This window comes from Pristiophorus japonicus, unplaced genomic scaffold (genome assembly GCF_044704955.1).
Source record: "Pristiophorus japonicus isolate sPriJap1 unplaced genomic scaffold, sPriJap1.hap1 HAP1_SCAFFOLD_49, whole genome shotgun sequence".
Classification (NCBI taxonomy): Eukaryota; Metazoa; Chordata; class Chondrichthyes; family Pristiophoridae; genus Pristiophorus; species Pristiophorus japonicus.
In genome coordinates, this window is record NW_027254395.1 from 4,637,632 (window position 1) to 4,709,720 (window position 72,089).

Below are 72,089 nucleotides of genomic sequence, written 5' to 3' on the forward strand. Positions count from 1 at the left end.
GCATTGTACACGTTATAGACGTTAAACTAACCGGCCTATAGTTACCTGCCTTTTGTCTGCCCCCTATTATAAACAGAGGCGTTGCATTAGCTGCTTTCCAATCCGCTGGTACCTCCCCAGAGTCCAGAGAATTTTGGTAGATTATAACGAATGCATCTGCTATAATTTCAGCCTTTTTTTTAATACCCTGGGATGCATTTCATCAGGACCAGGGGACTTGCCTACCTTGAGTCCCATTAGTCTGTCCAGCACTACCCCCCTAGTGATAGAGATTGTCTCAAAGGTCCTCCTTTCCCACATTCCTGTGACCAGCAATGTTTGGCATGCTTCTTGTGTCTTCCACTGTGAAGACCGAAGCAACATAATTGCTTAAGGTCTCAGCCATTTCCATATTTTCCATTATTATATCCCTATTCTCAACTTCCCTTCTCATCTTCTCATCCCCCTTCTCATAATCAATGTACAGTTTAATTTGCTCCAGAAACAGGGCAATGGGCAGCTGCAGAAGCATGGGAAGAGACCTCGAAGAATACAGTGATAATCACAGTACAGCGCAATTAGCTCCAGAAACAGGGGAATTACGTTTAGAAAGAGCATAGTTACCTCCAGCAATGGTGAATTTTCTATTCATGTTGCAGGTTGATTAGGAGTGCGCACCATAAACAGGACAATTTGGAGCCATATATATCGGCAAGCTACAAGAAATGTAGAAAGGACAATTATGTGCTTGATAAACCGCGGAATTTGGAACTCCAGAAAGAATTAAGAGCTCCACAGGAATTTTCCCCAGACAAAAAAAATATTAGCTTCAGAAACCGTTGAATTAACAACAGAAACATGGGAGCTACCTCCAGAAATGGATGCATTAGGAGATCCACAATCTTGGATATTATGAACTCCAGAAAAAATATGAGCTCCAAAAACAGGGAAATTAGCTCCGGGAACATGGGAATTAGGAGCTGCAGAGAGGGGAATTAGGAATTGCAGGAATACTGGAATTAGATCGGAGACTAGAGTTTTGGCTCCAGAAACAGGGGAATTATGTTTAGAAAGAGAACAGTTAGCTCCAGAAAGTGGTGAATTAGCAGCAGCGGAATTAGGAGAGTGCACCATAAACTGGACATTTTGTACATATACATGTATATATATAAAATTATTAGACACGTAAATAGGACAATTAGGTGCTGCATCAACAGTGCAATTTGGAGCTCCAGAAAAAGGACAATTAGGGGCTCCACAAACAACTCAGAATCTCCAGAAAGAGGGGAACTACGACTTCCACAAACCATGGATATCTTTCCAAAAAAAAAGGTAGTAGAAACATAAAAAATAAAAAATATGTGAAGGAGTGGGCCGGTCGACTGATCATTCACCGCAGTACCGCTGTCCTTTTTTCTCTTAATACCACTTGATACCTTTAACCATAAGTCTCATATCTAACTCCCACTTGAATATATCCAATGAACTCGCATCAACAATTCTCTGCGGTAGAGAATTCCACAGATTAACAACTCTCTGAGTTAAGACGGTTCTCCTCATCTCAGTCCTAACGGGCTTACCCCTTATCCTTAGATTCTGTCCCATGGGTCTGGACTTCGCCAACATCAGGAACACTCTTCTTGCATCTAAACTGTCCAGTCCCGTCACAATGTTTTATGTTTATATGAGATCCCCTCTCATCCTTCTAAACTTCAGTGAATACATGCCCAGATGATCCATATCTGTCCTCATATGCCAGTCCTGCCATCCCAGGAATCAGTCTGGTGAATCTTCCCTGCACTCCCTCAATAGCAAGAACGTCTTTCCTCACGTTAGGAGACCAAAACTGAACACAATACCTCAGGTGAAGCTTCACCAAAGCCCTGTAAATCTGCAGAAAGACCTCCCTGCTCCTATACTCAAATCCCCTTGATATGAAGGCCAACACTCCATTTGCCTTCTTCACCGCAGGCTGCATCTGCATGCCAACTTTCAATAACTGAACTACCATGACACACAGGTCTCGTCGCACCTCCTGTTTTCCTAATCTGTCGTAATTCAGATAATATTGTGACTTCGTGTTTTTTTCACCAAAGTGGATAACCTCACATTTATCCACTTTATACTGCCTCTGTCATGCATTTGGCCACTCAGGTTACCTGTCCAAATCACTCTTCAGCCTCTTAGCATCCTCCACACAGCTCACACCGCCACTCTGCAAACTTTGAGATGTTACACACAATGCCTTCATCCAGATCATTGATGTATATTGTAAATAGCTGGGGTCGCAGCAGTGAGCCCTGCGACAGCCCACCATTCACTGTCTGCCATTCTAAAAAGGTCCCGTTTATCCAGACTCTCTGCTTTCTCTATGCCAACCAGTTCTCTATCCACATCAATAGCATGTGCTTTAAATTTGCACACCAATCTCTTGTGTGCGACATTGTCAAAAGCCTTTTCTAAGTAAAAATAAACCATCCACTGGTTCTCCCTTGTCCACTCAACTAGTTACAACCTCAAAAAATTATTTGATTTGTCAAGCATGATTTCCCTTTCATAAATCCATGCTGACCTGGACCGATCCTGTCACTTCTTTCCAAGTGTGCTGCTACTTCGTTTTTAATAATTGATTCCAACTTTTTCCCCACTACTGATGTCAGGCTAAGCGGTCTATTATTACCTGTTTTCTCGTTCCCTCCTTTTTTTTAGCACAAGAAACAGTTGAATTACCAAAGAAACAGGAGAATTCCCTGCAGGAAGAGCGAAATTAGGAGTCGCAGAAAGAGGGGAAGTAGGTGCTCCAGGAATACGGGAATTATCGCCAGAAACAGGGGAAATAGGTCTAGAAACTGTGGAATAAGTCTTGAAAGATGAACGTAGGAGTTATAGATCTGGTAAATTTGCAGCTCCAGAAACAGTGGAATTCGCGGGAGAGTCAGGGCAATGGGAAACTGCAGAAACAAGAGAAGCGAGCTCCAGGAACTCAGGAATAATCACAGTACAGCGCAATTAGCTCCAGAAAAAGGGGAATTACGTTTAGAAAGAGGAGAGTTACCTCCAGAAAAGATGAATTTTCTGTTCATGTTATAGGGTAATTAGGAGAGCGCACCATAAACAGATCAATTCGGAGCCATATTACTAGACACGTAAAAAGGACAATGATGTGCTTCATAAACAGCACATGTTGGAGCTCCAGACAAAAGGGAAATTAGGAGATCCAGAGGAATTTTCCCCAGAATAATCGGTAGCTCCAGAAACAGTGAATTAGCAACAGAAACAGTGGATTGAGCTCCAGAAACAAATGCATTAGGAGATCCACAATGTGGGATATTCGGAGCTGCAGAAAAAGATGAGCTCCAGAAGCAGGGGAAGTAGCTCCTGGAACAGGGGAATGAGGAGTTCCAGGAATACTGGAATTATTTCAGAAACAAGAGTATTAGCTCCAGAAACAGGCGAAATAGAACTCGAAAGATGAGCATTAGGAGTTACAGAAACTGCCGGATTGAGCGCTGCAGAAACTGAGGAATTATGAGCTCCAGAAACACAGGAATTTTTCTAACACAGCGGAAGTAGCTCTAGAAACAAAGCAATAACATTTAGAAAGAGGAATGTTGGCTTATGAAACAGTAAACGAGCTATTCTTCTGGCAGTGGAATTAGGAGAGCGCACCATAAGCAGAATAATTCGGGGCCAAATATATCGGGAAATGCTAGCAACATAAAAAGCACAATTAGGTATTTCATAAACAGCGCAATTTGAAGCTCCAGAAACAGGGGAATTAGGAACGCCAAAAACAAGTGGAATAGCTCCAGAAACAGGGGAACTAAGACGAGCATAACCTGGGGTAGTAGGAACTCCAGCAACAGCCACACTGGGAGCTCCCGTACGATGGCATTTAGCAGCTCCAACAGCATTGAAACTAACCCCGGAATAATGGAAATATTTCCAGAAACAGAGGGAGTGGGATATCTTTAATTAGAGGATTTAATTCCGTAAACCAGGGAACTACCTCCGGAAATATTGGAGTAAACACTCACTGGGTAATTAAGTGCACCTGAAACAGAAGAATGAGGAGTTCCAGAAAGCGGGCAATTATGTCGCGATTTGCTATAGAAAGTGCTCCAGAAACAGAGAACATTTCAGCTACAGTTGCGAGGTCATTAGCCCCTGGAACAAGGGAATTGTGTTTACAAAGAGCAGAGTTAGCTCTAGAAGGAGGTCCTTGCAGCAGGGGAGTTAGGAGAGCGCACCATCAACAAGACATTTCGGAGATATATAGATATATATACATAAAACCAGGAGACACTTAAATACGATAATTAGTTGCTTCAGAAAAAGGTCAAAAATTAGCTCCGCAAACAATTAAAAATCTCCAGAAAGAGGGGGATGAGTATCTCCAGAAACTGGGATTTTCTCCGGCAACAAATATATTAGCTCCAGATACAGCTGAATTAGCTACAGAAACAGGAGAATTCCCCCCAAGAACAGCGGAATTAAGAGCCACAGAAAGTGGGGAAGTAGGAGCTCCAGGAACACGGGAATTAGCGAAGAAATATGGTAATTAGCGCCAGAAACAAGGGAATGAAGTCGAGAAACTGTGGAATTAGGTCTTGAAAGATGAAAAGTTGGAGTTTCAGAAACTGGTAAATTAAAATCGCCAGAAACAGTGAATTAGCTCCAGAAACATGGCAATGAGGTGCTGCAGAAACAGAGGAAGCGAGCTCCAGGAACATAGGAATGATCAAAGTACAGAGCAATGATCTCCAGAAACAGGCCAATTGCGTTTAGAAAGAGGAGAGTTACCTCCAGAAAAGGGGAATTTTCTGTTCATGTTAACGGGTTTTTGGAGTGCGCACGATAAACAGGACAATCCGGAGCCATATATATCATCAAACTACTAGATCCGTAAAAAAGACAATTATGTACGTCATAAACAGCACAATTTGGAGCACCAAAAAAAGGAAATTAGTAGCTCAGGAATCTTCCTCAGAAAAAACATTAGATACGGAAACCGTTGATTTAGGACCAGAAACAGAGGAGTTACCTCCAGAAACAGATGCATTATGATATCCACAATCTCGATATTCGGAACTCGAGAAAAAACATGAGCTCCAGAAACAGGGGTATTAACTGCAGGAACAGGGGAATTATGTCTAAAAAGTTGAGAAATAGGAGGTACAGAAACTGTCGAATTGGGCGCTGCAGGAACTTGGGAATTAGGTACTTCAGAAACAAGGAAATGTGTTCAATGCAGAGGAAGTAGCTCCAGAAACAAAGGAATTACATTTAGAAAGAGGAGTGTTTGCTCAAAAACAGGTAAATTAGCTCGCTTTCTCTCTTTCTCTCTCTCTCTCTCTCTCTCTCTCTCTCTCACACACTCTCTCTTTCTCTCTCTCTCCTGCTCCATCTCACTCTTCCTCTTTCTCTCCCTCTCTCTCTCTCTCTTTCTCTCTCTCTCTTTCTCTCTCACCCTCTATCTCCTGATCCCACGCCCCTCTATCTCTCTCTCTCCACTGCACGCTGCCTATTTGTTTCCAGTTGCTCTTCTTGTTGATAAAACCTGTAATCTTTAAATTTTCTTAAAATATCGTAATGACCGACTGAAAGTCATAAGAAGATAAGAACATAACATAAGAATAAGGAACAGGAGTAGGTCATCTGCCCTCTAGAGCCTGCTCCGCCATTCAATAAGATCATGGCTGATCAGCCCGTGGACTCAGCTTCACTTACCCGCCCGCTCCCCGTAACCTTTAATTCCCTTATTGGTTATAAATGTATCGATCTGTGACTTGAATACATTCAATGAGCTAGCCTCAACTGATTCCTTGGGCAGATAAATCCACAGATTCACAACCCTCTTGAAGAAGAAATTCCTTCTCAACTCGATTTTAAATTGGCTCCCCCGTATTTTGAGGCTGTGAGCCCTAGTTCTAGTCTCCACTACCAGTGGAAACAACCTCCCTACCTCTATCTTGTCTATCTCTTTCATTATTTTAAATGTTTCTATAAGATCACCCATCATCATTCTGAACTCCAACGAGTTAAGATCCAGTCTACTCAATCTAGCATCATAAGGTAACCCCCTCATCACCGAAATCAGCCTAGTGAATCGTCTCTGCACCCCCTCCAAAGCCAGTATATCCTTCCTTAAGTAATCTGAACAAAACTGCACGCAGTACTCCAGGTGCGGCCTTACCAATACCCTACACAGATGCAGCAGGACCTCCCTGCTTTTGTACTCTATCCCTCTCACAATGAACGCCAACAATCCATTCGCCTTCCTGATTACCTGCTGCACCTGCAAACTAATTTTTGGGATTCATGCACAAGGACCCCCAGGTCTCTCTGCACGGCAGCATGTTGTAATTATTCCCCATTCAAATAATATTCCCTTTTACTGTTTTTTTTTCTCAAGGTGGATGACCTCACACTTTCCGACATTGTCTTCCATCTGCCAAACCTTAGCCCATTCGCTTAACCAATCTAAATCTCTTTGTAGCATTTATGTGTCCTCTGCACAATCCGCTTTCCCACTAATCATTGTGTCATCTGCAAATTTTGTTACAATACACTCTGTCCCCTCTTCTAGGTCATCTATGTATATTGTAAACAGTTGTGGTCCCAGCACCGATCCCTGTGGCACACCACTAAACACTGATTTCCAACCCGAAAAGGACCCATTTATCCCGACTCTCTGCTTTCTGTTCGCTTGGCAATTCTCTATCCATGCTAATACATTTCCTCTGACTCCACGTACATTTACCTTCTGCAGTAAACTTTTGTGTGGCACCTTATCGAATGCCTTTTGAAAATCCAAATACACCACATCCGTCGGTACACCTCTATCCACCATACTCGTTATATCCTCAAATAATTCCAGTAAATTAGTTACACATGATTTCCCCTTCATGAACCCATGCTGCGTCTGCTTGATGGCACTATTCCTATCTAGATGTTCCGCTATTTCTTCCTTAATGATAGTTTTAAGCATTTTCCCCACTATAGATGTTAAACTAACTGGCCTATTAATCCCTGCCGTTTGTCTGCCCCCTTTTTTAAACAGAGGCCTTACATTAGTTGCATTCCAATCCGCTGGTACTTCCCCAGATTCCAGAGAATTTTGGTAGATTATACCGAATGCATCTGCTATAAATTCCGCTATCTATTTTAATACCATGGGATGCATTTCATCAGGACCAGGGGACTTGTCTACCTTGAGTCCCATTGGCCTGTCCAGCACTACCCCCTCTAGTGATAGTGATTGTCTCAAGGTCCTCCCTTCCCACTTTCCCGTGACCAGACATTTTTGGCATGGTTTCCACTGTGAAGACCGAAGAAAAATAATTGTTTAATGTCTCAGACATTTCCACATTTACCATTATTAAATCCCCCTTCTCCTCTTCTAAGGGAGCATAATTTATTTTAGTTATTCTTTTCCGTTTTATATATCTGTAAAAGCTTTAACTGTCTGCTTTTATGTCTTGCGCAAGTTTACCTTCGTAATCTATCTTTCCTTTCTTTATAGCTTGTTTAGTCATTCTTTGCTGTTGTTTTAAATTTTCCCAATCTTCTAGTTTCCTACTAACCTTGGCCACCTTATACGCATTGGTCTTTAATTTGATACTCTCCTTTATTTCCTTGGTTATCCACGGCTGGTTATCCCTTCTCTTACCGCCCTTCTTTTCCACAGGAATATATTTTTGTTGCTCACTATGAAAGAGCTCTTTAAAAGTCCTCCACTGTTCCTCAATTGTGCCATCGTTTAGTCTGTGTTTCCAGTCTACTTTCGTCAACTCTGCCCTCATCCCACTGTAGTCCCCTTTGTTTAAGCATCGTACGCTCGTTTTTGACACAACTTCCTCCCCCTCAATCTGAATTACAAATTCAACTATACTGTGATCACTCATTCCGAGAGGATCTTTTACACAGAGATCGTTTATTTTTCAGGTGTCATTACACAGGACCAGATCTAAGATAGCTTGCTCTCTTCTAGGTTCTTTAACATGCTGTTCTAAGAAACAATCCCGTATGCATTCTATGAATTCCTCCTCCAGGCTACTCCGTGCGATTTGATTTGACCAATCGATATGTAGATTAAAATCCCCCATGACTACTGCCGTTCATTTTTCACATGCCTCCTTTATTCCCTTGATTATTGCCCGCCCCACAGTGAAGCTATTATTTGGGGTCCTATAAATTACACCCAACAGTGACTTTTTCCCCTTAATATCTCTAATCTCCACCCACAATGATTCAACATTTTGTTCATTAGAGCCAATATCGTCTCTCACAACAGCCCTGATATCATCTTTTATTAACAGAGATACCCCACCTTCTTGCACTTCTTGTCTATCTTTCCGAATCGTCAGATACCCTGTATATTTAATTCCCAGTCTTGGCCACCCTGAAACCATGGTAATTGGAAAAGTGTATAATAGTGTCAACCAGAGTCAGCATTGCTTTGTGAACATTAAATCACGTTTGACAAATTTGCTGGAGTTCTTTGAGAATTGAGTGGAATCTAGCCAATTTTGGCGATGATACAAAGAGGGTGGGAAAGCAAATTGTGAGGAGGAAACAAAAATCAGCAAAGCGAGATAAACAGGATAAGCAAGTGGGAAAACATTTGGCAGATGGAGTATAATGTGGGAATGACTGAGTTATGCATTTTTGCATGACACAAAAACTTAATTATTATTTAAATCAGAGAACCTAAAAAAATTTGCAATTCAGAGGAACTTGGGAGTCCTTGTGCATGATAAAGAAAATGTTCGTTGGCAGTTCCAGCAAATAATCAAGAAGGCAAATAGATTGCTATTTTTTTATTGCAAGGGGGTGAGTATAAAAGCAGGGAAGTCCTGGAACAACTGCACAGGGTATTGGTGCGGCCACACCTAGAGCACTGGGTGCAAATTTTCTCTCCTTATTTATGGGAGGATATGCTTGCAGTTCAGAGAAGGTTCACTAGAATGATTCCGGAAATAAGCTGATATGAAAAACGGATAAATTGTTTGTGCATATGGTGATTAGAGTTTCGAAGAATGAGAGCAGATCTTATTGAATCATATAACGTCCTGGTGAGGCTCGACAAGATGGATGCAGAGAGGATGTTTCCACTCGATGTGGAATCCAGAACGAGGCGGTATTGTTTAAGAATAACGGGTCGCCTATTTAAAACTGATATGAGGAGGAAGTTATTTTCTGAAAGAGTACGAAATATGTGGAATTATCTGCCGCAGAGAGCTGTGGAGAATGGGTCATTGAACATAGTTAAGGTAGAGATAGACAATTTCTGTTCCATAATGGATTGAAGGATTATTAGCACCGGGCAACGAATTGGAGCAGAACCCATGGTCAAAGCAGCCATCATCTTATTCAATGACGGACAGGTTCGTCGTGCCGAATGGCCTGCCCCTGCACCAAAATCTTAAGTTCTAGCTTTCTTATGTCAGACCCCGGCCTATAATTTCGTCTTGGCCTGGGGCGCAAAAAGTGCGGTATCAGATAATTTACTGCAAAGTAACTGAATATCACGCGCTGCATATAAAGAGAGGCGATTTTGCGCCACCGTCAGAAAGTATTTTCTGGGCCATATGACGCATCTTTCCTATTGTGGAGGTTAAGAATTATAACTGAGTGCAGTGAAGGTAGCGAGTAAAGATTGCCACAGACATATCAGCCAAATAATTAATGTGCAGGATATAGTTGATGTAAATGGGTGGTTCAAATTGCAGAATCATGGACACAGCAATTGTGACTCCCCAGCAAAGGCTGAAGATGTCATCGGATGCAATGTTATGACTAGGCTGCTGCAGCCTGCTGTGCAAATGGCAGAGAATGGATGCAGGGATGCTGTCTATGACGAACCAGAAATAACTTTGCTATTACCAACGTTCAAAACGAGAGAAGAGGTTCAGGAGGAAGAGGCGAATTAACAAGCGGCTGACACGATATTGCCCATGTTCTGCTGACACCCTGATCGAATTTTTACTACAGTCTCTCTCCGCTTCGACATTTACTATTTCATCTTTGAGGCTGAGATCGCTATACACCGACTGCCAGAGGTTAGGTGAAAGGGAACAGATGGTTGGGGGAGATGGTTACTACTAGTGAAGAACAGGTGAAAGTTAACCTAGACAGTGTGTCTGTATGGAACAGCTGCTACATATTGTTGAACCCACCTTTCTTTCAGAAGTCAAATACAGATCCAGTACAGCCAGAAACTGAATAAAGAAATGGCAGAACTATTAAATGAATACTTCGATACTGTCTTCATGGAAAAGGACATAAATAACGGCCCAGAAATGCTGGGGAACCAAGAGACTAGTGAACAAGAGGAATAAAAGAAAAGCTTATTGCTAAGAAAATATTTCTGGGGAAAATAATGGTATTAAAGGCTGATAAATATCCAGGGCCTGATGATCAGCATCCCAGAGTAATAAATGAGGTAGTTATGGAAATCATCGATGCATTGTTTGTCATCTTCCAACACTCTGCAGTTTGTGGAACAGTTCCTGCAGATTGGAGGGTGGCAAAAGTAACCCCACTATTTTAAAAATGTGGTAGAAGAAAACGGGCAACTACAGACCGGTTAGCATGACATCGGTAGTCGGAAAAATGCTAGAGTCTATAATAAAGGATGTAATAGTTGCATACTTAGATAATATCAACGGGATTAAACAAAGTCAACATGGATTTATGAAATGAAAATCATGTTTCATAAACCTACTGGAGTTATTTGGGAATGTAACAGATAGAATAGATAAGGGAAAACCAAAGGATATAGTGTATTTGGAATTTCAGATGGTCTTTGAAAAACTCCCACGTAAGTGATTAGTGCGCAACATTAAATCACGTAGGATTGATGACAATGTTTTGGCATGGATTGTAAATTGGTCAACTGACAGGAAACAGAGAGTAGGAGTATACGGGTCTTTTTCAGGGCGGCGGGCAGTGACTAGTTTGGTAACACAGAGATCAGTGCTTGTGCCCCAGCTATTCACAATATATATCAATGACTTCGATAAGGGAACCAAATGCATTATTTTAAAGTTTGCTGACGACATAAAACTACGTAGGATTTTGAGTTGTGAGGAACATGCAAAGACGTTGCAAATCGGTTTAGATAGGTTTAGTGCGTGGGCAAACACATGGCAGATGCAATATAACGTGGATAAAATAAAAGTTATCCACTTTGTTAGGAAAAACATTAGGACTAATATCAGTTAAATGCTGATGGCTTGGGAAGTGTCGATGTACAGAGAGGCCTGGGGGTCCATGTACACGAGTAATCGAAAGCAAACATGCAGCTGCAGCCAGCACTTAAGAAGGCAAATGCTATGTTGGCCTTCATTGCAAGAGGATTTGAGCGCAGGAACATTGATGTTTTACTGCAGTTATACAGGGCCTTCGTGAGACTGCTTCTGGATTATTGTATGCAGTTTTCGTCTCCTTACCTAAGAAAGGATATAGTTGCCATAGAGGGAGTGCAACGAAGGTTCACCAGCATGATTCCTGGGATGGCAGGACTGTCATATGAGGAGAGATTGGGTTGACCGGGACAATATTCGACTAGAGTTTAAAGAATGAGAGGGGATCTCATTGAAACGTATATCATTCTGACTGGTTTGGATAAACTGGATGCGGAGAGTATGTTTCCGCTGGCTGGGTAGTCAATACAAGGGTTCACAGACTCAGGATATGGGTTAGGATCTTTTGCGCCGAGACGATAAAAAGAAATCACTCAGATGATGATGAACCTGTGGAATTCTCTACCAAAGAAGGCTGTGGATGTCAAGTCACTGAATATATTTACGAGTGAGCTGGATAGATTTCTAGAAACAAAAGGCATCAAGGGGTTTCTCTAAAAAGCGTTTTTGTGGCAGAGGATGAGCTATGTTATTTTGAGTGGCGGTGCTGGCAAGAAGGGCCGAATGGCCTATTCCTGCTCCTATTTTCTATGTTTCCAGAAGCACACACCGTACAGAGCAAGAATCAAAATCAGACCCACAGCAGAGCCAAAACCAGTTTCCAGCGCCATGGATTTTTCTAAATGTCATGAATGTTCACGTTGGAACAAAGCTATCAAACAGCTTCTACAAAGAATCAAGAATATGCCGCTTGAGGGAGGACAACAAATGTCACTGGACAACTAGCCTATCTAAAGTGAGCTCCAGAATAAACGTTGTAATTTGAATGATTGAGGTAGCATCACAGAATGTTGCAGCACAGACGTAGCTGAAACGGCCCATGGTGCCCGAGCCGGCTCTTTAAAAGACCTATCCAATTTTTCCCATTCTCCTGTCCCTTCCCATTTGCTCTGCAATTTCGATTTTGTTGTAGCCTTTCAGTAACGTTTGAAAGTTCCTCTTGAATCTGCCTTCGCAATCCTTTCAGGCAGCATTTTCCAGATCGTAACAACTCGATTCAACTCGCTATATCAAAGAACATCTCATCTTCGCCGTGGTTCTGTTGCCAAACGACTGTAATCTGTATCCATTGGTTACTCACAATCCTGCCTATGGAAACAGTTTCTCCTTATCTAGCCTTTGAAGACCTTTCATAATTTTGAACTGTACTATTAATTCCCCCCATATTCTTCTCTGCTCGAAGGTGTACCATTCCATATAACATCATGGAGCGTTTCCAAAACTCACGATCATTGTTCAGCGATTATTTAGTTTCGCGCATTTACGAAAACATTGATCAGTTACTGACACTATGTCTCACAGTGTATTCCCAATGGAATACAGTAATGCAGTGCCACAGAAGAAAGCTATCAGTAAGTTGGCAGGGGTTTATCATGCAGGTGAGGTCACAGTGCACCTTGATAAAGACGGTGTAGTCCAAACTCAATGTATTAATTGAGTTTGGTCAATGTATTAATTGCCTCATTAATTGATACCGTCATTGGATTTTAACCATGGTTCTGGAACCTGTCGAATGATTAATAATTCTAGTTGGCAGCAAAATTATTAGGGACAGTGTGGAAATTAATCAGTTCGATTATGTTAGTTTCATTCTGAATGATCACTGAGTCAAATGTGGAGAGAAACAGATGAGCTAAAGTTTTAGGCGGGTCTTGGTAAGAACATTCGGCTCGCTACCCGGACGTCGACACACTTCCTGTTTGTTTCCAACATCTGACCCTTCTGTGCTTTTCGCTTGCAGAATTAAAATTACCTGTTACAAAATATAGTCGGCTGAAATGCTATTGCTTCACAGTCTCTCCTTTACCCTAGATGTTGAGGTGATCCATGAAGAAGTATGGGACAAAACTAGTGATTCGAACCTTTAATCGGTATTGTAAAAATTAACTCATTCGACGTTTACTGCAATCGTTCTTCCTTCAGTACATGAATAAATAGCAAACAATTGTTTAGAAACTCTTTGACTGGTAGCGATATGTGTCCGTGGCAACATCAGCTGCCTCTTTTATGCCTTGCCTGATAGTCAGCTCTATTTCAGACAATGGCGATGAATATCATGCGTTTCATATACCGGGGGACCGATCCGATATCGTTCGATTTGGGCCACCAGCTGAGACTAATTTCAAAGCCAATGCACCTGAATATTGGGCGAGGTGCAAACCGGACGGCTGACGCGTTCCATCCATGGCGAATTGATACATCTGAATGTAATTTTTGCACCTGTTCTATTCATAGAAACATAGAAATTTGTGGCACAGAAGGAGGCCATTCGGCCTATGTTTACTGCGCAGGCCGCAGAAAAACCTATCCAGGCTAAACGTACTTCCAAGCACTTTTTCTATAGCCCTGTGCGTTACAGCAGTTTAAATGCATATACAAGCCCTCGTTTTAACTGATTAGGTTTTCTGCCTCTACCACTTTTCAAGCAGTGAGTTCCAGACCCCGTCAACCTACAGGCGAAAAATATTCCCTTCCACTCCGCTCCAAACATTCTACAAATGACACTAAATCTATGTGCCTGGTTATTGACCTCTCTGCTTCGGGAAAAATGTCATCTCTATCCATTGTGTCTAGACTACTCATAACTATTTACGTATCAACAAACCTTCCCCGGACTGCTCTGTTCCAAATAAAAGAAACCCAGCCTATCGAATCATCGCAAAATATTTACAGTCCTGGCAAATCATTTATAATCTCTGTAACGTCTCTCACGCAATCATATCTTTCCTGTAATGTGGAAACCAAAACGTAGCGAGATGCTCCAGCTGTATTGTGTTAAAGCATTCAAGCATAACCTCCCTGCTCTTTAAATCTATGATTCGGCTAATTAATAAACATATATATATCACATGTGCCTTCTTATGTAATGTTTCACTGTCCTGCTACATTCAGGAGTATATGGACATGAACTCCAAGGTCTCTGCGTTCCTCTGCACTTCTCAGTATCGCACCAGTTTTTGTGTATTTCCTTGTCAGCCTTCCCCAAATGCATTAAAGCAAACTTCTCCGGATTTCATTTCATTTACAACGTTTCTGCCTAGCTCATCATTCCACTGTATCTTCCTGCAATCCACAGCTTTCTTCCTCAATATTAGCCGCAAAGCCAAATTCTGCATCATTTGCAAACTTGATTATGCCTACTACTTCGAAATCTAAATCACTGATACATGCGACAGAAGGAACGTCGTATTCATCCTGGCGGAACCACATTGGAAACAGCCTTGCATTCACAACAACACGCGCCGATCATTACCCTTTGCTTCATGCCACTGAGTGAATGTTGGATCCAACATACATTTCCTTTCATCCCGTGGCCTTTTAATTTTCTGACCAGTTTATCATGTATATCCTTGTCAAAAGCCTGACTGAAAACATGTGTACTACATCAAATGAACTACGCTGATTGAAACTACTCGATAGCTTCTCAAAAGATTCAATCACGTTAGTCAGATGCGACCTAGCCTTAATATTGCGTATTAAATGCCCTTCATCAAACAATGTATTTCTAAATTGAGTGGATTTTTTACAATAATATTGCCAGCACCGAGATTATTCTGACTGTCATATAATGGCTGGGTCAACCCCTTCCTACCGTTTAAAATACTTCCTTCTCTGTCCTTAAATAAAATAGCTGATGCAGCCTACAAATGAAACAGAAACACATTTACCTGGAATTGGATGAACGAAATAACACTTTGAATCGCAGTTACCTCTTACAGCTATATTTGCAAGATAACTCCGATCTGATGTTACCGCTTTCCCCGCACATCCGCTTCATGCAGACTGGTATAACTTCCTCCTTTGGCGCGATCTATATTCCTGATGGTGATGGTGACAGATTTGCTCCCTGCAGCCGCAAGCTGGCAATCCATGTAATTTGCTTCTCCTTGTCTGTAAGAGCAACATGTGAGGGCAGGAATGTCCCGGGGGATATTACACTGTAATCCACAGAAATTATTGTTTTGTGTCGGCCTGTAAATGGAAAGAAATAGTCGCGACAATCGACTTCAAATGCAACACAGACTTACTTTGTGAACTATAATATGAATGATCTAGGCTTCGGTGTACAGGCCATCAATATGTAGATAACAGCAAAGAAAAATTGGAGGTTAGTTACATAGTGAAAGCCTTACACTCCGGGACTGCAGTGGTGTCCTCCCGCAGGTCGGGATAGCCCATTATTTTGCAGGGGCCAGAGCTCCAGCTCATATACTCCTGCTGTACGAGGTCGGTGTGGCAGAGCTAGTTGCCTGACCCTTGCAAAAGAATAAAGCACCAGCTCTGTCAAGCTCGTGCCGTCGCTGATGTGCAACGGTCAGCAGACATAAAAGAATTCCACGCACAGGCATCTTCCACTCGTGGACTTCAGGTCTGGAATATCGGAACCTTCGTTGAAATATCTGCGAACTCCTTCCCTTTGGTGTGGAACCATGTCAACCTCGTTCGAGAGACAACCAGTGATGATGAGTAACATACAGGGGGAGAACATGCACAGATTATAAAATTGGGCAGACATATGGATAATTAAATGTCACACAGAAAAGTGTGAAATGAGGGGTTTTAGAGGGCAGGATGAGGAGCAATAAACTAAACTAAATATAAACCAATTTTACACGGGGTGCATGCTCAGGGAGACATGCACATGTCTTCTAAGATGGCGGGAAAAGTTCAGAAGGCTGTTATGTAAAATTTGTAAATGAAGGGATGGAATATAAAAGCAAGCAAGACATGCTAAATCTTTTTACAAATCACTTGTTTTAACCCTGATTGAGCTTTGTGTCCAGCGCAGGTCGTCATACTTCAGGAAGCATGTCATGGACAAAGAGATTGTACCACGGAGATTGACAAGAATTGTACGAGGGATGTGAGATTTCAATTCTGTGGCGAGACGGGAGAAGTTGTTCTTTTCTCCTCAGATCAGAGAAGGATGGTCGGAGATTTAATAGAAGCGAATAAAATCACGAATGGCTGCGATTGAGCAAAAATAGAGAAACTACTTTTTGTGCCAAATAGTTGGTAACTGGACAATACAGATTTAAGATAACTAGCAACAGAACCAGACGGGAGAAGGTGAGGTTTTAACAGTAAGTTGTTTTGGTCTGTAATGTACAGCAATGAAAGCGTAGTGTAACCTTGAAAATGTAATTGGATAAATACGCAAGGCAAATATGTGAAAGTTTAGGGATCAATGGCAGTTTAATGAGATGAATATGAAAGCTGTTCTAAGAGCAAGCACAAGTAAAATGGGCCCGAACAGTCATCCTCTGTGTTGTATCGCTCTACGATTATACAATCAGTGATGAAGTTGGCAGTAAAGGGTCAGCCTGCGTGTCCAGGATTAAATACATTTTCGTTGAAAGAAGGGGGATTTTTTGCATATACCAAGAGCGATGAATATATAACTTAACAATCGCTGCTCTCCTCCACTAACCCGCGATTGTGACCATCTCCTGCTCGCTGAGCTGGGAATCTAAACAGTTACTTTGAACGGAGGTTTCGGGTTTGCATCGGTACCACCATAAATCAGCTGGGGATTTATTTCCAAAACAAAATGAAGAGCAAAATGTCATGTCGGGGGAAAAACAGTAAGATTTGTATTTACATCGCACCGTTCAAGCCCTTAGGAAGTCCCAACGCGCTTTACAGGCAATTATGTGTTATTTGAAGTGCAGTCACTGATGTAATGTCGGAAACGCGGCAACTAATTTGCAAACAGCAAACTCCCAGAAACAGCAACATGATAATGACCAGATCATCAGTTTTTTTTAATGAAGCTGGTAGCGTGATTAATATTGGTCAGATCTCCGGGGATATGTCCCCTGCACTTATTCGATCTTTTCCAGCCACTTCAGCGTGGAGGCGGGGCCTCAGTTGCCTAAGAACGCATGTTTAGAGTGGAAGCAAGTCTTCCTCGATTCAGAGGGACTGCCTGTGATGATGGATGGTGGAACAGTCTCGAGGGGCTCAGGAAATTAACCCTGTTCCTATGTTGGGGGTTCTGTCGGTCGTTATATAAATTAAGCAAATTCCATTCTTAGGGGATAAAAGGTTCATAATCTACCCATGATGTAAACATTGAATGCAACATGTATTTTTTCAGAATAGAATATATAACCTGCTCCTCACATGGTGCTTCCACTTACCCATCAACAGCGATGTCTGGGAAAGGTGTCGCCATGATTTGAATTATATCCTCTTGATGGGAAAGGGTGCAGAAGAATGTATGGAAAGCCCACATGCATAGACTTTTGTATTGTAAGGACTATGCTCCTACAGAGTTAGTCATTTTTTCATGGTGATAATGTTGCAGTGTCAATGCAGCCAGTGTGAGGGAGATTCGCATGTGGATACTCTCTTGATGAGAATCCGCTCTGTTTAGTGACCAAACAAACGTTGCCTTTTCTGGAGTCCCGCTTGACGTGGGCATTCCACTGATACTGAAGCTATGCATACCAGTGTTCGAAGTGAAGACGCCAATACATGTATCGGGACCAGGAACGTTTACATACACATTTCAGGTCCTCTGTCATAAGGCGGAACTTCAGTTACTTCAGTGGGGCCCTGGAGCTTTCCTGACAGAGTGCGACATCACGATCTGCCTTGTCAATTTAATCAGCTGATTAAATGCGTTTTGAGATTGCAGTGCCATGTCGACTTGAAGGATGTGGCACGAACGCACGCCACATCCAGCATACTAAAATATTCTTATTCTGTTTCCTGTGTCAGCAATTTCTTCGTAGACATATTTATTTCTCTCTTTTTCCTTGTCAAATTCTCCCAGTTTACATTCAGTAAACCCAGAACTCCTGTCCACATATTACAGTAGATCAATCAACATTCAGATTAGCTGGTGTCTGGCAACACCAATGGGTAGCAGTAATGTTGGTGGGAGGAAGAGTCTATCGATTGAAATCCACCAGTGTGCTTGAATTTAAAAAAAGCTCATATCGTTCATTCATCCTCGGGCCTATTACTTACCCAAGCAGCCATTCCAAATAAAATAAAAGTGACCTTGATTGAAAAGATAGAGATATTGCTTTTGATGCTTTTATTTAAGTAATTTTCCATTTAGAGTAAACCGATATTTCATCCCACTCTTCAACTCCTCTCTGAATTTAGTCTGGGTTAATCCATAGATACACGTGTTTGCACAAGCAGAATGAATCCAACCTGCTGAACCCTATACAGCGGAGTATTGACGTATTTGTCGATATAATTATAGTTTTCCACGAACCAACTTAGCGAATGCACTACATCGACAAAAGTATGAAATTACCAGATAGAGTGAACAGCAATATCATGGATTTTTTCCGGTTCTCCATCTTTTGGTCATTCTGATCCTGATCATTGTTCCGGAGACCCCTGAGGATTCTATTTGCCGCTATAATGTGTCTCACCGTTAGTGCATTTAATGAAACAATTTAACAGATCGATACTAAAGGGGTTATAATACTATCAATCCACTCATATGCGCTCCAAATATACGAAATAAAGAAGCTTTCATTCGAACAATTATAATTTTAGGCTGGAATATAACGTAAAAGGGGATACATCTAATAGGGCTAACTACGCACACGTCTCCTAAAACCACAGTCGCATTTCTCTGTGTGCAATATTTCGCTCTAAGTTTCTGACAGCAAATGGCTACAAAGCGATCAAAGGTGAAAGCAACTGTAAACCATACCGAACAATCAATGGATGCAATGCACAGCACAAATAACACAGAGCATACAGGAGTGATGAATAAGAAGTTAACAGGAAAATACATAATATTAATGCGATTCAGAATTACATCAGCGACAACAACAAATAGATCGGCCGCTGCCATTCCCACCAGGTAGCGAGTGATGCATTTGGAGAGACCACACTTTCCGCGGGACAGTATCACAATCGCCACCATGTTAATTTGAAGAAATAGGAATACAAAATTTAGTTTAGGCTCTGCCAATATGTTCTGTTTACCACAATCTTGTGTCAATTGCTGCTAGGTTTTTGGTCTGTGCCGTTGGTAAATGAGTATTTCACTCGTAGTCCATGCATGTTTCATATTATGAAAGTAATGAGCAAATTTGGACAACCACAAAATAGAGAAATTGATATAATGCATTTTTCAATGAGCCGCATAGAAGAGCATGGTGAAATTCATTGGAGACTAAGAAAGGTTGGATTCAAATGGATTGAAATATTAAAAAATAAATAAAACATGTAAAGAATGGAAAGTTCACAGTGATGAGCTATGCAATAAAATTTAGAGAGCCATAATAATTTGAGTGGCTTATACAATATTTTTTCTATGACTAGCTATGTGAATTAAAGTAAAGCCACAAATCAATAATGACGTCTAAAATAATCTTGTTGGAGGATGAAATGACACAATATAAATGAATAACGAATCGCCAGGTTTCAAGAAAGGCATCTCCTTTAGCAGTAGGACAATCATTATGGTTTATGAGATTACTCTAAATGGAAGATATAAAGTATCACAATCCAAGAAGGGATTCGGTGATGAACATAATGTAAGAGTCAACTGTAGAGAATCAATGACAAATTGAATATTTATGCTAGGAATGTAATGATAATGATTTTGGAAGTTGCATGTACAGTGTGAAATAAAACAGCTGTAACAAATGCTAATTTGAGATAAGGAGTTATGTTAAAAGCAAGACAGATGACGTGGAATTGTAAGATTATATACCGGCAAGTTTAAAAAGTGCAAATTAGGAAGAATCCAGGATAAAGTGCAGCAAAAAATCAGTCGGGCGTGCACGTTCATGGACAGGAGAGGAGACAAAGTCTGGACTGCAGACCCTGGCTCAGATCGTTGACGATAAGAGAGATTTTATGAGGTGTATTCAAACGTCATTGAATTGAGAGGACAGTGAAGAACACTAAAATAAATAAATCCAAGAAAGATTAGCAGCTCACATCAAGAAGATAACTGAAAAACGAATACCAGTAATGGTTTTGGAAAGTACCATAAATGTCACAAATATATGCAGTAAATTCAGGGATTCATTCATTCAAGTAAAACACACAGTAAAACAGAAGTAGCACATTGACTTGAGAGATTGCAATGAAATAGAAATATAAAAGCAACAGGTAATTAAAAAACTGAGAAAATAGAATGATGAAATTATTGAAACATCAACTATTGATTTAAAACATTATATCAAAACGGAAATAAAATATTATCATGAAATAATGAGTTGAGATGTCACGTTAAAAGTGAAATAATAGCAGTACTAATAAAAAGGAAGAGCAGCCGTGCGAATATCGGGTTTCCGATCTGCATCATCTGATTTCCACGGCAGTCGACTTTGCATTTCAGCCCCGAAGCAATAAACGTGTGCAAGGCAAAATATGCAAATCTGCGGAGTTATTAATACTCTAGAAATTCGGTAATGCCGCAGTTGGGCGTTAAATATTAAAAAGTGGAAAAATTTGTACTAGATGCAAATCAATCGCTCTAAGCGATATTTAGTTTTGGCAGACCAAGTGGAAAGTGGTGTGCTAATTCAAGCACTATTCTTCTCTTAGGGTTATAACGTGCGAGAGAGGGGAGGCAGCAAAGGGCACTAAACCATGACGAGCACAATGCTAACGGCATGTGAAACTGCGTCCAACGTATAATGGAAAGCCCAATAATGTTGCATCAGCTCGTTGTCCGCCAGCTCTGTTTTGAAGGCGATTGGCGTGACTCCCATTATCCTCATGAACACTTGTACAAAGTGAAGGGCTTGGACACCTTGCACGACTTAAACTGGAAAAACTTTGCCCAGGCACCAGACGAGTGCAAATAATAAAGTGTTGACTAGCTGAACAGCAGATCCTTTAATTACCGCTCGCCAATTGGCCAGCCGGATTTGGAACGCATCTTCTCGCTGTAAACTTCGGAGTGCACTGATACTGCAGGGTGCGCGAGTCAATGTTCTATCCACGGCACTAATGGAGAACTGCGCACTTTATGACATCACAATCTGCGAATTACCAGAGGCCCAGGTACGATGAGTTAGCGCCAGTGCTATTTCGGCATCGAGGTTTGCGGGTGTTACTGCATTCACCGCAACCAATCACTGAACACTTAGCTTCCTGACAGGAGGCGCTAACCTATTGCTTTTCCAGCTGAATTAACTTAAATAACATTATTTACGTGGAATTTTGTGTTGTAACTTTACGTGCATCTATATGGTTCAGCTGCACTACTTCGTCTTCAGGTAAAGAATTGGTCTGGAATATACAGTCAACACCGACGCAAAGGCAATCATTGTTGGTCCCGAAGACAGCTGCACAAAACCATCTTGCGATCTCTCTGACGACGTGCAAGTCAGAGCAGTGCAGAATGCTGGGAACACCCAAATGTGAACTGTCGTGACATCAACAAACTGTCTGAGCAGACAATCAAAATCCATAATTATCAACGACCAGCAAACAGGATGTGCGATTTTGCTTTTATTCAGACTGTTTAAATAGTTGTTGGAAGCAGAATAAGTATTGAGGTTCTCGCATGGGACAAGGTAAAACTGATATAAATACGAGCGATAATTTAAAAAATATATATTTTTAAGTTTAATAATAAATTTTATTTTCATTGTTATGCAAAACTTTGGCACGCCACAAATCCAAGTTAATTTTTCAAGAGCATAACTTTTCTTTAGCTGGAAATAGGCTATTACACCCCAGTTACATTAATGTAACAAGGCTGTATGTTCATCTTTCATTTAACAGCGAGATTAGACAGATAAGACAAGTCTTGGTTCGTTGGACTTTCCCTGCTTAAAGTGAAACCAGGCTAATGGAGGCGGAGGAGGGGCGGTGTTCAGCAAAGCCTGTGTCAAATAGTGAATATGTGACTACAAATTCAGGATTTCCATGTTTGATGCATAGGCCCTTAATCATGATCAAGTGGTCAGGTTCAAAGGGATAATAACTGTGAATGATGTTAGTTCGCCATCTTAACCACCGCAAATTCCAGGCCAATACCACATATTCCACGCTGTACTCGCGGCAGGGCGACTCAGTCGTTCCATGGTACCTCAGGGCAGAAACAAGGTACTGGCTTTTTCAGCAGGGGGCAACACAACTGATAATATAACAAGCTGTCATGTGAATGAAGAAATATGTGAACACAACTGGAATGGGGTCTATGTGGTTATTCTTGCATCAAGTTCTAGAATCAGATTTGTTTCATTGTGATATGATTCAGTGCAACATGAATATTGGTGACAATTTCACCTTCAAATAGTTTAACTGAGTAAGTGAAGAGCAGGTGCGACAAAAGCGAATATGTGTAACATCGCACTTTTATGCAGAGACAAATTAACTGATGAACAAAGTGAACTTATGAGTTAGGAAACTGGAACCTACTTTCAGCTGCAATGTTAATTGCTACCCCCTTGTCCCCAATCGTCCTCGCATGTGCAACATAATTAGAATCATTACAGTAAACCAACATGTCCCAAAGCGTATCTGTACTATTTCTGATGAGATGCCCATGTCTATTTTAGATGGAAAATTCCACAATGCACATGATATTAGGCTAATTCGGCAATATTGTTTCTGCCAAATACTCAACAAACGTTAACCTTTCGACAAAGAAGTGCATTTGATTCTAGAAATGGCTCTGGGGCGAATCGCAAAATGGGCGGTAACGGATCGTCCACCCGTTATAGACAGCGCCTGTCATTCAGTAACTTTGACTGCACGTGGGACCGAATAGCTGATGCTGCCTCCAACGGGCACCCGATCCTCTACCGCCCGTTTTGAACAACTGCCCGAGACGGATTTATTCGCCTGTACATTTCGATGATCCAGTTAAATGTAAGCTGCACGGAAAACAATTTGGAACAAGGTGTCGCTGGGCTGGCCACCCTACAAGAACAATAATCATCACATAGGGCGTTACAATATGACTATTTTCACCTGCGCCAGACTTTTGGACGCAGTCCTGTTCATTCTCATAACCCATTATGTCCTAAGCCCCTTGCTGTATCTCAAGTCTTGCACCTACTTGCAACTGTGGAGATCACACGTTCTTCATAACAACATTTTTTGCACATACCAAACTGCCTAAATTTGGCTACTAATTATCATTCACTAACGTTAACAAATTTAACACGGCTTGAGGTGCGTTGTAGTTTCAACATTCAATATTTCACCTGCTAAGCTTCCTTCATTTCTAAACATGTAAACATGAAAACTGGTATAATATATTATAGAATATACTGGGATGAAAATAAATCTCGGGCAGTGGCGCAAATTGGGCGGTATCAAATCGGACGCCCGTTATGCGCAGTAGCTGGTTGTCAGATCCACTGCAGCCCAAAGACAGTGAAGACAAAAAGGTGCAGATAATTAATAAACGAATCAATTTTTAAAAGCTGAGTACTGAATCAAGTTATCGAAGGGATACCACAGGCACTATTGCACACATATATATACATATACATATATATTACATCATTAGGGAAGGATCAGTGTCAAAAGACTGCTATCCCTATATTCCACAGACTGCATTCCTCTCGTTTATATCCGGCTGAGGCAGAACCAGATTGTTTGCAACTTTGGTGCCATATTGGACACCAACTTCGAAATTTCCATCGCCAAATTCATCCCTCCCTCAGCTCATCGCTAGTGAAACCCTCATCCATGCGTTTTTTAACTTCTGGACTTGACTGCTACAAAGCACTCTTGTTTGACCTCCCACGTCTTACCCTACATAAGCTTGAGGTCATCCAGAAGTCTGCTGCCCGTGTTCTTACTCGCACCGTTCGGTTCATTCATCACCAGTGTTCTCCCTGTAATACATTGCCCCACGATCAAGCAACGCCTCAATTTTAATATTCTCATTTTTTTTTCTAATCCTTCCATCGCATTGCCCCTCCCTATTTCTGTAATCTGCTGCAGTCCCACATCACCGCTGCCCCTCCAGAGCTATTTGAGCTCCTCTAATTCTGGCCTCTTGAGCTTCCTGATTTTAATTGCTCAACTATTGATGGCCTAGCCATCAGCAGGCATGGCCCTGAATACTGGAGTGCTTCCCAAACCTCACTGCCTCTCAATCTCTCTTTCCTCCTTTAAACCAGTCATCCAAACATACCTCCCCTGCCAAGTCTTGGTCAGCTGAACTAATTTCTCCTTGGATGGTTCAGCTTTGAAATTTTTTTTACAGCACTGCTGTGAAGCGCCTTGGAATGTTTTCCTATTTTAAAGGCGCAATATATATATATTTCGTCTTGACAACTGTCCAGGCTAACAACATCAGTATCCTCGTCCAGGCTAACATCCCCAGGATTGAAGCACTGGCCACACTCGATCAGCTTCGCTCCAGGCCACATAGTTCGCATGCCAGCCACGAGACGCCCCAAGCAAATACTCTATATGGAGTTCCTTCATGGTAAATGAACTAAAGTTGGCAGCAGAACCCTTAGAGGCACACGCTCGATTCCTCCCTGGTAAAGTACGACTTCACCACTGACACATGGGAGTGCCTGGCAGAAGTGCCTAGGTGGAGAAAATGCATCCACGAGGACGTTGAGCTCTTCGAATCTCAACGCCGAAAGCCTGCAGACGTCAACCGCAGGCAGTGGAAGAAGCGTGAGGCAAATCAATGCCACCCACCGCTTCCCTCGACGAGTGAAGATCCCACCTGCGACAGATTCTGTGACTCTCATATTGGACGGTTCAACCACCAAATAACTCACCTCAGGAGCGTAAGCAAGTATTCCTCGATTCCGAAGGACTGCCTATGGTGATAATGATATATATAAATGTTGGTTTTGTTGCACCGAATTTCCTGTCTAACCAAATTTATGCTACCATATTGTGGAGCATGCCACACCGTTTCGAAAATGTTTATTGCTCTGCGCACATAGCTCAGTGTCTGGCAGATATCACTTCAATATTTACTTGCAAAAACAATGCGAGTTACAACTAGTCTGTCATCAGCTTGCACAATAACTAACTCCCTAACCGAAGCCTAATTACAGGTGATTGTCTGTTAAATGTTAACTGCCACTGACTTTCAGTTTTAATATAAAAGTTAAAATTATTAAAGTAAGAAAAGTATGTTCACTTTCAGCCTGATAAAGTAACACTACCTATAGTGTTTACTCACTATTTACCAATTTAAACAAATACGTTATTACAACAATGATAATGGGCAAAAGAGGCTGCTCGTGAGCAATGTTGGCATTTCGAAAGTTGATAACGGTGTTATGTCAATCATCATTTAAGATGGCCGACATGTTGAATAACGACTTTGCTTCAGCATTTGCAGTAGAGGAAAGGATAGCATGTCGGAAGTCACAAGCAATCCTGTATTGAACTAAGGACTCAATCTAATTAACAGAGCAAAATAGCTGTAATGTAGAAACTAGTGGCACTATGGAGCAACAGATCTGCAGGAACAGATGGTTTATTTCCAAATGATTTAAATAAATTAAGTGAGCACTAACTGTAACCTTTGTCAATTCTCTCAATGAACAAATGTTTATTTTGTTGTAAAAAATGCGCAGGTCTCAACGTTATTTGGCAATGTTCAGCAAGTGAAACCAGGAAATGTTTGAAACACTTCGTATCGGGAAATTGCTCAGAAATAAGGATGGGGTGACTGAACACATTGAACAATTTTAGCTGATCAGAGAGATCCAGCGTGCATTTGAAAAATATAGGTCAAGCCTGACAAAGCTTAATTAATTTTTTAAAGAGGTGTGTTAGGTAGTGGATAGGGGAATGTCAATGGATGTTATTTATGTGAACTTCCAGCAGTCACTTGATTATGTCCGTTATAATTGACTGTTAACTAAGATTGAATCCCATGGAAATGAAGGCAAATTATTGAGTAGGTTAGGAAATTGGCCGAGCAGACGGAGACGGGTACAATGGGAAGATTTTCCAAATGGCAGGAGGTGACTAATGGTGATCTGCAGGATCTCAGTTGGGTCCTGAACTATTCCCTATTGATTAGCGAAGTAAATTATGTGATAGAAAGAAAAACATCAATATTTGCCGCTGACATAAAGATTGATGGAATTGTGGTCTGTGCATACAATTGCAAAAATGCATTGATTGATTAAGGGAGTCAGCAAAACTGTTGCAAATAGGTTTCAATGTTGGCAACTGTAAGGTCGTCTATTCTGTAATTGAAATTTGGACATAGCCTACTTTCTAAATAATGAAACGCTAAAAACAATGAAGTTAATAATAGTGTTCAGGCTCCACGTACAAAGAATGAAAGCATCTTCAATATTTACAGCATGGAAGGAGGCCACTCTGGCCCATCGTGTCCGTGCCAGCCAACAAGAGGCGATCCAGCCTATTCCCAGTTTCCGTCTCTGAGTGCAAAGCCCTTCAGTTTGCAGCGCTTCAAATGCATCTTTAACGTGTTGAATGTTTCTGCCTCTAACGCCGTTTCAGGAACTGAGGCATAAACCAACACAGCCCTCTGGGTGAAGAAATTTCCCCTGAAATCCCCTCTAAATCTTTTAACAATGACTTAAAATGTATTATCCCTGCTTGTTGAACAAACTGTTCAGGTAAATATGTCATTTTTATCCAATATATCCAGCCCCCTCATAATTTTATATAGCTCCATGCGGCATCCACAGCCTTATCTGTTCCAAGAAAAACAAATCCAATCTATCCAGTCTCTCCAGATAACTAAGATTCTCCACTCCCAGCAACATCCTCGTCAATCTCCTCTGTGCCCCTTTCCAGAGCAATCACATATTGCCTGTATTGCGGTGACCAGAACTATGGGCAGTACTCCATCTGTGACCAACCATTGCTTTAGACAGTTCAAGCATAACCCCCTGCTCTTTTATTCTACGCCTCGGCTAATCAATCCAAGCATTCCGTTTACCTTCCTAACCACCTTACTACATGGCCTGATACCTTCAGGGATCTGTGTACCTGCACTTCAAGATCCCTTTGTTCCTCAACACTTCTCAGTTTCCTACATTTTAAGGTGTATTGTGTTACTTGTTAGCTCTCCACAAATGCATTAATACACACATCTCCAGACTACCTTCCATTTGCCACTGTTATAAGAACATAAGAAAAGAAGAAATAGGAACAGGATTCGGCCATACGGCCCTTCGAGCCTGCTCCTCCAATCAATAAGTTCATGGCTTGCCTGATCATGAACTCAGCACCACTAGCCAGCCCACTCCCCATAACCACTTCTCCTCTTGTTTTTTAAGAAGCTGTCTATTTCTCTTTTAAATGTATTCAATGTCACCGCTTCCACAGCTCTCCGACGCAGCGAATTCCACAGATATCCAATCTTCTGAGAGATGAAATTTCTCCTCATCTCTGATTTAAATGTGCGGCCCCTTATGCAAAGATAGTGCCCTCTAGTGCTAGTCTCCCCCATTAGTTGGAGGAAAGCAGCAGAGGCTTTGACCATGATTTTCCTGTTCTTTCGGCTATGGTTTCAGAGGACTGGAGGACTGCTAATGTGATACAAATATTTAAGAAGCGAACAAGGGAAACGCTGAGTATTTGGAGGCCAAATATTCCAAATACTCTCTGCATCCACCTTGTCCAGCCCCCTCATAATCATTTACTTTTCGATAAGATCACCTCACATTCTTCTGAATTCCAATGAGTAGAGACCCAACCTAGTCAAACTTTCCTCATAATTCAACCCCGTCATCCACGGAATCAACCTAGTGAACCTTCACAGAACTGCCTCCAAAGCATAGAAACATAGAAACATAGAAAATAGGTGCAGGAGTAGGCCATTCGGCCCTTCTAGCCTGCACCGCCATTCAATGAGTATGTCCTTTCATAAATATGGAAATTAAAACTGCACGCAGCATTCCAGGTGTGGCCTCACAAATATTTTATGTAGCTTTATTAATTCCCCTGCTTTTATACTCCAGCCCCTTTGCATTAAAGGCCAAGATACCATTGGCCTACCTGATCAATTGCTGTACCAGCATAATATCGTTTTGTGTTTCATGTACAAGTGCCCCCTGGTTCCACTGTACTGCGCCAATTTCCAATCTTTCTCCATTTAAAAAATTACTTGCACACTGATATTTTTTTGCCATAATATATGACCTCACATGTTCCAACATTATACTCCATCTGCCAATTTTTCACCCTCACTAGTTGACTGATATCTTCCTGCAGTCTATAGATTTCTTGTTCATTGTCGAACACACAGCCGAAGTTCGTGCCATCTGCACACTTCTTAATCATACCCCCTATATTCAGTTCTAGATCATTGATGTATTGCACAAAAATCAAGGGACCTAGTACTGAGCCCTGTGGAATCCCACTGGAATCAGTTTTCCAGTCACAAAAACACACATCAACCATTATTGATTCCTGCCTTTGAGTAATTTTGGATCCAACTTGCCACTTCGCACTGGTTCCCATAGGATTGTACCTTCGAGATCACTCTGCTATATGGAGCCTTATCAAAAGCCTTAGTGAACTCCATATACAATATGTCAAAGTCACTGCCATCATCGACGCTGCTTGTTAAATCCTCAAAAAATTCAATCAGCTTAGTCAGACACGACCTTCACTTAACAAATCCGTGCTGATTGTCCTTGATTAATCCATGCCTCTATCAATTATGATTTAACCTGTCCTTCAGAATTATTTCAAATACGGTTCTCACTGCCGAGTTTAGGATGACTGGCCTCCAAATACTCAGCGTTTCCCTTGCTCGCTTCTTAAATATTGGTACCACAGTGGCAGTCCTCCAGTCCTCTGAAACCATAGCCGAGAGAACAGGAAAATCATGGTCAAAGCCGATGCTCTTTCCTCTCTTGCTTCACTTAATTGCTTGGGATACATTCCATCTGGGTCAAGGGAATTATCCACATGCAATTGTGCTCAACAAGGTAATACCTTTTCTCTCACAATTTTTATTAATCTATTTTTTCAAACGTCTCACCCCGCCCACCCCGCCCCCGCCGATAGCAGTGTCTGCATCGCCCCACTTCTTTGTGAAAAGAGACGCAAAGCTTTCAAGAAAAACCATACCCACATCATCCGTCTCCAAACACAGATCACCTTCATGTTCTCTAATTTACTCACTTTTCTTAGTTGTAATTCGGCTCATAATATATTTATAAATAATCTTTGACTTTTCCTTGATTTTACTTGCCTAGAAGTTTCCATGCTCTTCCTTTACTGAGCTAATATCCTTTTTAATTTCACCCCGACACGCAGTAATCTGGAGCAGCGTGAGGTCGAGAATCGTGGCCTATAAAAGGCCTGAAGCTTGGGTAGACGGAGCAGCAGTCGGGTGTAGCGGGAGTTCGAGGATTGAGGATTTTAAAAGGCCAGCAGCAGTTCGGGAGCGGCAGCTCGGGAACAGGAGCTGGTGCAGGGTCAAAAGTAAACAAAGAAGAAATAAGAAATCGAAGTTTGACGTCACAACCAAGAGGGTAAGTGATTGGCTTGTGGATTGGTGAGTATTAAAACATTTTCGTTTTCTTTTCATACTTGGAGATAACATTTTTGCAATTTTGTCAAATTATGTTAATTTAAGGATTACATCATAGGAAGAGAGCCCAGACGCGTGTCGTGCTTCTCATGTGCAATGCAGCAAAGCAGGGACGCTTCCAATGTCCCCGACTACTATGTGTGCAGGAAGTGTTTCCATGCGGCAGCTCCAGACAGACTGCATTGTGGCACGGGAGTTCCACATTGACTCACTTTGGAGCTTCCGCAATGCTGAGGATGTCGTGAATAGCACGTTTAGTGCGTTGGTCAGACCGCAGGTAAAGGTTACATAGGCAGATAGGGAATGGGTGACCATCACGCAGAGCAGTGGAAGGAAGGTAGTCCAGGGGTCCCCTGCAGTCATCCCCTCCAAAATAGATATACCGTTTTGGGTAATGTTGGGGGAGATGACCCATCAGCGGAAGGCAGCAGCAGCTAAATTCATGGCACCATGGATGGCTGTGCTGCAGAAGAGGGCAGGAAAAAGAGTGGGATAGCTATAGCGGTTGGGAATTATATTTTAGGAGGAAGCGATAGGCTCTTCTACGAAAGAAATCTAGACAGCAGGATGGTATGTTGCCTCCCTTGTGCAAGTGTTACGGATGTCTCGGAGCAGCTGCACAGCATTCTGTAGGGGTAGGGTGAACAGCCAGTTGTCTTGGGACATATAGGTACCAACGATATAGGTAAAAACCTGAATGAGGTCCGATAAGCTGAATTTAGGAAGTCCAGGGGTTTAAATTAAAATGTAGATCCTCAAAGATTGTTCTCAGGATTACTACAATGCCACGGTTTAATCAGACTCGAAATAGCAGGATAGTTGCAACGGATACGTGGCTTGAGGAATGGTGCAAGAGTGAGGATTCAAATTCCTGGGCCATTGGAACCATTTTGGGTGAAGGTGGGACCAGTACAAATCGGACGTTCTGCATCTGGGCAGGAGCAGAACCAGTGTCCAAGATGGTGTGTTTGTTAGTGCTGGTCGGTAGGGTTTAAACTTATAAGCAGGAGGGTGGGAATCTATGCAGGGAGACAGAGGGAAGTAAAATAGTGGCATAAGTAATGGTAGAAAGGAGATAAGGAAAAGTGCAGGGCAGAGAAATCACTGGCAAAATCAAAAAGTGCCACATAACAACACAATTTTAAAAGGACAAAGATTGTTAAAGATACCAGCTTGAAGACTCTGTGTCTCAATGCGAGGAGCATTCGTAATACGTTGAATGAAATAACTGCACAGATAGCTGTTAATGGACATGATGTATTTTGGATTATGAAGATATGGCTCCAGCGTGACCAAGGCGGCGAACTCAAAATCAAGGGGTATTCAATATTCAGCAAGGATAGACAGAAAGGAAAAGGAGGTGGGGTAGCGTTGCTGGTTAAAAAGGTGACTGAGGCAATGGTAAGGAAGTAAATTAGCTTTGATAATGTTGAATCTGTATGGTTACAGCTACGGAAAACCTCAGAGCAGAAAACGCTCGTGGTATTTGTGTGCAGGATACAAACCAGTAGTAGTGAGATTGGGGATGGAATCAACAGGAAATTAGGGATGCGTGCAATAACGGTACAGTAGTTATCTTGGGTGACTTTAATCTGCATATAGATTGGGCAAACCAAACTGTTAGCAATACGTTGGAGGTGGATAGGCTGGCGTGTATAAGAGATGGTTTTCGAGAACAATACATCGAGGAAACAACTAGGGAGCTGGCCATCCTAGACTGTGTGTTGTGTGATGAGAGATGATTCATTAGCAATTTTATTGTGCGCAGCCATTTGGGGAAGAGTGACCATAATATGGTAGATTTCTTCATTAAGATGGAGAGTGACACAGTTAATTCAGAGACTAGAGTGCTGAACTTAAAGAAAGGAAACTTCGATGGTATGAGATGTGAATTGGTAGGATAGACTGGCTAATGTTACTTAAAGTATTGATGTAGGATAAGCAATGGCAGACATTTAAACAACACAAGAATGAACTTCAAAAATTGTACAGCCCTGTCTGGCGTACAGATACAATGTGGAAGGTGGTTCAACCGTGGCAAACAAGGGACATTACAGATAGTATTAAATCCAAGGAAGAGGCATATAAATTGGCCACAAAAACAGCAAACCTGAGGACTGGTAGACCTTTAGAATTCAGCAGAGGAGGACAAAGGATTACATTTGGAGAGAACAGAAAACTGACTACAAAAACTTCTGTTAAGAGAAAATAATTAGTGAAGACAAATGTAGGTCACTGTTTTGCAGAGTCAGGTGAATTAATAATGGCGACAAACGAAATGTCAGACCAATTGAACAAATGCTTTGGTTCTATAGTCTCTGGATCAGTTCCTATGCATTGGATGGTAGCTCATGTAAGCCCACCTTTTTAAAAAGAAGGGAGAGAGAAAACAGCGATTTATAGACCAGTAAGCTTGACATTGGTAGTGGGAAACATTTTGGAATTAATTATTGAAGATGTAATGCAGCGCGTTTGAAAGGCAGTGACAGGATCGGTCCAAGACAGCATGCATTTATGAAAGGGAAATGACGCATTACAAATCTTCGAGAATTTTTTGAGGATTTACAAGTTACAGTGGCCAAAGGAGAACCAGTGGATGCTGTGTATTTGGACTGTCAATAAGGTCCCACACAAGAGATTAGTGTGCGAAATAAAGCACATGGTATTGGGAGTAATATCTTGACGTGGATACAGAATTGGTTGGCAGACAGGACGCAAAGATTATGAATAAACGGCTCCTTTTCAGAATGGCAGGCTGTGGCTAGTCGGGTACCGCAAGGTTCAATGCTGGGACCCACAGCTTTTTAAAATATACATTAATGATTTAGACGAATGAATTGCATGTAATATCTCTAAGTTTCCAGATGACACTAAGCTGGGTGGCAGTGTGAGCTGTGAGGCGGATAATAAGAGGCTGCATAGTGACTACGACAAGTTAGGTGAGTGGGCAAATACATGGCAGTTGCGGTATAACGAAAATAAATGTGAGGTTTCCCACTTTGGTGGCAAAAACAGGAAGAGAGAATGTTGTTTGAATTGTAAAGGATTAGGTAAAGGGGAGGTGCAACGAGACCTGGGTGTCATGGTACATCAGTCATTGAAAGTTGGCATGCAGGTACAGTAGGTGGTGAAGAAGGCGAATGGCATGTTAATCTTCATAGCGCGTGGATTTGAGTATAGCAGCAGGGAGGTCTCACTGCAGTTGTACAGGGCCTTGGTGAGGCCGCACTTTGAATGCTGTGTACAGTTTCGATCTCCTAATCTGAAGAAGGACATTCTTGCTATTGCGGGAGTGCAGCGAAAGTTCGCCAGACTTTTTTCCCCGGATGGCAGGACTGCTATATGAGGAAAGACTGGATCGACTAGGCTTATAATCACTGTAATTTGAAGAATGAGTTGGGATCTCATAGTAATATATAAAATTCTGATCTGATTGGGCAGTATAGTAGCAGGAAGAATGTTCCCGATTTTGGGCAAATGCAGAACCACGGGTCACAGTCTAAGGGTAAGGGTTAAGTCATTTAGAACCGAGACGAGTAGAAACTTCTTCACTCAGAGAATTGTGAACCTGTGGAATTCTGAACCACTGAAAGTTGTTGAGGCCAATTCGCTAGATATATACAAAATGGTGTTAGATGTGGCCTTTACGGCTAAACGGATCAAGGGGTATGGAGAAAAAGCAGGAATGGGGTACTAAAGTGGCAAAAATGATCAACCATGATCATATTGGATGGTTGTGCAGGCTCGAAGGGCCGAATGGCCTATTCCTGCACCTATTTTCTATGTTTCTATGTTTCTGTGCTCCTCCAGAAATTCGGCAGATTTCGACCCTGGAATCAATCATAAGTCTCCATTTTTTCTTGATTCTACCTCATATGCCCTGGGTATCCAGGTGACATCGGATGTTTTCGTCCTAACCATTATCGTTAACGGCACAAAGGTGTTTGAACCCTCCAGATCTCCTCCATGAAGGCCTCCCACTGCTCAGGCATGCATTTGCCTTCAAGTCGCTGTTTACAGTCCATTGTGGCCAAATCAACTCTCAGCTTAGCAAATGTGGCTATTCCCGAATTTGAATTTTCCTTCCTGGTCTATCATTGTCCTTTTCCATAACTACATTAAATCTAAGAGAATTATGGTCACTGGCGCCTGAATGCTCTCCCATTGATAGCCATTCCTCATGCTGAGCTTCATTCCCTATAACTCAATCCAGAACATCCCCCTCCCGAGTTGATTTCACTACGTGCAGGCTGCAAATGATCTCCAGAAAGCATTTTAGGAATTCAGCACGCTCTATGCACTTCACACAGATTTTATGCCAGTTCATATTAGGATAGTTGTAATCCGCTACTATTACAGCCCTATAGATTTTTCACTTCTTAGAAATCTGCCTACATATTTGCTCTTCGATCTCCCACTCACTGTTTGCAGCGTGTAGACTATGCTCACAGCTGTGCGATTGTCCCTGTTTTGTTTTTCAGTTCGACCCACATCCCTCTTTGGATGTTCCCTCCAACATATCATCCCTCCTCAGAGACGTATTAGTTCAATTAATCTGTACCACGAACCGCCTTATGTTTTTCTTCCCTCTCTATCCCGTCTCAAATTCCTGTAACCAGGAATGTGGACCTGTCATACCGGCCACTATTTGAGCCATGTCTCTCTATTAGCTATAATATCGTACATCGTGTCTTCCTGTGCTCTCAGCTCATCTGCATTATTCGCTATACTCCTTCCTTTGAAGTATATACCATTTGATACAGGCAGACATCCTTGTTGACTGCAATCGCACTTTTGTTTTCTCTGTCCTCTAATTTATCTTCTACGTTTTTGTTTTCCAATTGAAGTTTTTCCTCCCTCTCCACTGACTCCATTCTCGGTTTCTCATCCCACTGCCAAGCTAGTATAAACCCTGTCCAGTAGCATTAGCAAGCTCCCGGCGTGGATATTGGTCCTAGCTCTGTTGAGAGGGAATCCGTCCGATTTTTGCAGGTCCTGCTTCCGCACAAACAGTCCCAATGACTCAGGAAACCAAAGCCCTCCCTCCAGCACCAACGGTCCAGACACGCATTCATCTGCTCTATCCTTCTATTTCTTTACACATTAGCACATGGCATCGGGAATAATCTGGAGATTACTACCCTCGAGGTGCTGCTTTTTATCTCTCTGCAAGCTCCCTAAAATCTGCCTCCAGGATCTCATCCCTATTTCTACCTATGTCTCGAGTAAAAATATGCACCAAGACCTCTGGCTGTTCACGCTCTCCCCCAAAAATGCCAAGCCACCGTTCGTTGATCGCTTTGATCTTGGCATTTGGAGGCAACATACATCCTGGAGTCAATTCTGCGTCTACTGAAACGTCTGTCTGCTCCCTTCACTATTGCATCCCCTACAACCCTTACACTATTTCCTCTCCTCTTGTGTAGCTGAGCCGGCCTTGCTGCCGTGGACTTGGCTCTGACTGCACTGATCAGATGAACAATCGCATCCACCAGTACTCAGGGTTGAATACCGGTTGGTGAGCATGATGCCCTCCAGGGCCTCCTGCACGGTCTGCCTCGTCTTCTATTGTGTGTTGGTGACCACTTGCTCTCTGTCCACTCTCTCTGAGGCTTCGGCGTGACCACCTCTTTAACAATTCTATGAACTTCGGTCTCACCCTCGTGGATCCACAACGTGATTCCTGCCGCCACTCATGCTCGGTAATCCATCACTCGATTTGTTGCAGCTGGGTACACTTACTACAACTGTAGTCATACATGCTGCACGAAGCGTCCATGACTTTCCACTAATCACAGGATGTGCACTCCGCTAGATTGCGCGGCCATGCCATTCCTGCTATCCCTTAATTTTACAGACTAAGAGCGAACATTTATTTAAAAGACTAAGCCTCACCCTTTAGTAAAAGACTAAAAACAAACTTTTATTTAAAGACGAAAAATAATTTAAAGGAAAAATAAAGCACTCTCCCACTAGTCTTCAATCAGCTCGTTCCCTTGTGCCAACATCACTTTGAATCTCTGACGTTCCTTTCGAATGGGTCCTATTGAACCTTGCTTTTAGGTGCTCTGCCTTGCTTCAGCTCGCCGTGCTACTCGCACACAAGGTCCACTGCCTCTGTGGAACCTGCGCTTGCCACGCTACTTTTATGTGCTCCGCCCTGCGTGAGCTTCCACTGCTGCTGCTATGCAGTTCCACTATCTCTGTCGTGCCTGCACTTTCTGCGCTACTTTTATGTGCACCACCCTGCATCAGGTCCCGCTGCTGCTCTCACGCAATTTCACAGCCTCTCATAATTCATTAAAATGTCACGAACAGTTACAGGAAATAATCAACAAGCCTAATGGTCTTTAGATCTAGAGGACTGGAATTCAAGGATTAGAAAATAATCTGCAGCTATTGGCAAGAGCACAGCTGCCGTACTTAAGCAGTTCTGGTCAGCACACCCGAGGAAGGATCGATTAATCCTGGAGGGAGTGCAGCATAGCGTTACCAGATTGATAATCGGACCCTTGTTTTTACATTCCGAATACAGCTTACACAAATTGTGATTGTATTCCGTGATATTTCGATGTTGAAGGCATAATTTTATCAACGTTTTCCAGATATGAAGGTAAACAGATAGGGTGGAGAGAGAAAAAATATTTCCACCTGTTGAGGAGTGCAGCCAAGGGTCGTCGTCTAAAACTTACAGCCAAAAATGTAATGAGTGAGATTAGGAAACACTTCTACACAGGAAGGATTGACGACCTTTGCAATTATCTTCTGCCAACAGAAATTGGTACTCGGTCAATTGCTAATTTTCATTCTAAGTTAGAAAAATATCGGTGAACCAAAGGCATTAATGGTTATGGGCCAAAGCCGGGTATACGCCTTCAGATAGCAGATTTACCAATATGTCTTGAATGACGGAACAGGCTCGAGGGGCTAATTTGCCTATTACTGTTCCTATGATCCTAAGATACTCATGACTTAATTTTAAATTAATTAATTGTGCTTAGTTGTAACATATAGAGTAATAAAATCTAAGATTGAACAAAAAGGACAGAGGAAATGATAGGTAAATAAACATGAGAAGGTTGTTCAACAATAAAAGGCTCAAGCAATCAAGCAACTTACAAAAACATCTTTAAGTTGCATTTTCCATTCATACTGTATTGGTTTATGAAGCTGTTCATGCTAATTTATTAACATTGTAACATTTTGCTTCCCTCAGATGTTGCCACTCTTCTCTATATCATTTCTTTACTCTCTTTACTCGAAATGTCCCTTTTCACATCCGATTTCATTTCAATATCCTGAGCTGCAAGAGTTCACCAACCCGTGTTCAAACTATCCTATTCTCACTGTTAATCTGTGTGGAAGGTTGTATTCTTTCAAGACATCATCTAAATCTCCAAACTGTTCAACTACCCTGTTCACTTCATCTACAATGCATGGAGTAAAGAGCATCTAATGTCTCTTACAGTAAAACCTCACGATGATTGAAGTTCCTTACACTTAATTATACATAAAGCATGAGATGGTGCGATTTTGCAATTAACGTAGAACCAACATCAACGCTGCTATGTATAATCTTCAATTTAAAACAATGACTCCTGTTTCCAACAGATACAGTGCAAACTGATACACCATAACCATAAACATTACATTTTACAATGAAGTCCTGTGACAGTCAGATAATTCACACACACCGAACCAGAGAAGGAGATGAGAAAGACTCAGCAGCAAATTTAATTCATTCGCCAGAACACTGAAGCGGCGCCAGATACAGACACAGTGAAATAATGTTTCCAAAAAGTGATAAGTAATAACTACATTGAAATCTCAGTGTACTTAAACATTGTTTCGGAGAGAGTACATTTCGCTGCTTCCTCTTAACACTGAGCACGTGAGCTCTCTTAATATTAATCATTGAAACACATTAATGAAATAATATTCCAGGAATCTTAGTTCTGCAAACTGTAAGGATCCTGTGATGAAAATATACCTGCTCTTAACCCATACACTTGATTCCATTGCATCCCATACAGAAAATATTCCAGCAAAAATATCTGGTTTGGATAAAGGAAGCTTATTACAGTTATAACTACTCATCCAAAAAGTAAAGAGCAGATACTTAAAGTAATCGTTTCACCAAACAATAGAACAAAACAGGCGGCTTTTTATATCTGGTAGGAGTAGAAATTTGTGTCAGGTTCAAGTCGCAGTTAACATCGATTTACACTCTTAAATTTGTGGTAACGATTTACCAGGAACTCCAACGGCTGCAAGAACAAGACAGTAAATATTTTATATCTTCAGGATGACAGGATATCCCATGTCTGTGAGAAGCAGTGACTTCTTTCAGAGTGGGACCCACAGCTCCGGCAGGCATTCTAAGCTTATACATTGCAATGGGCCCTGATTTATACGAGGATATGCCTCCACAGACACGGTTATACTCGCTGGATCATTGCAATTAGTTCGAGTTACGAGAACAAACACATTACATCAGCAGCTTTGACTCTGATGTAAATAACGTGGCGGATGAAACACAAACATCTCAAATCCACAACATTACCCTAATCAGACATCTCTCGGGAATGGGACTTTAATCTGTATTCATACTTGACAGATTCAAAAATAATGAGCAGCTTCACTTACATTTTTTATGTAATTGTATTGACCATGTTCATGCCTGCTCATTCATTTAAAGATTGTACCGATTTCTACTCAGTGTGCCGCGAAACCAAGAACAGTACAATATATTTTATCCATTCCTGCAATATTCCAGTTAAGTTATTAATATTTCGCCTCTGCCATGAGTATAGTCAAATGTCACATTCAGTATTACAACCTTGAAATTATTACTGCCTAGAAAATAATCTGGATGATATTGGGGCATGGTACCTGAACATGCGTCATTACAGTGACTTCCTGCGCTACTTTACTGCAGATGGTATCCATATTGTTCTACATTGATCCATCATATGATCACCAGTACATAAAAAATAGCAGCCGGAGTAGATCATGCGGCCCATCGATCTTATACATCCACAGAATACCATCGCTGATCATCTGCACCTCTTTCCCGCCTTATCCCCACATCCCTTGATTCATTAGTTCCCAAATGTGCGTGACAGTTCGAGAGGCAAGCAGCCGGAAAGCAGGGCTCTCAATCAGAAGGAATCAACCACGAAATTTCACGAAATTTTCTTCGGGAATCCTCTGCGAAGTGGATGTCAACTTTCTGATGGAAGAGCACATCCCATCTGTCCCTCTGCTCCAAAATAATTAATATACAAGAATATATTCTGAATCTAGCATATCCTGGCAGTAACTGTCACATTACGACAAGGTTAAGGGTAGATTCATTCTCTATCGACAGGTGCTCAGCTGTGATGAAGGTCCGATGTCGTTTAAAATCCATTAGACGGAGAAAATTCTGATTAGGAGGGCAAATAACCTCTATGATTCTCTCTTCCTATAATTATGGTAAATTTCAGGATCAATGGAGCCGGAATAGCACAGTTTGGACAGCGTAAGATGGAAGATCACCAAGCATATTGTCTACTGTATGACAAAGAGTCGTGGACCACATACAGCAAACATCTAAAATCACTTGAGAAATGCAAACAGCAATGTATTCGGAAGATGCTGCAAATACCCTGGGAGGATACACAAACCCGGTCAGTGTTCTCGATCATGCCAACATCCCCAGCTTCGAATAACTGACCACACTCGACCAGTTCTGTTTGGCGTACCACATTGTCTACATGCCTGACACATGACTCCCAAATCAAGCACTGTACTCGGAACTCCTACACGGCAAGCGAGCTCCGGGTGGGCAGACGAAACGTTTCAAGGACACTCTCAGAGCAACTTTGATAAAATGCAACATCCCCAGCAACACCAGAGAATTCCTGGCCAAAGACATAGAAACAAAGAAGCATAGAAAATAGGTGCAGGAGCAGGCCATTTGACCCTTTGAGTCTGCAACGCCATTCAATATGGTAATGATTCAACATGCATCCTCTGTACCCCAACCCTGCAATCTCTCCATTTCACCTAATTCCTTCAGCCGGAAGGGCAACATCGAACTCGCATTTGCAAATGTCCAACGAACTGGACTGAACAGCTTTCTGTGGGCGAGAATTACATTGGCTTACAACTCTCTGGGTGAAAATGTTTCTCCTCATCTCGGTCTTTTATGGCTTCCCCCTTATCCTTAGTTGTTATCCCTTGTTCTGTACTTCCCCAACATCTAACCTGTCAAGTGACATCAGAATTTTATAAGTTTGTCTGTGCTCCACTCTCATCCTTCTAAATTCCAGTGAGTATAATACTTGCTGATCCAGTCTATTCTCATATATAAGTCCTGCCATTCGGGGATTCAGTCTGGTGATCCTTCGCTGCACTCTCTCAATAGCAAGAATGTCCTTCCTCAGATTAGGAGACCAAAACTGCACACAATACTGAAGGTGTGGTATAAACAAGGCCCTGCACAACTGCAGTAAGATCTCCCTGCTCCTTTACTCAAATCCCTCGCTACGAAGGAGAACATGCCATTTGCTTTATTACTTCACGCAGTACCTGCATGCATACCATCAATGACTGATGTACCATGAAACTCAGGTCTTGTTGCACCTCCCATTTTACTAATCTGTCAGCATGCAGATAATAATCTGCCTACCTGTATTTGCAACCAAAGTGGATATCCTCACATTTAGCTAGATTATATTGCTTCTGCCATGAATTTGTCCATTCACCTAACCTGTCCAAATCCCACTGCAGCCTCTGAGTGTCCACCTCGCTGCTAGCACTGACAGCCAGCTTAGTGTCATCTGCAATCTTCGTGATATTACATTCAATTCGTTCGTCTAAATCATTGAAGTATATTTTAAACAGCTCGGCTCCCAGCACTGAATGCGACGGCACACCACTAGTCACTGCCTGCAATTCTGAAAAGGACCCGTTTATTCCCACTCTTTGCTTCCTGTTTGCCAACCTGTTCTCTATGCACGTCAATACATGAACCCCAATAGCATGTGCCTTACTTTTGCAAACTAACACTTGTGTGTGAACATGTCGAAACACATTTGTCATTCCAAATACACCACATCCACTGCTTACCCTTTATCCACTCCACTAGTTACATTCTCAAAAAACTCGATAAGATTTTTCGACCTTGATTTCCCTTTCATAATTCCATACTGACTTGGACCGATCCTGTCACTGCTTTCCAAATGCGCTGCGATTACATAATTTATAATTGATTCAATAATTTTCCCCACTACCGATTTTAGGCTTGCCGGTGTATTTTCTCCCTCCAGCCGTTTTTAAAAAGTGTGGTTTCTTTAGCTACCTTCGAAGCAATAGGAACTGAACCAGATTCCATGCAATGTGAGAAACTGACCACCAATGCATCTACTATTTCAAGTCCACTTTGTGAAAGACTCTGGGATGCAGACTATCACGCCCTGGGGATTTATCGGCCATCCGTCCCTTCAATTTCTCTAACACATTTCCTGATAATATGGATTTCCCTCAGTTCCACCTTCTCGCTAGTCCCTCGGTCCCCTAGTATTTTCGGGAGCTTGTTCTTATGTTCTATATTGAAAACAGGACCAAATTTCAATTGAAATCCCATTTCCTTGTTGCCCATTATGAATTCACCTGATTTTGACTGCAAGGGACCTTCATTAGTCAACCCTACACCTTGTATCTTCAGATATCTATAGAAGTGCTTGTAGTCAGTTTTTATTTTCCCTGCAAGCTTACTCTCATACTCTATTTTACCACTCCTAATTAAACCTTTAGTCCTCCTCTGCCTAATTCTCAATTTCACCCAGTCCTCAGGTTTGTTGTTTTTTTCTGGCAAATTGTTAAGCCTCTTCCTTGAATTTAAAATCTTTCTTATTTCCCTTGTTCGCTACGGTTGAGCTCCGTTCACTTTTTTATTCTTACGCAACACAGCGATGTACAATCGTTGTACATAATCCATGTGATATTTAAATGTCTGCCATTGCCTATCTACCATCAAAAGAGTAAGTATCATTCTCCAGTCTACGCTAGTCAATTCACGTCTCATAAGGTCGATTTTCCTTTCTTTAAGTTCAGATACCAATTTCTAAATTAATGGCATCACTCTGCATCTTAATGGAGGTTTCTACCATATTATGGTCACTCTTCCCCACGGGGCCCCGAATGACACGATTGCTAATTCATTCTCTCTTTACACAAGGCCCAGTCTCTCTAGTTTGTTCCTCGACATATTGTTCTAGAAAACCATCCGTTGTACACTCCAGAATCCTCCTCCACATTATTGCTACCAGTTTGGTTAGCCCAATCAATATGTAGATTAAAATCACCCATGCTAACAGCTGTAACCTTTTTGCACGCGTCCCTAATTTCGTGTTTGATGACATCCCCAACCTCCGTACTACTGTTTGGTGGCCTGTACACAACTCCCACTAAGGTTTTCTGACCTTTGGTGGTTCGCATTTCTACCCACACAGATTCTACATTTTCCACGCTAATATCCTTGCTTTCTATTGTGTTAATCTCCTCTTTAACCAGAAACGCTCCCCAACTTCCTTTTTCCTTCCTGTCTGTCTTTCCTGAATATTGAATACCCCTGGATGTTGAGTACCCATCCTTGGTTATCCTGGGGCCATGTCACCGTAATCACAATTATTTCATTTTGGTTAAAAGCTTTCTGCGCAGTCAATTCATCAATCTTATTAGGAAGGCTCCCTGCATTATCTGAGCCTTCAGGCTTGTTTTTTCAAAACTTTGTCCATTTAGAATCATGTTGTAATGTGGCCCTTTTTGATTTCTGCCCTTGATTTCTCTGGCCTCCACTCTTGATTTTCTCCTTCCTACCTTTTGCTTCTGTCACCTTTTTACTTCCCTCTGCCTCCCTGCATAGATTCTCATCCCCCTGCCTTTATATTTTAACCCTCCCCAACAGCCCTAGTAAAGTCTCTGCCGAGGACATCGGTTCCGGTCCTCCCCAGGCGCAGACTGTCCGGTTTGTACTGATCCCACCAACCCCAGATACGGTTCCAATATCCCAGGAATTTCTATCTCTCCCCTTGCAACATTCCTCACAAACGTATGTATCTGAGTTATCCAGCAATTCATACTCTGACTGGCACTGGTCAAATACTGAGATTATTACCTTTGAGTCCGAATTTTTTATTTAACTCCTATCTCCCTAAAGTCAGCTTGTAGCACCTCATCCCGTTGGGACCTATGTGTACCAAGACTGTTCACCCGCCCCCTCCAGACCGTGCTGCAGCCGCTCTGAGTCATCCTTGACACTTGCACCATGGAGGTAACATACCATCCTGGAGTCTCGTTTGCGGCCGCTGAAAAGCCCATCTATTTCCCTTACAATCGATTCCCCTATCAGCATGGTTCTCCCACTCTTTTTGCTGCCCCTGTGCAGCAGAGCCACCCCTGGTGCCATCGACTTGGTTTCTACTGCCTTCCATGATGAGCCATCTCCCCCAACAGTACCTAAGATGGTGTATCTGTTTTGGAGGGAGATGCCCGCAGGGCAACCATGTGCTATCTTTCTTCCACTGCTCTGCCTGTTGATAACACATTCCCTATCCAGCTGTGTAAACATTACCTGCGGTGTGACCAGCTCACTAAACGTGTCACTCCCGACATCCTCAGCATCGCGAATGCTCCACTGTTAATCCATCTGAGCCTCCAGTGCTGCAATGCGTTTTGTCTGGAGCTGCAGTTGGATACACTTCCGGCACATGTAGTTGGCAGGGACACCTCCAGTGTCCCTGATGTCCCACAATGCACAGGAGGAGCATGACACGGGTCTGGTCTCTCCGGCCATAATTGAACCCTTATATTAGCCTAATTGGTAACACGCCAAACGTTTCTTACTGTTAATAAAAGAAAAAGATAAAGAAAAGCGAAAAAAATAATCACCAATCAACAATCAAATCACTTAACAGCTTGGCTGTGATGTCACACTCGTTTTTTTTCTACATCTTCTTTGCCTTTTGAACCTGAACATTTTCTCCCGCTATTGAGCTGCTCTCCCGACTGCCGCCCTTGTATGGGCCTCGCTCTCCCCCTATTGAGCTGCTCTCCCGACTGCCGCCCTTTTTTGGACCTTACTCTCCCTACAGTGAGCTGCTCTCCCGACTGCCGCTCTAGAATCATGGAATGGTTTCAGCACGGAAATACGATTTTCGGCCCGTCGAGCCGGTGCAGATTTTCCCATTGCCCCGCCCTTTACCAGTTGCCCTGCAATTGTTTTTTCTTCAGACTTTTATGGAACTCACTTACGAAAGAGACGATTAATTCTTCCTCCTCCGCCATTTCAATCTGTGCTTTTCAGAACCTAACCACTCGCTGCTAAATGACCTTTTCCTGTTCTATGTTCATATGTGAAAAGTCTGGGAAACAATAGAGGAATTCCTGTCACTCAACACAGCCTTCAAAATATTCTATTCTCGTGAAACAAGCTCCTGAATTGTCGGCCAGCTGTAGACATTAAATCACTGGTATATTCCAAGCGGAACTTTAACCTCAGCGTTTTTGTAGTGTAGTGGTTATCACTTTCTCCTAACTCATTAAAAGCCCCAGGTCCCAAACGGGGAGGAAACATTTCGAAAATGTGTTCATTTAAATATTAGAAACAATTGAATAATACACATTAGTGGTTCAATATTTACAAGCTGAAATGTCTCACAACCTTGCTCTATTTGATGATTTCTCTGTACGTTTCTGTACACACGCATACTCGAAACAGTGTCTCTTGCCACTCTTATTTCCAGCCCTGACAGTGCAGAAAGCCCCTACAAAGCTGCACGGTCTGGCTGCTTTCAGTTGAGTTGTGAAAGATTAATTTATCAATTTGCAGCGTTAACTCGCTTCAAATCAGCAGATGAAAGCCGGAAACAACTCATGAACTAATCGCCCTACCCCAGCTCTTGTGTGAGTGAGGCCGGGACAAGCAGCAACATTGTTGCCCACACACAATCCAATCAGCTGCCGGCAGAAAGTGGCGAATGCAGCTTTAATCCGCGGGATTTTGAATGAGAGGGGACCTCATAGAAACATATAAAATAATTTCCAGATTGTACAGGCTAGATGCAGGAAGAATATTCCCGAGGTTGGGGAAGTCCAGAACCAAGGTTCACAGTTTGAGGATAAGTGGTAGTCCCTTGTCCAAACTCGTAGTTACATCCTCAAAAAATTCCAGAAGATTTGTCAACCGTGACTTCCCTTTCACAAATCCATGCTGACTTGGACTGATCCTGTCACTGCTTTCCAAATGCACAGCTGTTTCATCCATAATAATTGATTCCAACCCTTTCCCCACGACTGATGTCAGGTTAACCGGTCGATAATTATGCGTTTTCTCTCTACCTCCTTTTTTAAAAAGTGATGTTACATTAGCTACCCTTCAGTCCATAGGAACTGATCCAGAGCCACTATTTCGACCGACACCTCCTTAAGTACTGTGCGATTCAGCTAATCAGCCCCCGTTTTTCATACTTCAATCCCATCAATTGCCCCCCAAAAAATTCCCGCCTGTGGAAAGGAAAGCGTGGGGGCGGGCGGGGGGTAGGGGGGACGGTATAAGAGCTAAGGATTGTAGTTGAAAGCTAGGGTCTGTAGAAGAGAGCTTTAGGGGTACAGACGATTGCTTTGACGGGGTAGAAGAGCCTTGGGGACGGTAGAAGAGCGCTGGAGGGCTTATAAGAGATCGTGAGCGGGGTGAGTGCTTGGGGTGGAGCAGAGCTTGGTGGAATAGAAAAGCTTGGGGGGTGTCGGAGAGCTTGGTGGGGTAGGAGAGTTTGGCAGGTTTAGGAGAGCTTGACGGGGTTAGCAGAGATTGGGGGAGAAGGAGAGCTTGCGGGGGCAGGAGTGCTTAGCGGTGTAGGAGAGCTTGGGAGAGTAGGATAGAGCTTCCGGGGATAGGAGAGGTTGTAGGGGTCGGAGAGCTTGGGAGGATTGGAGAACTTTCAGATGTAGCAGAGCTTTTGCGTGTAGGAATGTTTGGGGGCGGGGGTTGGTGGTGGGAGAGCTTGGAGGGGTTAGGAGTGCTTGGGCGGTGTAACAGAGCTTGGGGGGGAGCGAGGAATGCTTTGTTGGGTAGGAGAGCTTGTGGCTGTAGGAGAGCATGGGGGCAGGAGAGCGTGGGGTGTTGGAGTGATTGGGGGGGGTAAAAGATCTTGGCGGGATGGTAGGAGCCTGGGGTGTAGGAGCGAGCATCGGGGTGGGTTAGAGAGCTTCAGGGATTAGGAAAGATTGGTGCGAAGGAGTGCTTGCGGGAGAGGGGTCTGAAAGCTTGGGGAATCGGAGAGCTTGCGGGCGAGGAGTGCCTTTGCGGGTTGGATAGCTTGATGGAGTAAGGGAGCTTGTGGGGTTATGAGAGCTTGGCGGGATAAAAGAGGTTGGTGGGATCGGAGAACTTGGGGGGGATAGTAGAGTTTGGGCGGGAGGGTTGAAGAGTTTGGGCGGGAGGCTTCAAGAGCTCGGGGGGTAGGGGATTACTGTGCGGTGTTGGATTATGAGTGCTGGTCGGTGGGTGGGGGCGGTGAATAGAGCTAAGGCGAAGATGTAGAAGAGTGCTTGGGTGGTTTGAAGAGAACATGGTGCGTGGTCGAAGGGAGCTTGCTGGGGATAGAAGGGAACTGGGGAGGGGAGAGCTTGCGGATAGCTGAACATGGAGGGTAGCAGAGCTTGTGGGGGGAGAAGAGATTGAGTGGAGGGTTGGAAATCTTGTGGGTGTACGAAAGCTGGGGGGGAGTAGGAAAGTTTTGGGGGAAGAGAACTTGGGGGGGTAGGAGAGCTTGGGTGGGTGGGAGAGCTTTTGTCGGGTAGGAGAGCTTGTGGCGGGCTGGGGAGGAGAGCTTGTTGGGCAGGGGAGGAGTGCGTCGGTCGGTAGCAGAGCTTTGCGGGGTAGGATTGATTGGAATGTAGGAGAGTTTGTGGGTGTAGGAGAGCGTGGAGGGCTAGCAGAGCTAGGTAAGATAGGAGAGCTTGGGGTGGTGCGAGATCTTTGGATATAGGAGAGAATAGGGGGGAAGGAGAGAATGTGGTGTAGGAGATAATGGGCGGTGGAGAGCTTGGGGTGTAGGAGAGCTTGTGGGAGGGGGGGTAGGAGAGCTTGCCAGCGTATGAGTGCTTGGGGAGGTAGGAGAACTTGTGTTCGTGGGAGAGCTTCGGGGGTAACATAGAAACATAGAAAATAGGTGCAGGAATAGGCTATTCGGCCCTTCTAGCCTGCACCGCCATTCAATGAGTTCATGGCTGAACATGCAACTTCAGTACCTATTCCGGCTTTCTCGCCATACCCCTTGATCCCCCTAGTATTAAGGACTTCATCTAAATCCTTTTTGAATATATTTAGTGATTTGGCCTCAACAGCTTTCTGTGGTAGAGAATTCCACAGATTCGCCTCTCTCTGGGTGAAGAAGTTTCTCCTCATCTCGGTCCTAAATGACTTACTCGTTATCCTGAGACTGTGTCCCCTGGTTCTGGACTTCCCCAACATTGTGAACATTCTTCCTGCATCTAACCTGTCGATCTGCGTCAGAATTTTAAAAGTTTATATGAGGTCCCCTCCCATTCTTCTGAACTCGAGTGAATACAAGCCCAGTTGATCCAGTCTTTCTTGATAGGTCAGTCCCGCCATCCCGGGAATCAGTCTGGTGAACCAGCGCTGCACTCCCTGTATAGCAAAAAGGTCCATCCTCATGTGAGGAGACAAAAACTGGACACAATACTCCAGGTGTGGCCTCACCAAGGCGCTGTACAACTGTAGCAATACCTCCCTGCCCCTGTACTCAAATCTCCTCGCTATGAAGGCCAACATGCCATTTGCTTTCTTAACGGCCTGCTGTACCTTCAATGACTGATGTACCATGACACCCAGGTCTCGTTGCACCTCCCCTTTTCCTAAACTATCACCATTCAGATCATATTCTGTCTCTCTGTTTTTACCACAAAAGTGGATAAACTCAGATTTATCAAAATTATACTTCATCTGGCATGCATTTGCCCACTCACCTAACCTATCCAAGTCGCTCTGCAGCCTCAAAGCATCCTCCCCGCAGCTCACACGACCACCCAACTTAGTGTCATCCGCAAATTTGGAGATACTACATTTAATCCCCTCGTCTAAATCATGAATGTACAATGTAAACAGCTGGGGCCCCATCATTCCACCCATCACTCCACACATCATTCCACACATCATTCCACACATCATTCCACACCTCATTCCACACCTCATTCTACACCTCATTCCACACCTCATTTCACACCTCATTCCACTCAACATTCCTCACCTAATTCCACACATCATTCCAGACGGCATTACACTCATCATTCCACACATCATTCCACACCTCATTCTACACATCATTCCACACGTCATTCCAAATCATTCCGAACCTCATTCCACAAATTATTCCAAAACTCATTCCATACATCATTCCACACATCATTCCAAACCTCATTCCATACATCATTCCACACATCATTCCACACATCATTCCACGTATCATTTAAAATATCATTCATTATTCCACACACCATTCCAAACATCATTCCACAAATCATTGCAAACCTCATTCCACACATCATTCCACACAATATTCCACACATCATTCCACGCATAATTCAACACATCATTCCACACATCATTCCACACATCATTCCACACAATATTCCACGCATCATTCCACAAATACTTGCAAACCTGATTCCACACATCGTCCAATACATCATTCCACACATCATTCCACGCATCATTCAACACATCATTCCACACATCATTCCACACATCATTCCACACATCATTCCGCACATCATTCCACACATCATTCCACACATCATTCCACACATTATTCCACACATCATTCCATACAATATTCCACAACTCATTCCAAACTTCATTCAATACATCATTCCAGACATCATTCCACATATCATTCCACATATCATTTAACACATCATTCCACAAATCATTCCACACATCATTCCACACATCATTCCACACCTCATTCCACACATCATTCCAAACATCATTACACTCATCATTCCACACATCATTCCACACCTCATTCTACACATCATTCCACACGTCATTCCACACATCATTCCACACATCATTCCACACCTCATTCCACACATCATTCCACACATCATTCCATACATCATTCCACAAATAATTCCACACATCTTTCCACTCATCATTCCAAAAATCATTCTACACATCATTATACACATCATGCCAAACCTCATTCCACACATCATTCCGCACGTGATACCAAACATCATTCCACACATCATTCCACACATCATTTCACACATCATTCCACACATCATTCCACACATAATTCCACACATCATTCCAAACCTCATTCCACAAATTATTCCAAAACCCATTCCACACACCATTCCACACCTCATTCCACACATCATTCCAAACCTCATTCCATACATCATTCCACAGATCATTCCACACATCATTCCACACCTCATTCCACTCATCATTCCAAACATCATTCACATTATTCCACACATCATTCCACACCTCATTCCACACATCATTCCAAACATCATTCATATCATTCCACACATCATTCCACACATCATTCCACACCTCATTCCATACATCATTCCACAACTCATTCCAAACTTCATTCCACACATCATTCCAAACATCATTCCAAACCTCATTCCACACATCATACCACACATCATTCCACGCATCATTCCACACATTATTCCACATATAATTTCACACATCATTCCACACACCATTCCACACATCATTCCACACCTCATTCCACACATCATTCCACACATCATGCCACAAATCATTCCACACCTCATTCCACACATCATTCCACACATCATTCCACATCCCATTCCTCACATCATTCCACATATCATTCTACACATCATTCCACACTTCATTCCATATATCATTACACACCTCATTCTAATATTATACCAAACATCATTCACATCATTCCACCCGTCATTCCACACTTCATTCCACACATTATTCCAGACATCATTTCACACATCATTCCACACACCATTCCACACATCATTCCACACATTAATCCACACATCATTCCACACATCATGCCACAAATCATTCCACACCTCATTCCACACATCATTCCACACATCATTCCACATCTCATTCCACGCATTATATCACACCTCATGCCATATCTCATTCCTCACATCATTCCAGATATCATTCCACACCTCATTCCACACTTCATTCCAGATATCATTCCACACCTCATTCTAAACATTATTCCAAACATCATTCCACACATCATTCCACACCTCATTCCACACTTCATTCCAGATATCATTCCACACCTCATTCTAAACATTATTCCAAACATCATTCCACACATCATTCCACACATCATTCCACACATCATTGCACACATCATTGCACACATCATTGCACACATCATTCCACACATCACCCCACACCTCTTCTACATATCATTCCACACATCATTCCACACATCATTCCACACATCATTCCACACCTCAGTCCACACGTCATTCCACACATCATTCCACACACCATTCCACACATCATTCCACACCTCATTCCACAAATCATTCCACAACTCATTCCACACGTCATTCCACACGTCATTCCACACATAATTCCACACATCATTCCATACCTCATTCCACACATCATTCCACACATCATTCCACGCATCATTCCATGCATCATTTCACACATCATTCCACACATCATTCCAGACTTCATTACATTCATCATTCCATACATCATTCCACACCTCATTCCACACCTCATTCCACACCTCATTCCACACCTCATTCCACGCATCATTGCACACATCATTCCAAACATCATTCCAGATATCATTCCAAACATCATTCCAAACATCATTCCAAATCTCATTCCAAACATCATTCAACACATCATTCCACACATCATTCCACATTTCATTACACACATCATTCCACACCTCATTCAACACCTCATTTCACACGTCATTCCCTGTCTCAATTCAGACCTCATTCCACAACTCATTCCACACGTCATTTCACACATCATTCCACATATCATTCCACACATCATTTCACATATCATTCCATACATCTTTGCACAGCTCATTCCACACATCATTCCACACATCATTCCACACATCATTCCACTCCTCATTCCACACCTCATTCCACGCATCATTCCACATATCATTCCAAACATCATTCCAAAGCTCATTCCAAACATCATTCAACACATCATTCCACACATCATTCCACATTTCTTTACACACATCATTCCACACCTCATTCCACACCTCATTCCACGCATCATTCCACACATCATTCCACACATCATTCCAGATATCATTCCACGCATCATTCCAAACATCATTTCACATATCATTCCACACATCTTTGCACAGCTCATTCCACACATCATTGCACACATCATTCCACACATTATTCCACACCTCATTCCACACATCATTCCACACCTCATTCCACACCTCATTCCACACAACATTCCTCACCTAATTCCACACATCATTCCAGACTCCATTACACTAATCATTCCACACATCATTCCACACCTCATTCTACACATCATTCCACACGTCATTCCAAATCATTCCAAACCTCATTGCACAAATTATTCCAAAACTCATTCCATACATCATTCCACAAATCATTCCAAACCTCATTCCATACATCATTCCACACATCATTCCACACACCATTCCACGTATCATTTAAAATATCATTCACTTTTCCATACACCATTCCAAACATCATTCCACAAATCATTGCAAACCTCATTCCACACATCATTCCACACAATATTCCACGCATCATTCCACAAATACTTGCAAACCTGATTCCACACATCGTTCCATACATCATTCCAAACATCATTCCACGCATCATTCAACACATCATTCCACACATCATTCCACACATCATTCCACACATCATTCCACACATCATTCCGCACATCATTCCACACATCATTCGACACATCATTCCACACATCATTCCACACATCATTCCACAACTCATTCCAAACTTCATTCCACACATCATTCCAGACATCATTCCACATATCATTCCACATATCATTTAACACATCATTCCACAAATCATTCCACACATCATTCCACACATCATTCCACACCTCATTCCACACATCATTCCAAACATCATTACACTCATCATTCCACACATCATTCCACACCTCATTCTACACATCATTCCATACATCATTCCACAAATAATTCCACACATCTTTCCACTCATCATTCCACAAATCATTCTACACATCATTATACACATCATGCCAAACCTCATTCCACACATCATTCCGCACGTGATACCAAACATCATTCCACACATCATTCCACACATCATTCCACACATAATTCCACACATCATTCCAAACCTCATTCCATACATCATTCCACACATCATTCCATACATCATTTCACACTTCATTCCACGTATCATTTAAAATATCATTCATTATTCCACACATCATTCCAAACATCATTCCACAAATCATTGCAAACCTCATTCCACACATCAATCCACACAATATTCCATGCATCATTCCACAAATATTTGCAAAACTGATTCCACATATCATTCCATACATCATTCCACGCATCATTCCACGCATCATTCAACACATCATTCCACACATCATTCCACACATCATTCCACAAATACTTGCAAACCTGATTCCACACATTATTCCATACATCATTCCAAAACTCGATCCAAACTTCATTCCACACATCATTCCAGACATCATTCCAAACCTCATTTCACACATCATTCCACACATCATTCCACACGTCATTCCACACATCATTCCAGACATCATTCTACACATCATGCCAAACCTCATTTCACACATCATTCCGCACGTGATACCAAACATCATTCCAAACATCATTCCACACATCATTTCACACATCATACCACACATCATTCCACACATCATTCCACACATCACTCCAAACCTCATTCCACAAATTATTCCAAAACTCATTCCACACATCATTCCACACATCATTCCAGACATCATTCCAAACCTCATTTCACACATCATTCCACACATCATTCCACACATCATTCCACACATCATTCCAGACACCATTCTACACATCATGCCAAACCTCATTCCACACATCATTCCGCACCTGATACCAAACATCATTCCACACATCATTCCACACATCATTTCACACATCATACCACACATCATTCCACACATCATTCCACACATCACTCCAAACCTCATTCCACAAATTATTCCAAAACTCATTCCACACATCATTCCACACCTCATTCCACACATCATTCCAAACCTCATTCCATACATCATTCCACACATCATTCCACACATCATTCCACACATCATTCCACGTATCATTTAAAATATCATTCATTATTCGACACATCATTCCAAACATCATTCCACAAATCATTGCAAACCTCATTCCACACATCATTCCACACAATATTCCACGCATCATTCCACAAATACTTGCAAACCTGATTCCACACATCATTCCATACATCATTCCACGCATCATTCCACGCATCATTCAACACATCATTCCACACATCATTCCACACATCATTCCACAAATACTTGCAAACCTGACTCCACACATCATTCCATACATCATTTCACGCATTATTCCACAAATACTTGCAAACCTGATTCCACACATCATTCCATACATCATTCCACACGTCATACCACACATCATTCCAGACATCATTCCACATATCATTCCACATATAATTTAACACATCATTCCACAAATCATTCCACACATCATTCCACACATCATTCCACACCTCATTCCACTCATCATTCCAAACATCATTCACATTATTCCACACATCATTCCACACCTCATTCCACACATCATTCCAAACATCATTCATATCATTCCACATATCATTCCACACATCATTCCACACCTCATTCCATACATCATTCCACAACTCATTCCAAACTTCATTCCACACATCATTCCAGACATCATTCCAAACCTCATTCCACACATCATACCACACATCATTCCACGATTCATTCCACACATTATTCCGCATATGATTTCACACATCATTCCACACCTCATTCCACACATCATTCCACACCGCATGCCACATCTCATTCCTCAAATCATTCCACACATCATTCCACACCTCATTCCACACATCATTCCACACATCATGCCACAAATCATTCCACAACTCATTCCACACATCATTCCACACATCATTCCACATCTCATTCCTCACATCATTCCACATATCATTCTACACATCATTCCACACTTCATTCCATATATCATTCCACACCTCATTCTAAACATTATTCCAAACATCATTCATATCATTCCACCCGTCATTCCACACTTCATTCCACACATTAATCCACACATCATTTCACACATCATGCCACAAATCATTCCACACCTCATTCCACACATCATTCCACACATCATTCCACATCTCATTCCATGCATTATATCACACCTCATGCCATATCTCATTCCTCACATCATTCCAGATATCATTCCACACCACATTCCACACTTCATTCCAGATATCATTCCACACCTCATTCTAAACATTATTCCAAACATCATTCCACACATCATTCCACACATCATTCCACGCATCATTCCACAACACAATCCACCCGTCATTCCACACATCATTGCACACATCATTGCACACATCATTGCACACATCATTCCACACATCATTCCACACCTCTTCTACATATCATTCCACACATCATTCCACACATCATTCCACACATCATTCCACACCTCAGTCCACACGTCATTCCACACATCATTCCATACACCATTCCACACATCATTCCACACCTCATTCCACAAATCATTCCACAACTCATTCCACACGTCATTCCACACGTCATTCCACACGTAATTCCACACATTATTCCAAACCTCATTCCACACATCATACCACACATCATTCCACACATTCCATGCATCATTTCACACATCATTCCACACATCATTCCAGACTTCATTACATTCATCATTCCATACATCATTCCACACCTCATTCCACACATCATTCCACACCTCATTCCACACCTCATTCCACGCATCCTTCCACACATCATTCCACACATCATTCCAGATATCATTCCACACATCATTCCAAACATCATTCCAAAGCTCATTCCAAACATCATTCAACACATCATTCCACACATCATTCCACATTTCATTACAAACATCATTCCACACCTCATTCAACACCTCATTTCACACGTCATTCCCTGTCTCAATTCAGACCTCATTCCACAACTCATTCCACACGTCATTTCACACATCATTCCACATATCATTCCACACATCATTTCACATATCATTCCACACATCTTTGTACAGCTCATTCCACACATCATTCCACACATCATTCCACCCCTCATTTCACACCTTATTCCACACGTCAATTCACACCTCATTCCTCAACTCATCCCACACGAAATTTCACACTTCATTCCACACATCATTCCACACATCATTCCACACATCAATCTAAACCTCATTCCATACATCATTCCAAACATCATTCCACACCTCATTCCACACATCTTTTCACACATCGTTCCACACATCATTCCACACATCATTCCAAACATCATTCCAAACATCATTCCACACCTCATTCCACACATTATTCCGGACATCATTCCACACCTCATTCCACATACCATTCCACACATCATTCCTCACTTCATTCCACATATCATTCCACCTTCATTCCACACCTCCTTCTACTCAGCTTTCGACACATCATCCAAACCTCATTCCACACATCATTCCACACACCATTCCAAACGTCATTTCACACATCATTCCACACAGCATTTCACACATCATTCGACACATTATTCGATACATCATTCCACACATTATTCCAAATCTCATTCCACACATCATTCCACGCGTAATTAAACAACTCATTCCACCTGTCATGCTACACATCATTCCACACATCATTCCACACATCATTCCACACCTTATTCCACACGTCATTCCACTCATCATTCCACACGTCATTCCACACATAATTCCACACATCATTCCAAACCTCATTCCACATATCATTCCACACATCATTCCACACCACTTTCCACACCGCATTCCACACATCATTCCACACATCATTCCAAACAAATTTCCATACATCATTCGAAACCTCATTCCACACTTTATTCTACACATCATTCCACACATCATTCCACACATCATTCCACACCTCATTCTACACATCATTCCACACATCATTCCAAACATCATTTCACACCTCATTCCTCACATCATTCAACACATCATTTCACACATCATTCCACACATCATTCCACGCATCATTCCACACCTCATTCTACTCAGCTTTCTACACATCATTCCAAACCTCATTCCACACATCATTCAACACATCATCCAAACATCATTCCACTCATCATTCCACACATCATTCCACACATCATTTCACACATCATTCGACACATCATTCCACACTTCATTCCACACATTATTCCAAATCTCATTACACACATCATTCCACACATCTATCCAAACATCATTCCACACATCACTCAACACATCGTTCCTCACATCATTACACATATCATTCCACAAATCATTACACATATCATTTAACACATCATTTCACACATCATTCCACACATCATTCCACACATCATTCCACAAATTATTCCACACATCATTCCACACTTCATTCCACTCATCATTCCAACCTCATTCCACACATCATTCCACGCATCATTCCACAACTCATTCCATCCATCATTCTACACATCTTTCCACACATCCTTCCAAACCTCATTCCACACATTATTCCATACATCATTCCACACATCATTACACACATCATTCCACACGTCATTTCACGCATCATTCAACAACTCATTCCATCCTTCATTCTACACATCATTCCACACATCATTCCACACATCATTTCACATCATTCCACACATCATTCCACACATCATTCGACGCATCATTCCACAACTTATTCCACCCGTCATTCTACACATCATTCCACACATCATTCCAAACATCTTTCCACACATAATTCCAAACCGCATTCCATACATCATTCCACACATCATTCCACGCATCATTCAACAACTCATTCCACCCGTCATTCTACACATCATTCCACACATCATTCCACACATCATTCCACACCTCATTCCACACATCATTCCATACATCATTCCACAACTTATTCCAAACAACGTTCCACTCATCATTCCCGACATCATTCCAAACCTCATTCCACACATCGTTCCACACATCATTCCACACGTCATTCCACACATCATTCCAGACATCATTCCACATATCATTCCACATATCATTTAACACATCATTGCACAAATCATGCCATACATCATTCCACAAATCTTTCCACACATCATTCCACACCTCATTCCAAACATCATTCCAAACATCATTCACATCATTCCACACATCGTTTCACGCATCATTCCACACATTATTCCACACATCATTTCACACATCATTCCACACACCATTCCGCACATCATTCCACACCTCATTCCACACATCATTCCACACATCATGCCACAAATCATTCCACACCTCATTATAAGCATCATTCCAAACCTCATGCCACATCTCATTCCTCACATCATTCCATACATCATTCCACACCTCATTCCACACTTCATTCCAGATATCATTCCACAACTCATTGTAAACATTATTCCAAACATCATTCCACACATCATTCCACACATCATTCCACGCATCATTCCACACATTATTTCACACCTCATTCCACACATCATTCCAAACATCATTCACATCATTCCACCCGTCATTGCACACTTCATTCCACACATTATTCCACAAATCATTTCGCACATCATTCCACACACCATTCCTCACATCATCCCACACATCATTCCACAAATCATTCCAGACCTCATTCCACACATCATTCCACACAACATTCCACGCATCATTCCAAACATCATTCCTCGCATCATTCCACACCTCATGCCACATCTCATTCCTCACATCATTCCACATACCATTCCACATATCATTCCGCACCTCATTCCACACTTCATTCCAGATATCATTCCACATCTCATTCTAAACATTATTCCAAACATCATTCCACACATCATTCCACACATCTTTTCTCGCATCATTCCATAACACAATTCACCCGTCATTCCACACATCATTCCACACATCATTCCAAACCTCATTCCTCCATTTATTCAACACATCATTGCACACATCATGCACATATCATTCCACACATCATCCCACACATCATTCCACACCTCATTCTACATATCATTCCACACATCATTCCACACACCATTCCACACCTCATTCCACACGTCATTCCACACCTCATTCCACACATCATTCCACACATCATTCCACAACTCATTCCACCCGTCATTCTACACATCATTCCACACATCATTCCACACATCATTCCACATCTCATTCCACACATCATTCCATACATCATTCCACAACTCATTCCAAACTTCATTCCACTCATCATTCCCGACATCATTCCAAACCTCATTCCACACATCATTCCACACATCATTCCACACATCATTCCACACATCATTCCAGACATCATTCCACATATCATTCCACATATCATTTAAAACATCATTCCACAAATCATGCCACACATCATTCCACTAATCTTTCCACACATCATTCCACACCTCATTCCAAACATCATTCCAAACATCATTCACATCATTCCACACATCATTCCACGCATCATTCCACACATTATTCCACACATCATTTCACACATCATTCCACACACCATTCCACACATCATTCCACACCTCATTCCACACATCATTCCACACATCTTGCCACAAATCTTTCTTCACCTCATTCCACGCATCGCTCCACACCTCATGCCACATCTCATTCCTCACATCATTCCACAGATCATTCCACACCTCATTCCACCCTTCATTCCAGATATCATTCCACAACTCATTGTAAACATTATTCCAAACATCATTCCACACATCATTCCACACATCATTCCACGCATCATTCCACACATCATGCCACACCTCATTCCACACATCATTCCAAACATCATTTACATCATTCCACCCGTCATTCCACACTTCATTCCACACATTATTCCACACATCATTTCACACATCATTCCACACACCATTCCACACATCATTCCACACCTCATTCCACACATCATTCCAAACATCATGCCACACATCATTCCACAGACCATTCCACACATCATTCCACACATCAATCCACACATCATTCCAAACATCATGCCACAAATCATTCCACACCACATTCCACACATCATTCCAAACCTCATTCCACCGTTTATTCAACACATCATTGCACACATCATTGCACACATCATTCCACACATCATCCCACACATCATTCCACACCTCATTCTACGTATCATTCCACACATCATTCCACACATCATTCCACACCTCATTCCACAGTCATTCCACACATCATTCCACAAACCATTCCACACATTATTCCATACTTCATTCCACACCTCATTCCACAAATCATTCCACAACTCATTCCACACGTCATTACACACGTCATTCCACACATAATTCCGCACATCATTCCAAACCTCATTCCACACATCATACCACACATCATTCCACGCATCATTCCATGCATCATTTCACACATCATTGCACACATAATTCCAGACTTCATTACACACATCATTCCACACATCATTCCACAACTCATTCCACACCTCATTCCACACCTCATTCCGCACCTCATTCCACGCATCATTCCACACATCATTCCACATATCATTCCAAACATCATTCCAAATATCATTCCAAAGCTCATTCCAAACAACATTCCACACCATATTCCACACATCTTTCCACACATCGTTCGACACATTATTCCACACATCATTCCACACATCATTCCAAACATCATTCCACACCTCATTCCACACATTATTCCGGACATCAATCCACACCTCATTCCACACATCACTCCACACATCATTCCACACATCATTCCGCACACCATTCGACACATCATTCCATACATCATTTCACACCACTTTCCACACCGCATTCCACACATCATTCCACACATCATTCCAAACATCATTCCATACATCATTCGAAACCTCTTTCCACACATTATTCTACTCATCATTCCACACATCATTCCACACATCATTCCACACCTCATTCTACACATCATTCCACACACCATTCCAAACATCATTCCACATCACATTCCTCACATCATTCCACACATCATTCCACACATCATTCCACACATCATTCCACCAATCATTCCACACCTCATTCTACTCATCTTTCTACACTTCATTCCAAACCTCATTCCACACATCATTCCACACATTATTCCACACATGATTCCAATCATCATTCCAAACCTACATTCCACACATCATTTCAAATTTAATTCCACACATTATTCCACACAACATTCCACACATTATTCCACGCATCATTCCACACCTCATTCCACACAAGATTCCACACATCATTCCACACATCATTCCACACATCATTCCACGCATCATTCCACAACTCATTCCACCCGTCATTCTACATATCATTCCACACATCATTACAAACATCTTTCCACACATAATTCCAAACCGCATTCCATACATCATTCCACACATCATTCCACGCATCATTCAACAACTCATTCCACACGTCATTCTACACATCATTCCACACATCATTCCAACACATCATTCCACACCTCATTCCTCACATCATTCCATACATCATTCCACAACTGATTCCAAACTTCATTCTACTCATCAATTAGGGGTGCATGCAATAAAGGTGCAGCAGTTATAATGGGTGACTTTAATATGCACATAGATTGGGCTAGCCAAACTGGAAGCAATACGGTGGAGGAGGATTTCCTGGAGTGCATAAGGGATGGTTTTCTAGACCAATATGTTGAGGAACCAACTAGGGGGAGGCCATCTTAGACTGGGTGTTGTGTAATGAGAGAGGATTAATTAGCAATCTCATTGTGCGAGGCCCCTTGGGGAAGAGTGACCATAATATGGTGGAATTCTGCATTAGGATGGAGAATGAAACAGTAATTTCAGAGACCATGGTCCAGAACTTAAAGAAGGGTAACTTTGAAGGTATGAGGCGTGAATTGGCTAGGATAGATTGGCGAATGATACTTAGGGGGTTGACTGTGGATGGGCAATGGCAGACATTTAGAGACCGCATGGATGAAGTACAACAATTGTACATTCCTGTCTGGCGTAAAAATAAAAAGGGGAAGGTGGCTCAACCGTGGCTATCTAGGGAAATCAGGGATAGTATTAAAGCCAAGGAAGTGGCATACAAATTGGCCAGAAATAGCAGCGAACCTGGGGACTGGGAGAAATTTAGAACTCAGCAGAGGAGGACAAAGGGTTTGATTAGGACAGGGAAAATGGAGTACGAGAAGAAGCTTGCAGGGAACATTAAGGCGGATTGCAAAAGTTTCTATAGGTATGTAAAGAGAAAAAGGTTGGTGAAGACAAACGTAGGTCCCCTGCAGTCAGAATCAGGGGAAGTCATAACGGGGAACAAAGAAATGGCGGATCAATTGAACAAGTACTTTGGTTCGGTATTCACTAAGGGGGATACAAACAACCTTCCGGATATAAAAGGGGTCAGAGGGTCTAGTAAGGAAGAGGAACTGAGGGAAATCTTTATTAGTCGGGAAATTGTGTTGGGGAAATTGATGGGATTGAAGGCCGATAAATCCCCAGGGCCTGATGGACTGCATCCTAGAGTACTTAAGGAGGTGGCCTTGGAAATAGCGGATGCATTGACAGTCATTTTCCAACATTCCATTGACTCTGGATCAGTTCCTATGGAGTGGAGGGTAGCCAATGTAACCCCACTTTTTAAAAAAGGAGGGAGAGAGAAAACAGGGAATTATAGACCGGTCAGCCTGACCTCAGTAGTGGGTAAAGTGATGGAATCAATTATTAAGGATGTCATAGCAGTGCATCTGGAAAATGGTGACATGATAGGTCCAAGTCAGCATGGATTTGTGAAAGGGAAATCATGCTTGACAAATCTTCTGGAATTTTTTGAGGATGTTTCCAGTAAAGTGGACAAGGGAGAACCAGTTGATGTGGTATATTTGGACTTTCAGAAGGCTTTCGACAAGGTCCCACACAAGAGATTAATGTGCAAAGTTAAAGCACATGGGATTGGGGGTAGTGTACTGACGTGGATTGAGAACTGGTTGTCAGACAGGAAGCAAAGAGTAGGAGTAAACGGGTACTTTTCAGAATGGCAGGCAGTGACTAGTGGAGTGCCGCAAGGTTCTGTGCTGGGGCCCCAGCTGTTTACATTGTACATTAATGATTTAGACGAGGGGATTAAATGCAGTATCTCCAAATTTGCGGATGATACTAAGTTGGGTGGCAGTGTGAGCTGCGAGGAGGATGCTATTAGGCTGCAGAGTGACTTGGATAGGTTAGGTGAGTGGGCAAATGCATGGCAGATGAAGTATAATGTGGATAAATGTGAGGTTATCCACTTTGGTGGTAAAAACAGAGAGACAGACTATTATCTGAATGGTGACAGATTAGGAAAAGGGAAGGTGCAACGAGACCTGGGTGTCATGGTACATCAGTCATTGAAGGTTGGCATGCAGGTACAGCAGGCGGTTAAGAAAGCAAATGGCATGTTGGCCTTCATAGCGAGGGGATTTGAATACAGGGGCAGGGAGGTGTTGCTACAGTTGTACAGGGCCTTGGTGAGGCCACACCTGGAGTATTGTGTACAGTTTTGGTCTCCTAACTTGAGGAAGGACATTCTTGCTATTGAGGGAGTGCAGCGAAGGTTCACCAGACTGATTCCCGGGATGGCGGGACTGACCTATCAAGAAAGATTGGATCAATTGGGATTGTATTCACTGGAGTTCAGAAGAATGAGAGGGGACCTCATAGAAACGTTTAAAATTCTGACGGGTTTAGACAGGTTAGATGCAGAAAGAATGTTCCCAATGTTGGGGAAGTCCAGAACCAGGGGTCACAGTCTGAGGATAAGGGCTAAGCCATTTAGGACCGAGATGAGGAGAAACTTCTTCACCCAGAGAGTGGTGAACCTGTGGAATTCTCTACCACAGAAAGTAGTTGAGGCCAATTCACTAAATATATTCAAAAGGGAGTTAGATGAAGTCCTTACTACTCGGGGGATCAAGGGTTATGGCGAGAAAGCAGGAAGGGGGTACTGAAGTTTCATGTTCAGCCATGAACTCATTGAATGGCGGTGCAGGCTAGAAGGGCTGAATGGCCTGCTCCTGCACCTATTTTCTATGTTTCTATGTTTCTATGACATCATTCCAAACCTCATTCCACACATCATTCCACACATCATTCCACACGTCATTCCACACATCATTCCAGACATTATTCCACATATCATTCCACACATCATTCCAGACATCATTCCACATATCATTCCACAGATCATTTAACACATCATTCCATAAATCATGCCACACATCATTCCTCAAATCTTTCCACACATCATTCACATCATTCCACACCTCATTCCACGCATCATTCCACACATTATTCCACACATCATTTCACACATCATGCCACAAATCATTCCACACCTCATTCCACGCATCATTCCACACCTCATGCCACATCTCATTCCTCACATCATTGCACACATCATTCCACACCTCATTCCACACTTCATTCCAGATATCATTCCACAACTCATTGTAAACATTATTCCAAACATCATTCCACACCTCATTCCACACATCATTCCAAACATCATTCACATCATTCCACCCGTCATTCCACACTTCATTCCACACATTATTCCACACATCATTTCACACATCATTCCACACACCATTCCACACATCATTCCACACCTCATTCCACACATCATTCCACACATCATGCCACAAATCATTCCACACCTCATTCCACACATCATTCCACACATCATTTCACACATCATTCCACACATCATTCCACGCATCATTCCACACCTCATGCCACATCTCATTCCTCACATCATTCCACACATCATTCCACACCTCATTCCACACATCATTCCACACATCATTCCACACATCATTCCACACATCATTCCACACTTCATGCCACAAATCATTCCACACCTCATTCCACACATCATTCCACATATCATTCCACATCTCATTCCTCACATCATTCCACATATCATTCCACACATCATTCCACACTTCATTCCATATATCATTCCACACCTCATTCTAAACATTATTCCAAACATCATTCACATCATTCCACCCGTCATTCCACACTTCATTCCACACATTATTCAACACATCATTTCACACATCATTCCGCACATCATTCCACACATCATTCGACACATCAATCCAAACATCATTACTCACATCATGCCACAAATTATTCCACACCTCATTCCACACATCATTCCAAACCTCATTCCACCGTTTATTCAACACATCGTTGCACACATCATTGCACACATCATTCCACACATCATGCCACACATCATTCAACACCTCATTCTACATATCATTCCACACATCATTCCACACATCATTCCACAAACCATTCCACACATCATTCCATACTTCATTCCACACCTTCATTCCAAAAACCATTCCACAACTCATTCCACACGTCATTCCACACATCATTCCACGCATCATTCAACACATCATGCCACACATCATTCCATAACTCATTATACAAATCATTCCACACCTCATTCCACAAATCATTCCTCACATCATTCCACACCTCATTCTAAACATCATTCGCACATCATTCCACACATCATTCCGCACATAATTCCACACCATTCCGCACATCATTCCACACCTCATTCCACAAATCATTACACATATCATTCCACACCTCATTCCAAACATCATACCACACATCATGCCACACATCATTCAACTCATAATTTCACGCATCATTTCACAATTCATTCCACATATCATTCCACGTATCATTCCACGCATCATTCCACACATCATTCCACACATCAGTGCAAACCTCATTCCACAAATCATTCCACACATCATCCCACACATCATTCAATATATCATTACAAACCTCATTCCACACTTCATTCCACAAATCATTCCACACATCATTCCACACCTCATTATAAACATCCTTCCACACGTCATTCTACACATCATTCCACACATCATTCCACAACTCATTCCACACATCATTCCACACATCATTCCACTCATCATTCCATTCATCATTGCACAATTCGTTCTCACATCATTCCACACATCATTCCACAACTCATTCCACACATCATTCCACACATCATTCCACTCATCATTCCATACATCATTGCACAATTCGTTCTCACATCATTCCACACATCATTCCACACAACATTCCACACATCATTCCAAACCTTATTCTACACATCATTCCACACATCATTCCACACCTCATTCCACACATCATTCCACAAATCATTCCACACATCATTCCACACATCATTCCACACATCATTCCACAACTCATTATACAAATCATTCCACAACTCATTCCACAAATCATTCCTCACATCATTCCACACCTCATTCTAAACATCATTCCACACATCATTCCACACATCATTCCACACATCATTCCACACCATTCCACACATCATTCCACACCTCATTCCACAAATCATTACACACATCATTCCACACCTCATTCTAAACAGCATACCACACATCATTCCACATATCATTCAACTCATAATTCCACGCATCATTCCACATTTCATTCCTCATATTATTCCACGCATCATTCCACGCATCATTCCACACATCATTCCAAACGTCATTCCAAACCTCATACCACAAATCATTCCACACATCATCCAACACATCATTCAACATATCATTACAAACCTCCTTCCACACATCCATCCACACATCGTTCCACTCATCATTCTGCACATCATTCAACATATCATTCTAAAAATCATTCCACACATCATTCCACACCTCATTCCACAAATCATTCCACACATCATTCCACACCTCATTCTAAACATCATTCCACACGTCATTCCACACATCATTCCACTCAAATTCCACACATCATTGCACAATTCGTTCTCACATCAATCCACACATCATTCCATACATCATTCCACGCAACATTCCACACCTCATTCTACACATCATTCCACAAACCATTCCACACATCATTCCACACCTCATTCCACACATCATTCCACGCATCATTCCACGCATCATTCCACATATCATTCAACATATCATTAGAAACCTCATTCCAGACATCATCCCACACATCATTCAACATATCATTACAAACCTTTTTCCACACATCCTTCCACTCATTATTCAACACATCATTCCACACATCATTCCACACATCATTCCAAACCTCATTCCACAACTCATTCCACACATCATTCCACACAACATTCCACTCATCATTCCACACATCATTGCACAATTCGTTCTCACATCCATCCACACATCATTCCACACATCATTCCACGCATCATTCCACACATAATTCCACACATCATTCCACACATCATTCCACACATCATTCCACACATCATTCCACGCATCATTCAACACATCATGCCACACATCATTCCATAACTCATTATACAAATCATTCCACACCTCATTCAACAAATCATTCCTCACATCATTCCACACCTCATTCTAAACATCATTCGCACATCATTCCACACATCATTCCACACATCATTCCACACATCATTCCACACCATTCCACACATCATTCCACACCTCATTCCACAAATCATTACACACATCATTCCACACCTCATACCACACATCATGCCACACATCATTCAACTCATAATTTCACGCAAACTTCCACAATTCATTCCACATATCATTCCACGTATCATTCCACGCATCATTCCACACATCATTCCACACATCAGTGCAAAACTCATTCCACAAATCATTCCACACATCATCCCACACATCATTCAATATATCATTACAAACCTCATTCCACACTTCATTCTACAAATCATTCCACACATCATTCCACACCTCATTCTAAACATCATTCCACACGTCATTCTACACATCATTCCACACATCATTCCACAACTCATTCCACACATCATTCCACACATCATTCCACTCATCATTCCATTCATCATTGCACAATTCGTTCTCACATCATTCCACACATCATTCCACAACTCATTACACACATCATTCCACAAATCATTCCACACCATTCCACACATCATTCCACACCTCATTCCACAAATCATTACACACATCATTCCACACCTCATTCTAAACAGCATACCACACATCATTCCACATATCATTCAACTCATAATTCCACGCATCATTCCACATTTTATTCCTCATATTATTCCACGCATCATTCCACGCATCATTCCACACATCATTCCACACGTCATTCCAAACCTCATACCACAAATCATTCCACACATCATCCAACACATCATTCAACATATCATTACAAACCTCCTTCCACACATCCATCCACACATCGTTCCACTCATCATTCCGCACATCATTCAACATATCATTCTAAACATCATTCCACACATCATTCCACACCTCATTCCACAAATCATTCCACACATCATTCCACACCTCATTCTAAACATCATTCCACACGTCATTCCACACATCATTCCACTCATCGTTCCACACATCATTGCACAATTCGTTCTCACATCAATCCACACATCATTCCATACATCATTCCACGCAACATTCCACACCTCATTCTACACATCATTCCACAAACCATTCCACACATCATTCCACACCTCATTCCACACATCATTCCACGCATCATTCCACGCATCATTCCACATATCATTCAACATATCATTAGAAACCTCATTCCAGACATCATCCCACACATCATTCAACATATCATTACAAACCTTTTTCCACACATCCTTCCACTCATTATTCCACACATCATTCCACACATCATTCCACACATCATTCCACACATCATTCCAAACCTCATTCCACAACTCATTCCACACATCATTCCACACAACATTCCACTCATCATTCCACACATCATTGCACAATTCGTTCTCACATCAATCCACACATCATTCCACACATCATTCCACACATCATTCCACGCATCATTCCACACATAATTCCACACATCATTCCACACATCATTCCACACATCATTCCACACATCATTCCACGCATCATTCAACACATCATGCCACACATCATTCCATAACTCATTATACAAATCATTCCACATCTCATTCCACAAATCATTCCTCACGTCATTCCACACCTCATTCTAAACATCATTCGCACATCATTCCACACATCATTCCACACATCATTCCACACCATTCCACACATCATTCCACACCTCATTCCACAAATCATTACACACATCATTCCACACCTCATTCCAAACATCATACCAAACATCATGCCACACACCATTCAACTCATAATTTCACGCATCATTCCACAATTCATTCCACATATCATTCCACGTATCATTCCACGCATCATTCCACACATCATTCCACACATCAGTGCAAACCTCATTCCACAAATCATTCCACACATCATCCCACACATCATTCAATATATCATTACAAACCTCATTCCACACTTCATTCCACAAATCATTCCACACATCATTCCACACCTCATTCTAAACATCATTCCACACGTCATTCTACACATCATTCCACACATCATTCCACAACTCATTCCACACATCATTCCACACATCATTCCACTCATCATTCCATTCATCATTGCACAATTCGTTCTCACATCAATCCACACATCATTCCACACAACATTCCACACATCATTCCAAACCTTATTCTACACATCATTCCAGACATCATTCCACACCTCATTCCACACATCATTCCACAAATCATTCCACACATCATTCCACACATCATTCCACACATCATTCCACACATCATTCCACACATCATTCCACAACTCATTATACAAATCATTCCACAACTCATTCCACAAATCATTCCTCACATCATTCCACACCTCATTCTAAACATCATTCCACACATCATTCCACACATCATTCCACACCATTCCACACATCATTCCACACCTCATTCCACAAATCATTACACACATCATTCCACACCTCATTCGAAACAGCATACCACACATCATTCCACATACCATTCAACTCATAATTCCATGCATCATTCCACATTTCATTCCTCATATTATTCCACGCATCATTCCACGCATCATTCCACACATCATTCCACACGTCATTCCAAACCTCATACCACAAATCATTCCACACATCATCCAACACATCATTCAACATATCATTACAAACCTCCTTCCACACATCCATCCACACATCGTTCCACTCATCATTCCGCACATCATTCAACATATCATTCTAAACATCATTCCACACATCATTCCACACCTCATTCCACAAATAATTCCACACATCATTCCACACCTCATTCTAAACATTATTCCACACGTCATTCCACACATCATTCCACTCATCGTTCCACACATCATTGCACAATTCGTTCTCACATCAATCCACACATCATTCCATACATCATTCCACGCAACATTCCAGACCTCATTCTACACATCATTCCACAAACCATTCCACACATCATTCCACACCTCATTCCACACATCATTCCACGCATCATTCCACGCATCATTCCACATATCATTCAACATATCATTAGAAACCTCATTCCAGACATCATCCCACACATCATTCAACATATCATTACAAACCTTTTTCCACACATCCTTCCACTCATTATTCAACACATCATTCCACACATCATTCCACACATCATTCCAAACCTCATTCCACAACTCATTCCACACATCATTCCATACATCATTCCGCTCATCATTCCACACATCATTGCACTATTCGATCTCACATCAATCCACACTTCATTCCACACATCATTCCACGCATCATACCACACAATATTCCACACATAATTCCACACATTATTCCACACATCATTCCAAACTTTATTCCACACAACATTCCACACATCATTCCAAACCTCATTCCACACATTATTCCACACATCATTTCACACATCATTCCACACATCATTAGACACATCATTCTACACATCAGTCCACACATCATTCCACACACCATCCCACATATAATTCCACACATCATCCCACATATCATTCCACACCTGAATCCACACATCAATCCACACATCAATCCACGCATCATTCCACACATCATTCCACACCTCATTCCACACATCATTGCACAAATCTTTCCATAAATCATTCCACACATCATTCCACACCTCATTCTAAATATCATATACACATCATTCCACACATCATTCATCTCATAATTCTACACATCATTCCACAATTCATTCCACACATCATTCCACGCATCATTTCACGCATCATTTCACACATCATTCCACACATCATTCCAAACCTAATTCCACAAATCATTCCACACATCATCCCACACATCATTCAACATATCATTACAAACCTCATTCCATACATCCTTCCACACATCATTCCACAACTCATTCCACACATCATTCCACACCTCATTCTAAACTTCATTCCACACAACATTCCACACATAATTCCACACGTCATTCCATAAATCATTCCACACATCATTCCACACCTCATTCTGAACATCATACCACACATCATTCCACACATCATTCAACTCATAATTCCACACATCATTCCACAATTCATTCTACACATCATTCCACGCATCATTCCACGCATCATTCCACACATCATTCCACACATCATTCCAAACCTCATTCCACAAATCATTCCACACATCATCCCACACACCATTCAACATATCATTGCAAACCTCATTCCACACATCATTCCAAACCTCATTCTACAACTCATTCCACACATCATTCCACACCTCTTCTAAACATCATTCCACACGTCATTCCGCTCATCATTCCACACATCATCCCACACGTCATTCCACACATCATTCCACAGATCATTCCACACATGAATCCACACATCAATCCACACATAATTCCACATATCATTCCACACATCATTTCACACCTCATTCCACACATCATTGCACAAATCTTTCCACACATCATTCCATACATCATTCCACACATCATTCCTCACTACATTCGAAACATCATTCCACACATCATTCCACACAGCATTCCGATTATCATTCCACACATCATTCCACACATTATTCTACACACCATTCCACACATCATTCCACACATCATTCAACACATCATTCTACACATCATTCCATACATCATTCCACATATTATTCCACACATCATTTCACTACTCATTCAACACATCATTCTCCACATCATTCTACACATCATTCCACACAACATTCCACACATCATTCCACTCATCATTCCACACATCATTGCAAATTCGTTCTCACATCAATCCACACATCATTCCACACCTCATTCTACACATCATTCCATACGTCATTCCACACAACATTCCACTCATCATTCCACACATCATTGTACAATTCGTTCTCACATCAATCCACACATCATTCTGCACATCATTCCACGCATCATTCCACACATAATTCCACACATCATTCCTCACATCATTCCACACATCATTCCACAAATCATTCCACGCATCATTCAACACATCATGCCACACATCATTCCATAACTCATTATACATATCATTCCACACCTCATTCCACAAATCATTCCTCACATCATTCCACACCTCATTCTAAACATCATTCCACACATCATTCCACACATCATTCCACACCATTCCACACATCATTCCACACCTCATTCCACACATCATTACACACATCATTCCACACCTCATTCTAAACATCATACCACACATCATTCCACACATCATTCAACTCATAATTTCACGCATCATTCCACAATTCATTCCACATATCATTCCACGTATCATTCCACGCATCAT